This window comes from Ptychodera flava, chromosome 20 (assembly GCF_041260155.1).
Source record: "Ptychodera flava strain L36383 chromosome 20, AS_Pfla_20210202, whole genome shotgun sequence".
NCBI classification, from domain to species: Eukaryota; Metazoa; Hemichordata; class Enteropneusta; family Ptychoderidae; genus Ptychodera; species Ptychodera flava.
In genome coordinates this window covers 34,092,286-34,164,374 of record NC_091947.1, presented here as the reverse complement: position 1 = coordinate 34,164,374, position 72,089 = coordinate 34,092,286, and the positions used below count along the sequence as shown (strand labels likewise).

At 36.8% G+C, this 72,089-nt stretch overlaps 1 protein-coding gene across 1 annotated transcript; it reads right to left on the bottom strand.

The window, feature by feature from the left end:
* Positions 1 to 50,797: 50,797 nt before the first annotated feature.
* LOC139120754 (neuropeptide Y receptor type 2-like) lies at positions 50,798 to 54,695 on the bottom strand. Its single transcript, XM_070685308.1, has one exon. The coding sequence runs from the start codon at positions 54,634 to 54,636 to the stop codon at positions 53,512 to 53,514; it is 1,125 nt and encodes a 374-aa protein (XP_070541409.1). The 5' UTR covers positions 54,637 to 54,695; the 3' UTR covers positions 50,798 to 53,511.
* Between the last annotated feature and the right edge of the window lie 17,394 nt (positions 54,696 to 72,089).

Genomic DNA, 72,089 nt, shown 5'->3' with positions numbered 1-72,089 from the left:
AAAGGCAAGTAAATAATGTTTGTATCTGTATAGGGTATTTTTCAACTGATGTAATTGTTTTGTATCTATTGACATTATGAATTCCAAGTAGACATCTACAGTCACGGATGATAAATTCTACAATTATACTCCAGCTAGCGCTATATGTTGCTTCTAGAAAAATTAAATATAACGTTTAAAACCCATAAATTGTATTCATTGAGGTAATATTGTCATACGCAGACATATTGAAGGCGATGGCACAGGTTAATGCCATGGTAAAGTTTGTCCTCGGAGACTTAAAGCATTGTAAGAGGCGTCCATCTCGGTACTTTGCAAGTACACAAACCACTTACTTGCCTATTTAAAACACTTCAAACCTCAAGTTCTCATTAAGTGTATTGAAATCATTCGAAGTTTATGGTTTATACGCTATTATAGTTTCTCATCCAGTAACCTTGTAGACTTTTAGTTGTGCTAAAACATATTGTTTGAAATTTGTCATGAAAGGTATAAAGCCTTCAGAAAAAATATCTAATTACTCTACAAGGCTGAGTCCCCATGGTCACAAATCTCTATTTTCAATAAGATCAGAAATGTTAGGAGGATTGTTAACCGTGAAACAGTCGACATGAGCGACGCTGGCGGTAAAAACAGGTGCAGTGATCCAAATGCCGTGTCTTCATCATTGTCCATAAAAAGCATTATTGTTGCTTTTGTCGTCACGGATTGTCATAGCCACCAGGGCAGTAAATGGATGCTTTGCAACGATATTGGTAGGTCACAATATATGACCTTCTTTTGAGTCGTTGCCGTTGGTAACAGGCAAATTTGATACAGCCGACTGCTTGCATTAGGCTATCATCGACGTTTCCAAATCAAGCCGATTTTCAAATCGATTTTCGCTGTGTAATAAACATTTTCAAACGTGAAAATGAGCATATAATTTTAAGATAAAAACATTTCTTTTAAATAATTTCTTTCACGAAAATGATGGCTGTGATTTATATTCAGAATACCGAGTTTTACAAAATACATTTGTGTCTCATATTTCAATAAAAAAATAGTGCTGAAGGTATTCCTTTTGTCGCAATGACCACACTAATCCCTCCAAACGACATTAACAGAGAGATGATGTTTGCGACAGCTGTAGTTCGGATGGCTATCTGCAAACATTACACCGTTTACTGTCAGGTTAAAGTCCCCATGTTGGCTAGTCCCCCATATAGTATCAATGATGGTTTCATATGTTTGTGTTGCAACAGTTCAAAAATGGTGCACATACAATAACAACACGTATGCACATTGTGCTTAAAACAATTTGCTTTCGTAATGTTTGCCCTCAATGGGAATTCTTAGTGGTTTATTTCAATGTTGTAAGTCGATAGTTTGTGGTTTTGGCGAGTAATAGGCCTGCACTTTTCAAAAGTCTGGTGGTTATAGTCTCCTTGGTGTGTTGTCAGATTATGGGAAGTCATCCGATTCGCGATTCGTTCCTTTAGGTAACAACAAAGAATGAAAGTGTCTGGTGAAGTGTTTTCAATTTATCACTGCGGGTAAATTGGCTTGTGAGTCGTAAAGATCAGAATCCTCAGGGGTACAACGTATCTATGTGAGAGAAAAGGTTTGGTTCAAAAGCGTGTCGACAATAGCGACATTAACAGCAACCTGTATTGAAGTGAAGGATTGCAATGTCCAATGAATATCATGTTTGAAACAGTTAATGGCTTTTTTGCCGTACTATTAACAGCAATCATAGCGAGCTATTTACAACCCACGTTATCCGCGGGGAGCGATGTCATTTAAAACCCCACAGGGCATTCATCTATATGGTATCCAGTAAAACATAACTGTGATTTATAGAATTGGTCCAGGAGACTCTGGCGCTATGATGCTATGATATGGGATGTGCCGCAGGGGCTACTGGTTCTGCTAACCAATTGAAACATTCAAGTCACATGTCAATTATTCTACAAGGTTGAACACTTGTTATCACCGGAACAAAAATATTAGCCTCCCAAAGACATACTTTCCGAAAAAGGTGTTTTCGGACACTGCATGTTGTATCGCAACCCTCATAAAACCGACGGATGACTAATGTCATTGTCCGAGTTGCTTTCTGAGCGTGCGTTTCTGAGAAGATGTAGTCTATCAAGGTTCTTGTTTTCATATTTTCCACCAGAAGGAACATTTCACGTCTTCATATTTCAGAGCTATCACGCATGAATAGTTTTTTTCACCCATTTCACCGCAAGGTGACTCCTTCTCCATGGTTGTCATGGCGACATTTGCCTCGTAGTCTTCGAAGTGTTCAATTATGTGGAAAACTGTAGACATCCCGAGAGGAACAAATAATTTGATCATGAAATATTCATCGCTGTAACATATACCAGCCACGCTGGTACACCTTTGGCGCAAAATGAGATTCTGCGGTGAAATATTCTAAAAATTATTTCACCTCGTGCATGCAGGACAACACCATATGTTTACGTTTCATAAAAAGTATGCGAATTCGGATATTTCGATCGTAATCACTTATTCAATAGTATATAAATTTGCTGTTTTCTTTTGCCGGATATGACTTCTTTTTAGACTACATATAAAAGTCACATAAAGGTATCTACCAAATCGGATTGAGACTGATGTTTTAACAACATTAAATTTAAGTGAAGGACTGTCATAATTTGCTTTTTTTGCGATTTTGTATGCCAACAGTTGCCGTGTTTCTTTAGCGTTGGTTTTATTCTTTATTACATGAGACCACTGACCAACAAATGCTATACTGTAAAATCAGACCATACATTGCTGCCTGCATTTCTTTTCTGAGGATTATTCACCGTATTTGTAAAGAGTTGTTTAATGCCAGTTTATGACATGCTCGGTATAAACCACACAGTGGTGCAAAAGGACGCATCACGGTCGTACGTTTCGAATTTACACAAACTCCGTGCATATGCTGCCTATCTCAGCTATAGACTGCACCTCAGGGACAGATATTCGTACTCTCAAACGTTTACAATTCTTTGCTGATATACCACTTGTGAGGGTTCATTTTAAAGCTCTTGGTATAAGCAAACTTTTCACCGTCTTAGTATTTCAAAATTCGAAAATAATATTTTTCTCCATATAGTTAACACAAGGATGGCGGCCATTTTGAATTTCAAATATCGGTAAATCTTCAATTATTTGTTTCCCTAGTACCAAAATTTGCACAGTGACCCTCAATTTTCATTCTTGATTCTTAAAGAGAATGGTTGAAAGATTCCCCAAGGAAAGTTTGAGCAAAAGTTTAAGTCTTTCACTTTCGAGGCGCGAACTACCTTAACGGAAAAAAGCTCCTCGAGAAAAGGATGAAAATATAGACGTAAATATTGGAAAGTATTAACGTTCATTACATGTGGTACGATTTGAGCTACACTTTTAGAATGATAGCGCCGTTTGCATTCGCCTGTCTAAGTAACTGACTGACTGATTTTGTCAATTGTCTTCAGATATCTCAAAGCTTGAAGGCACAAACGTAGTATAATGTAGGCATTTCATAGATTTGATCAGATACAAACTTTATAGTATTTTCGGAGGTATGAAACCTGAATAGTAATGCACAGCAAGATGAACATGTATTCTAGAACATGCACCAGTCTGAAACAGATTCCCTCAGTTTGATGAAACGCAACACAGTTGCCTATCATATAAAGATGCGTGTGTATGAGGGTTGGCTAGCCACGAAAATTAATAAGCGACCCTCATATCTGGCAGATGGTTGCAGCTTGGTAATCTCTCAAAATGTATCGGGTCAAAGTCGACTGTCTGAGTTTCAAAATATAGGGAATGAGCATTGAAGTTTTACTCATATGCATAATATTGATTCAATCTGTAGAACAGCTGTTGGTTCCAGTCGTAGTTTGTGTTGATGTTCATGAATGGCATCAGTAAAGATCAACGAGTACGCAATTGTGTAAAATTCTTCCGTAATGAATAAATTATTCTCACAAGAAGGTCACTTTTTGAATTTAATATCTGCGCCTAAAGGCACAAAAGCTTGTCTCAAATTAGCTGAGGCTTCCATTGTCCCGCTTGACAAATAAGAAGTGTTTTCTTTAGGAGAGAAATACCAATCTAACGTCCATGTAATTTACTTTGGATAGTAAATTGAAGTTATGATCTATTAACGGTTGACATCACTGTTGCTTCAGTGGGGACCTGTCAAATTAATGATGCATGATGCGTCAGACAACAATGTCAACAAATGTCATCATGTCATTATGACATCAAATTTTACCTAAATGTATATGTATAGCAGTATTGGTATGGACATAATCCCTTATTATTTACATATTAGCAAAAATTTGCATATTACTGGGGAAGCGTGATATAGCTTGACTGCAGAAAATGTGTTTGTATGTTCAAGAATTATTATAGCAAATCCACGTGCAATATTTAAGGTATTAGTGTTCAGTTAGTGTGTGTCATTCTTGCAGTGAATATTTACTATCAGAAATTAGCACTGCATGTCAGAAACGGACCTTTACCATTTATATTGTGACTGGCGTAAGATATATCGTACCCAACTGTATGAAAAACCAAATTATTGTCATGTCTAACATAAAATTACAACATCAAGGAAATATGCAAAAATAATAATCCAGCTTTGCTATTTGTTATCTCCAGAATGCAATATGGGATATAAAAGGATGTAAATGGACGCGACATATGGCAATCTACAATGCTATTTCTATCTGTACTCGTACACCATATTTTCCTTGTAATTCTTGTTTTATCAGCTTTTCACGGTGAAGCTTATATTCTCGTGGCAATATATTGAAAGTTTAAGTATAGTGACTTTATTGTCCATGGCGAATTCGTAAGTTGTCGGTCAGTGCTGTGGTTAGTGCCAGAACTTCAAACAAGGAAAAATAGTTCTACGTGCTACTATATCCGAATAGCTACGGCTATCGTCATTTTGTCTTACTCTACCCATGATATTGCACAAATACGCATTCATGAATGCACCTCCCATTACCATAGATCTATATGTATAGGTAGTTTTCCTGTGCAGATGTATTCTGCCATGATATTTAATAACAAATTTTCCGAAACAGTAAAAATATTTATATTTATTTGGCGTCATACACATTTACGTTGCACTAATTAAAATGTCAATAACGACATCACTTGAATGCTAATATTTTCCCAAAAGCAGTGCTTTGCAACAGCCTTTGCTTTAGATGTATGAGTATACAACAAATGCACAAGCATGGTTTTAAGACTTGTTCACTAATAAATAAACTGTGTTATGCTCCTTTTATTTAAAGGAGAGTAAGACACACGTATACAAACCTCCGGCACAAAAGTATACAAGGTTGTATACATATCAGAAGAGCTTATAACCAGTACCATACACAGGCTAATTTGTCAAAGCTTATAACCAGTACCATACACAGGCTAATTTGTCAAAGCTTATAACCATTACCATTCACAGGCTAATTTGTCACAGAAAAGAACAAACCAAACCTAGATTTTGACATGAACGACATTTTCGGGTGTTCTATTCATTATCAAAGTCACCAGTTGGTAAACAGAGTGCCAATAGTAAAAGATAAAAGTAAGATCGCAGAAAATACATGAATTATAAATTACAATAAAAGAATGCAAATCATTTTTTTCATTATCGCAACCGTAAGCCGCAAAAATGTTATAAACAACCCAATACCGTAATTGTTGATCAAGTAGATATTCGGTGGAACTAGGGTCAAGTGTGCGACACATGTTATTATTTCGTCTTTTGTCAAAATCTCCGCCACAGAAAACTTATGAACAAACGATACTGACAGAGAACCTTTTCTCTTTGACTTGTGTACTTGAAAAGCCTGTAGGTCATGTAACATTCAACGCAGTACACAACTTTCCTTGAAAATGCCGTTCCCCTGCTTTGTTCTTGACCTGAAGTCCCCGGGCGTCATTGACAAAAAAAGAATCTTTGACTTCCATTAATTCCTGTCCTTGCCATTGACAGATTCCAAAATAATCATTTAGGGGGAGTTTGACAATCCCCCCTTTGTACGCTTTCCGACGGCTTTACTTGGGCTATATTGGAATAGGTTTTTAATCAAATACATTCACCTGGTTGCCGACAGTCGAACTGCATTATTAGTCCCTGCGCAGCAGGGGACTTTTAGATCAGGTCATGTCCGTCCTTCTGTCTGTACGTCCGTCACCAACATTTTTTCGGGAATTTTAAAGCACTTTTTAGTAACATGTCCTAAGCACAGCACCCTATGGCCTTCCACGCAAAATGCTGTCACAAAACAACTAAATTTGGTCACCAAGGATTCGCTTTTTGGGATATTCGGAGCTTCATCCTCTGAATCTGACTCCAAAATTAGCCTTGATGTCTGGTTAGGGGGACTAATGATGCCACACTCTTCACCTCATTAATTATGTACATATATAATTATAGGCTAGCCCATAGAGCAAGAGTTCTAATATTTGGTATATAGGGACAAGCACTGGAGCAAAGCTTTTTGCCAAATGTCATGTGACCAGGATCAGATTTGACCGTTATTTTAAAAAGTGTGCCTCTTTCTCATTTAGCTATGTGCATATCTATTTCTTTTACTGCCCCTGTGCACAGAAATGTCCCAAAACCTGGCTATTGGTGCTTATGCAGCTTTATTTTATTATTATTTTTCTTCCGTGTGCTAAACGCATCTACAATACTGGCAAATGTAAACCATTGATACTCTAGCTGATTACATACAGTGCAATGTGCCACTTTTCAAAGCACACACTTTGATCTTGTGGGGTTCAAGAAAAAAAATTATGTCCATGGCAATGGTTATTTGTACATCCGTAATCAAAGACACCCCTTGGCTCCATGTTCACTGATGGATTAAACCGCCACCATGTTGTAGGCACCTTATCTCATTCTTTACATCAGATCACTATGTCCATCATGTACCATGTGCCATGTACAATGATCGCTGTTCAGGCCACGATACGCCAAATCTGTAAGAATGTGCTGTAACTGCAGTAGCACTAAGCTGGACCACATTGAACAAAACAAATACTGTAGACAGAAACAAGTGACTTTGGCATTTTACATCAATAACACTGAATCAACTAAATATCTATGAACCATCAAAATACAACACACTCCCAGACTGATATCACAACACCACATTTCAACTTCACAAAAACAATACGAACGTTAGCTCTACAATAGTGACAATCTCAATTCAGCAGGGACTGTGTTATCATCGATGACTTGTTGCCTGGAGCCTTTCTCCTTTGAACTGCGAAAAAAGAGTCACTGCGCCCTATGACCCTATGATACTACATCATCTGGTATTGATAATTATAGTAACTAGTATGCAAGTACATATTCAAAAGCATGTGTTACTTAAAAACATATAAATTCGCCTGAAATGTCTGTCTTTTCAACGAAGATTTGGATTTAATTGAATTGCCTATATTATCAGGAAAAACTACCCAATATTCGTTTACGTGTCACCAAAAATCATCCAATAAAAGGACGGCTGATGTGGTTGTATATGAAATATTCATGTGATACATGTAATCGTTAAAGGGGAAGTTCACAAAGGATGATTTTTACATATGTGGTAGCTCTGTGGTCATTTACCCCAGAAAAGCTATTTTCACCATTTATAACTCATCCGTTTTTTACGAAAATGATAAAAATAGTACAGGAAGTTGCCCATGTAATTTGAATCATGGGAAAAAAGCCCCAAGCTTTGAGCTTGCATCATGTGATATGGAATGGACCATCTTCGGACGGGTATGGCCCCCACATTGTCCACTCACAGTAACACAGTAGTAAACAGCAACACAAAATCTGACAGTGGACAGTTTATTATTAGTGATTCATCGTTTATGCAAGGATACTCAGTATAAAAAAAGTTATGTAAATACGCACAGTCTGGTTTAAGCATGGGTGTGTGGACAATGCCATACCCATGGGAAAATGGTGCCTTCCATATCACATTATGCAAGCTCCAAGCTTGGCGCTTTTTCCCATGATTCAAATTACATGGACAACTTCCTGTACTATTTCTATCGGTTTTTGTAAAAAACGGGTGAGTTATAAATGGCGAAAATAGCTTTTCCGGGTAAGTGCCCACAAAGCTAGCACATATGTAAAAATCATCCTTAGTGAACTTCCCCTTTAACATTGCAACACAGTGTTCTTTGACAAAAGATTGTGTGATTACAAGAATTGATTAACTTTAGATCGAATGTTTGAACCACATTTCCAGAGTCAAATTACTGAATTTTTCTGAATTTCGAATGGAATCGTTGAAATAAAGTAGGTGCTTCCACGTTCTTGAAAATTATTCATTTTCGTTCAGTCTCCAAGTTATAATACAGCTCAAGCAAACTAAATACGGAGTAGATCATAAAATATCGCATTGATACAAACATGTATGCACTCGCATTTAGGTAAGGACACCCATCCTCTCTATTCCCCACTGGTACAACTGTAGAACCTCCCAGTGTTCACCATTTCAGTATGTAAAACCGTATGCAAGAAGAAACCAATCGGATGAACATGCGTTTTACGATTTTGATGAATTTCGGTACTTTACTGAATGCATCATTATCTCTTTTTAAACCACCAATTAAAGAAGAATATGATTTTTTCTGCAAAATATAGAATCGATAAGATCAACTACATCGGTTGTGTTGTCGTACGGCTATATTTAAGTAAACAGCAGCGAAATTGAACGGTTTTCTCTTCTAGCTAATTTTGTGGTTCATGACTTTACTGGCACCTCAACCAAATATATAATACGCCCACAAAGTTTTCGTCTACCATTTGAAGCTATCATCTACTTCAGCAAACATTCACTGAGATTAAATGACTTAAAATGCCCCGTTAAGGTTTATCCCCATTCTAAACACCGGACTGTATGGGAGAAAATAATAATTTCTTTCAAACGAAAGATTTTGAATGTACTTTTACATTTACTACCGCATGACAAATAGTAAGAGTCGACGTATTATCTGAATTTATGGTTTATCGGTGCACCAGCTTGTTTTGAGAGATGATAGCGTAGGCCTTCAAAAGGCAAACACATAGCATCATCATCAGCATATTTCTCGAACATTACCAGCAGGAGGCCTGCCTTCATTATGCCTACTCTAATGCAGAGTGCCCACGCATCTCTGCCCTGACTCCGTCATTTAGATACCGTTCATATCGAAAATGAAAGTCACATTTTGTGTCCAACAAACAGCACACAACTGCACTAGAACTGGGGTTGGCGTTCTCATCGTCTCAGTAAGTAAAACTTGACTAGTCTTGAAATGTAGAATGTATTCCCCGTTGAGAATGACAACGTTTTTAAAAAGATTTAGCTTCATTTGAACCTAATTTTATTTTATTAGAAGTGAATAAACGACATCATACTACTCATAAGGTTTGGTATCTGAGGTTCAAACAACACAATGAACTCTTCCTCTGAATGTTATAATCAGTAAAGTGTTTGATATTTAGCGATGCTGTAAAGATGTTAGCTATATCTAAAAACTCAAGAGAACGTTGTTTTGGTGTTAATACAAGCATATGCAACTTAGATTCTTTCTCATAGTAGTAATTAAGTTTGTATAACTTTTCATCTTTCGGAAAGGGTAACTAGCGAAAAGTAAAAAAATAAATATAACAAATTCTAAGGACATTGATAATACATTAGCAGGGTAAAGGGTAGTAATATCTCACGGTGCAGGAGAGTACCGAGCACGGTTTATGCCAAAAATAAGTACAGGCGATGGATTAATTCGAAGAAAGCGAGATCGAGATTGCGTAGCGAGAGGATAAGCTTCTTGAATCATCATGATTTGGCATTTAGATAATTGATAGCTGAACGTAAACACGATAACCTTTTCATCTAAAAAGGTCAAATTAAAGTGATATAAAATCTGCAGATACATTAAAAGATATTAATAGAGATTTGAGATCAATTGAAAATCATAAATCCCATCTAGTCAGCAATCTTCAGCAAAGAAATTTGATATGCTCAGCTTTCATTGGTAATTGATTCTCATATCTACACTGGTCTCGTTTAAAACGATGCTTCTTCGTAATCTGTTACTATTCAAGACCATATGTTGCAGTCAGAAACCATTCTCTTTTTGTTGTGATAAGTTTTGAAGTCTGGTATTTTTTGCTTTCCATAGAAATGTACAAGGGTATCATTGTATTATTCAATATGCATAACTTCGCCAATATGTCAGAACCAATATTAGACTACCCTTTGGCTAAAAGCTACGTAAGTGAAGTATATTTTGTCTGGTTGGGAAATATGTGCAAGTCTTATTTCCACAACTAATAACTTTTACTTCCTGTGAAAATGTTTAAAGATGGTACTCAAACTACCTTTGAAAATTCCCTACTTTAATAGATACATTGTGCACTCTTCCAGCAAAACTTTTATCAGAGACACAATTTGCAAGAAATGCAATCTCCAACAACACATCAGGCACAACAGCACTTCTGTATCTTCAGATATTATTAGAAAAGAACAACAAACGCGGCGTAGTTAATGTACATTAATAGTCTGCTTCGTCATCAATATGCATTTTGTGGATCCTTCTAATGTCTTATAATTTTCTACTTTTCCAGGTTTCTTCTCTCTGCGTTAATCTTTTATGGGTAGCCTTCCGAAACATTGAAATTGCCTCATTTACTCAGCATTGGATATTTTGACAAGAGATGATTAATGAATATTCTCAGTCTCATAAATCATCTGTGTGTGCACTTGTTAGGCTGTTCTTCTCATTAAATTTGATTCCTACCTTCGTGTGGTTGGCCAAATCTAACCTCTATCTGGAAAATGTTGTTTCTCCACTATCTGGAAAATGTTGTTTCTCCACACACCGAAATATATTTCTTCACGAAATCAGACTTACCTATGCGAATATTTGCAGTAATCCATCCATTATCATATTTTTTCCAACACGGAGCCAAACCTGTAGAATCCACAGATGTGTGGTCACAACAGACATGCAGTCTGATGGATGAATGTGACTGAGATAAAGTAATTGTAAATATCCCTATATATTTATTATCATCTAAATCCTTTAGCAAAAGATTTATCTAAGCTATGACTACAAATTAAAAAAACTCAGGAAACCATCATCTGCTATTTATTTGCTGTAAATCAGATGCAAAGGTCATCCTGAGTAGTAAAGTATAAAAATAGCTACGAAAGAGATGAAATAGAGACACGCTGTCTTAAATGGATTAGAATAATAATGGCGATTTAGATTGCACTGTTTACACTTTTAAAAGTAGAAATGTAATCTGTCCATGGTGTTAGCTGTACAATTTCTCGATATACAAAAACACAAAAAACGGAAGCAAAATACGAAAGTTTAGACATATATAGGAATGTTTCATTTTAACTTTAGTCAGAAAAAAATTAGCAATTGAGATTTTAATTTTTGTCGAAGTTACCTAAACATGAATATTTATTATGCAAAAACGAACGTCCAATAATTAACTTGCCCAGTCCATGAAAGTAATTGAACGTTTTCGAAAATTCGCAAAAGCGGCAGCATTTCTAATCTGTTTGTAACATGCGAAATTGGGCATTCGGTTATTGCCCTCTTTATTTGTTCAGAGGAAATGTAAAAATAGACGACAATATTCACAAATATCAGTCACATATTCATACCACCTCTACATGCATAGAATCCATTACGGAAATATCACGTGACCAAACCAAAGTAAATTTCTCCTTGACACGCATTCCTACTGTAAACTTTTGACACAGCCAGATTAATTGAATAACAAATGAATCTTAACTATAAACATGGAGGTATCTCTGCTACCTCCATGCTATAAGTAATGAGGTAAGTCTTTCAAAGATACACTAGTCTCGTTCCCTCTCTCCTTTTTGCTTCAGGGCAATATATTACAGCCTTTTATTTTACTGATCATCACAACTGCACGCCGTCTATAGCATGTTATTGTTGTCAGTTTTGCGGATTCGCGGTAATGCTAATGTATCAGAAATGAACAACAATCACAATGGACGTTGTACATCCTTTGGCACCCTCCGGAGCAAATCATGATGCCATGACGTCATAACTAATTTTGCTGACGAATGTTTGTCTAAGGTGTGAACGTATGTTGGCCGGGATTTTCAATGCGTTTGTTTTGTAAGAGCTACATCAACGGAGTGTTATGTTATCGGCAGCAAGATTGGTATTTCATCCAAAGATTTACTTATGCATGGATAGAGCCACATGCTAAATCTTCACCCACAGGAATGCAAATCATTTAGTGGAGTCTCGTGCCGATTCAAACAGACAAATACAGGTAACATTTGTATATGGAGGCCATTTTCAGTGAGATGTCTTGGAATCTGGTAAATCCTGAACAACATTTTTCTTGATAAGGCGATAACAGAGCGCAATGTATGTATTGGTATGATCTGATTCTAAAAAAAAACTACTGGTCACTCCTTATCCATAGATGCAGCGCTACTTACATAATCTAATTATATGATTAATCCCAGATAATGTGGAACACTTTCATTTTACAGTATGAATGTTTTACCCTGTTGTGTCCACTAATCGCTTTTCAAATATGCAAATATACCGCATTGTGGTAATATTATATGTTCTGACCCCGTTTAATGATTTCAATTAAATGAAACTTCCTGTAACGTTTAATCGCGACTTGTGAACATGTTTTAATTCTAAATGTGGATAATTTCCCATCCAAGGAATATACTGCGAGACTGTTTACTCGAGAGCAACTTTATTCCAATGCTTGGCATTAATTCGAGTTTCGGTCACCATAGAAAAGGGATTAAATGCACGATGATATTCATGTGCGTTTTGCCGGGTAGTTATATGATGACATATGGTGATGTGACAATATGTTTCTGTTGAAGAAACGACTACTTGAAATGTGTGTGTGTGGTTTGGATTCAGTTTACCCATGCTACCAAGTGATCTATTGTACAGAATGTGAATCCCTAAGAATTGAGTACTTGATTATATGTTGGAAGCCACATTAAAATATGTAAAGTGTGCGCATGTGTAGCAAGCAAGCTCTGACATATTATGTCTTTACGCCGTGCACTGATCGCTTTGACTAATATCAGTCCTGTGTTTTCATGAATTTGGAAATGCAACCCTTTTTAACGTTGCCATGGCATTGAAGCAGTTCGTAGGACACAAATTTCAGTCCAAATTCCTTCTACTTGGTGATACCATTACGTCCATATGGTCGGTACGTGCCTATACATATTAGCGTAAATTGTTACTGCTCTACCTAGCTGGTTGCCTATTACATTTTTGAAGTCTAGCTACGTTCAGTGAACTTTTTACCTATGATGTTTCAAAATGCCGACCTCAGGTTAGTAAAGCTCTGTTGCGTGATGATTCCCAGAATGATTTGAATTTGAGGGTCCATTTACATAGTGAATGAGATTGCCTTGTATTTGTAATACACACTGTGAGTTTGGTCTTTGAGCGCAACCATGACACAAGTACAAGGTTTGCCCAGAGATGTGCCATTGCTCAAAGTGCTCTTCTGGCTATGAATAATTTGAATGCATGGATAGATTTATTCACTGCCCGTTATTGAGTACTTGATTGAAATTGGCAGAGATTTGGAGAGATGGTGACGAAATATTGGTAAAGCTAGAATTTTCCCTAGGGGGTAACATGTGATCACAAATCTTACATGCAACAGATTGAGGAGAAAAGTGAAAAGGGCCGCCCTAGAACTTGAACAGCGCCACCCATGAACATTTTATTTTTATATCAGTATAGGTCTAATCGAACAGCAACTTTTAAAATAGGAAAATTTTATCCGTGTTTGAGTCAGACTGTCTGCCAGTCAGTCTCTCGTTCTATATGAATATCTATTAACCATCCATCTAGCTAGTTTATTGTAGGTACTGAAACTATAGCTATATGTTTCTATCTGTTGGTTTGTTCTGTTTGAAGCAACTGAGTCGAATCAGTCGGCACGAGAAATAAACAGGGTTTGAAAACACCTACCGTACGATCACTAGGTGCCTTGAATGTAAGTGATAGCTAAAGTAACGGGCCAATATTGATGACTCTATAATGTTTAGACAGCGTAGCAAATTCAGTATTGCTTCAATGTGTCATATGTATGTGTAACGAGTCTGGCGAGAAATGAGCCGGCGTACAAATATAATTAGGAGTCGTTATAATTATTTCTATGTTGCATGTATTTGAACGAAAATAGATGCGGAGGATGGGTCGCCTCGTGATCTGAAATGATCAAAATGCTCAAAACACTTAGATTCTATATCCTGGTACGAATTCCTCCTCCCCCACCACCAATCAATTACATTGTGAAATATAGCTTGTAAAAGGAAAGTACGGCCATCACTGAAGTGGAAACTTATGAAAGCTCTATAATTAGCAGTCGACAGATCGTGTTTGTGACATTTCTGAAGCCTATTTGCCATTCCAAATTATTGTTATGGATGGGAGATAATGAAGCACTTTTCAGGAAAGGAGAAATGACTATTAGCCGAGTTTTCATAGCCATTTACTTCGCGCTTGGCCTGGCACGTGTTGTTACAGTACAGCGTTTGTAATTATAATCGTGACCAAAAGATGAAATGAAAACCAAAATGTTGAAAAAGCGTTACATTTATATATTACAGTATAAGTGTCACGGAACAACAAGGTCTTGGCCCGTCTTGTCCAAAAAAAGCATGTACATCTGACTTGCATTGTCTGTCAAATGACTTACAATCGTGAAGGCAGTAAGCTATATATATTTTTTCTACAAAAGTTCTAAAAATAACGCAATAATAACGTTCTTATGATAATTTGAAGCTCAAATAAACCATGTATTCTTAGCTTTACAGCTAACTTTCTTCTCATGTGAAATGAAGGCTATTTCGATATTAAACATCAGTTTTATATATGTCCATCTTGGCTCACATGCTCCCTCACGTGAGCTATTATCTTACCGATGTCTGTCTGTATGTATGTCTTGATTAAAGATATATATCTGGATTGACATGCCGAAACTTGTTGTGTGCATCGGACATATTATGGTATAACATTTATAAAAGTCGTGTAGCATTTTGAGATCAAATAGTTAATCAGAATTTAACGAAGTTTTCTAATTAGGGATATATCTGGACTGGCTTGATCAAACATGCCATGTAATGTTGAAGACACCATGATATGGCATTATGGAAAGTCATTTAGCACTTTTTGCTCAACTTATTACTAATTAACATATTTAACGAGTTTCCTAATTAGGGGTATATATCTGGATTGACTTTATAATGTACATTGGAGACACCACGAAAGTTATAACACTAATGAAAGTCGGTGAGCACTTGCAGATGAGCCAATTTATGATTTGCATATTCAATGTGATTTCAAAGTTTGTTACACAGAGCCATGCCAATAAAGGACTTGACCAAAGGCAATTACACTTGCTACGTAAGGTGATGATACAATAACAGCAGTGAAAGAAATTAGTATTTTCATACTCAGTAATTTCATACGTACTGATTTTAGAAGCTAATCTATGGTGAGTGTTGCTCGCAATGTTGATCATAAAAGTTGTAAATAAGTTGCAAACTTGTGGCAATAGTGTCAAGGAAAAGTGGCAATTTATAAATATACACTGGAACACATGAGCATTTTCTGTTCACATCTGGTATATATTTTTGCGTTTAAAACAAGTAATTTAATATCCGTAAAGTATGAAATATATATAACACAAGCCTTCCGTAAACTCTTGCAAGAACACTTTTATTAATAATGGTATTGTCAGACTGTTTGTGGCTCAACTTTCTTCATAAAACAATTGCTTTTGTTTTAAAAAGGGGATAAACAACACTGGAATTCAATAAAATTAGAGTATATAGCTACTTCAGGAATACAGAAGGCTTGGTTTTATTCGAGTAGACTGTATTTAATTGCATTCATTCTTATGCATTAAATTCTAAAAATGTAACATTGCTATGAACCTCAAGGCGTATGACAATAGCAATGGGAAAGAAGGTCATACAGACAAGGTTTTGTCAGTTATTATGAATATTCCTCAATTGAGGTTATAATAGTTGCTTTCCAATGGATACGGTATGGCTAAAATCGGATTATTTGAATTTGAAACATCTTCTCACGAAATGAAAATCTCTTTTAATTTACTTTTCATGGTCAGGACGTCGAGGTTGAGCCTAAAAACAGATTACAAGGTTCTTAATGCTTAAAATAGCAAGTCATGAAATTTGATATCTCTGCGTTAGTAAAAGTGTATTCTTTTGAAGTATTGAATATTATATTAATCTGCCAGTGTCTTTGGCAAGGAACGTCAAATGAAGGTCATGTGCAATCGATGTATAATAGGCTTGGGACAAATTAGGAGCAAGATCTTGAGTCTGCAATGACGGTCACGTTCACATCAAATCAGAGGCTAATACCATAAAGAGATTACCTCTCATTAGTTCAAGGTAACATTTAGTTCTGACGTCATTCTTAAAATCATCAGACACTCAAGGACGACGATGTTACCCTTGGCAAACAAGAAAAATTTAAGATGTTGTCAAAAACATCTATTAACTTAAAGGTAGTATGTGCCTATTTAAACTTTTGCCAAACTTTCCTAAATGAAATTTTCAATAAGTCTCTTACCAAATCATGAATAAAGAGAGGCCAGCGAAATTTGAAATTTGAACTGTGAAGAGAGAAAAATAAAATTAAGAAAAATACAATTTTCGATTAACTGAGACGGTAAAAAAATATTCAAAGAGCATTGAAATAAGCCCCGACATGTGGAAGATCTGAATATTATAAAAATTTTAGAGATCTGTCCGTTCCGGGATACCAGAGGCGTATTCTACATCAAGGTAACATCTACTATAAAGTTAAAAGCTCGAAAACCTTTATCCATGCTTGTCAGGCAGTTAAAACCGTTTTTTTAGACAGGAGAATATAGGGGCACCATGCATTTCCCTTTATAAAGAGTAATAATTTGCATGAAATAATTGAACAATATTTTAAAAGGTTAACTGTCAACATCCTCTGTTGAGGTGAAAGTAAAACAGAAACGCTTGTTTTCATGAAATAATGTCCCATAATAAACATTGTTCTTAATGTTTACAAACTCTTTTGAAAAAAAATCACAGATACAAAAAATGGCAAAGAGTTTTCACTTGATGAGTTGACGGAATTTGCAACTATTGCCGTTCTTTGCCACTTTAAATCTTAATGCGCACCCGTTCAATACAACTTTGTTCGAAAACACGTACGTACTGATAAACAAGTACACAGTCAATTCAGACGTTGACGCGGAACTCAACTGTGCTAAAAAATCCTGCGTACTCGAAATCACAGAATCGTAGGTAAGGATATACACTGTAAATTGTCACATGATTCACAAGCAGAAGTGGTGAGCTAACAATTAGATCTTAGCGTTATCGCACATGATTCTACCATCATGTAATCATACAACTTTTAAAGAGAAGGCAAAATTCCCTCTGAAGATCACATTTTGTCTTGGGAGTATTTCACACGTAAATGTAAACAAGAAGGAAAAATCACGGCTGTGCATACTGAACATCTGATAGCCATGCCCATTACATTTAATGAGTATGTCTGCATTGCTTGAAATGTCACATCCAACGGATATTATAAGCTCTAATGGAATCGTCGGAGTAAACCAAAGGAGGTAGCCGTCATAAGTTACTCTTCTGATTGATAAAGCTACTGGCAATCTCACTGACTGAACTAAAGACAAAGAAATCAGCATTTCGTTATGATATCACGTGTCCATAATATCACGTGTCAATATGCATCTGCAATTCACTTTTGAAATGTCACCGGCGGCATGCTGCGTAGCCATCAGCCGTAATGTTGTCACGTGTCGTAAAGGGACACCTCAAAGCAATCGACGTTAAAATTACTTTCTTTCTGCACGTGCATCGCGAAATATGATATAGCCAGCTTTTTATTCATTTTTGTATATATTCATTCGTGAAGGACCGGCATACATAATAAATATCAAAAAGTCGTTCAAAAACTTTTGTAGATAATTTTAACTCATATTTCATGCAGATGTGCGCTAGCAATTACCGGTTGTAGAGGTTCACCTGGCTATTCTTTCACCTTGGGGCGAGGCTACTGTAATACAACTGAAATTCTGTCACATGAAGGTACAAAAATGGAGTGATATGAAAGAGGTATATAGCCCGGAGGCAGGCGTACACGCCCATACATAAAAGCATATCTAATCATTTTTGAGTGTCCTTCAGAGATGGAGTTAGCTGGAGGAGAAGGTACATTTCAAAACGATGACTCATTATAGTACATGCCCTAGTGTCAAGTCACAGGCCTTCATGTTTTCTTCACCTTTTTGACAAATGGGTAAATTATTTAAATATAACTGAACGTTTTCTCTTCGTCTCTGGATGAATAATATTAAAAGGAAAGCGGTTATTTCGAATAAGGAAAGTAGTGCAGTCGAACTATACAATTGCTGCATTGGTTTACCGACTGCCAGATGTCCAAGTGTTTAAGGTATACAGTATGCGCCTTGAAAGAGAAAGACTTAAACTTTTGCTCAAACTCTCCTCAAGGAATATTTTAACCACGATCTTTTAAAATCAAGAATAAAAATCGGGGAACAAATTACCCACGATTTACCGATATTTGAAATTCAAAATGGCCGCCGCGACTGTGTTAACTCTGTGGAGAAAAATAAAATTTAAGATTTTCGAAAAACTAAACGTTAAAAAGTTTTCATACATCAGGAGCTTTAAAGTGAACTCCACAAGTGGTGGATCAGGAAAGAATTATAAAAGTTTAAAAGTCCGAATATCTGTCCTCGAGGCTCATTCTACCCTAAGTTATATTGTACTTGTATCTATGTAAGGTCGCAGTAGATGCAGATTACTACTACTTTATCTTTTACCTTACTTTTAAATACGGGTGAAACAAACATGAGAGAAAAAGCACCGAATTAGCGACCAACGATATTTGAAGAGATCAACAGCGTTAACAATATAAAAACATTCTGCTGATCCCTGTCTCTACAGAATTTGATAATTTTTTTTTTGATTCAAATTTTGGATTTAAACTCAACAACTAAAGAACACTCGATTGGCAAGGAAGTCAGCGATCAAAACAATCCGGCTAAAATTAATCGTCGCTAAAGAAGATTACACTTACAGTTTGTTACGGGTTTGGGTTTTCCCTTTCTTGGTTAGAGCGTTATCTACACACAAATATAAACTCATAAGCTCATCTAACTCATTTAGCACACAGGCATGCAACCTTTTAGAAAGCACTTTCCTGGAAAATCAAGTTCAACAGTAACGCTTTGCCTCTTGCTTTGATGATTTCGCAATCGATGGCCAGTGTATAAGCTAGGCCAACACCGTCTAGTTTCATATTATGCATAACGATTACACCACAAGGCGTGGCACAGAAGGTTAATTGCGACAGAACAAGCATAACACTATCAGGACCCAACAGATCACTTCTATGCCGGCTCTTCAAATGGATATAAAGTAATATGTGTAACCACGTCACGTGTTCTAAAAGCGTGTGCGGTGAGTCTGGACAATGGGGGAGAGATTTTACATTATTTGTTGTTTCTGCTTTTACGTGCAATATTTAGCCGACATTTTTACACCCACAACAATGCCACTGCCATTTTTAAGGCAAGGTGACAGATAATGCTGTGCATAGTTGTAGAAATTTATGGCTTCTCTTAAAACTTGTTAAAGAACCATATTACACTCGCTTTCATGAATCACGTTATGAAACCCTGGCGCTACCACAGATTAGTTATGCTCAAAGTTAAGGCCCGGAAATACTTCACTCAGTAAAAACTGCTGATCGTTAGGTAGGTTTAAAACGTATTCTTTTTAAACCTCTACTATTCATAAATACTTGCAGCACACTGTCACCTCTTCTTTGTCGATATAATTATGAATTATGACATAATGGCAAGAGTAAGTGACATGTAACAGCCTTTTCACGAATAACAGCGATTTCTACATTTAACGGTATCATAGTACAATTGAAATCCTTTAAAGAAATTTTGTTTGAACAGATAAAATAAAAAAGAGATTCAAATTTATTATTTATTGTGACTTCTGATTCAGTCATTTTTACGACATGGATGAGGTGTAGTAGCAAACTAGGGAGAAAGCATGCGTAATGTTCATAGAATACGGCTCTCAATAAACAGCTTGGGTATATGCACAGATGGTTATTTATCTTCAATGTAAGTCATACAGACATTGTTAAAATTTGAAAATATGATGGAATGTGTAATTTCACAACCAATAATCTATGATAATAATATTTTGAAAATATGATGGAATGTGTAATTTCACAATTACTAAGATAAAATCTATGATAAATAATTTGAAAATATGATTGAATGTGCAATATCAGAATTTGTAAGATAAAAACTATGAAAATCTATTTTATTCCTCGGGGCTTGTTGGTTATTTTTCTGACTAATTCTATTTTACTCAGTGATGTGTATAAGTAGCCTAGTTCTGTTAGAAAATGCCTACTCAATATTTTAAGCCTACCTCAGCAACATTCTTCTCAGGAAAATAACAAATTCTAAAATCAAAAGGTGATAGTGTATTTCCATTTTACACTATGAAGTGCATAAAAGCATTGGAGATTTCGTGAAAAAATTCTGAAAATTTCTTTTCACTCCTGCCGAGCGGGTATAGTATTTCATGACTCGTGTCAATTAAATGTCACAGTTGACAGCTTTGGCGACTGTAGCATTGGGAGCAGTTTTACCGGCAGACATGAAACGCCTGAAGTTCCTTTCTCAGAGTGATTAGATTATTTTCCACGAATATTTTGCACGTACTAAACTTCATAATTTTTATATATCTGAAATAAAGATACTACAATATCATGATCAGACATTTGGTAGCTTTGGTCATGCCTATTACTAGTTCACTAATGCAAAATTATTTCAAAAATGGAAATTTTAGAGCCCTCAGTTCCTAGTCATCTCCCTATCTTTGTCACCGCATCCATCCACCAATCCACCTAAGCCATCTATCAACGTATGCACGCATCCATCCGTCCGTCCGTCAGTCTGCCCATCCGTGCCTCCATCCATCCGTGCCTGTCATCAGCCGGCCTGCCTACCTACCTACCTACCTACCTAATTACCTACCTACGCATACATGCAGAAATGACTGAATATCTGATCGAATGGCGCCGTTGAAAACGAAGTTAACGACCCAAAGAGGCCCTAATACCACCTATGGTCACGCCTCTTAATTTCCATGGATCTTTTCCAAACATTTCAGGCATTGTACAACGTTAATTAAACCATCTGCCATCTGTTCATGGTTTTCCTTATTTTTTCGAACACATGCATTCAACGCATTATTCGGCTTTGACTGTTAAACTCTGCAGGTCTGTCTCCTGGATTATTATGCCATGTAAAGCTTGAACATCTCTCTGGAAAAATGTCTCTGCCTGCGGCCGAGGCATTTTGAAGACTACACAGTGGGGTTTTGCATACTTGAGGAGTCGGGTACAATGTGTTTTATCTAGCTACAATGCCGGCCAAGGAAGCTGTTCGGTTTAATTTATATCATTCAACTGTATTCTTGACATATTTTCGTTTGATAATCAGAGAGATAGACTTTTTAATCGTTGCAACTTAATCATCATATCATCATCATTCAATCATGTAATCATTGTCTGATTCGGAAGCGATGGGACCCTCAAAATACATTTTATGACTTGTGGTTAGTCAAATATATATCATGTAGGTGGCGTTATAGAGATGAATATAATAGTTTTTTTATCATAATTACATTATTAAACATCGTCAAATATTCAGAGGATATCATGTGATAAGTTTTTATCCTTCGACACCTGTGTCGGCATTATCATTCTTGTTCATATCATAATGAGTGGCGTGCTTAAAACGTAAGGAATTGACACTTAGAATCTCCGCTATACACACGTCTTGTTGTCTCAACATTGGATTGCCGCCCGCTCCATGGTCGCTAGGTAGATTAGGGCGACAGTTCCCATTTTATAGAAATAGTACCATACATTACATTAACTGAATACACTCTCGTGTTCCCAAAAATAAACTTGTGTCGTGTGTTGATGTCCGTCCAAGCATTATATTAATACAATATGCCGACAAAATCAATCACACAAACAATCCCTAAAGTAAGTACTACTTTCTTTAGATCAATAATTAAACCCAATCATTAATACCTCAAACGGATGCCGAATTAAACACATGGATCTTGAATTTAATACGAGCATGTCAATTTACTTATTGATTTCCTTTGTATTGCCGCCAGACGCATATCTGAACGATGATTGGCTGTTGTACTGGCAAATGGCAGGTGCATTATATGGAATATATTATTACTAATTTATCATCGGTCTGTATGGCATCAACTATGCACTGTACAAAATGTCCCTTAAATATTACATTATGGAAAAGCAAACGGTACATTATATTGTATGCCAACAAGGGCAAATCAAAGGTCATGGGGCTGTGGTAAGACACACATACATGTATTTTGTCTATACAGCAGTAGTTGCCATTTAAGAAAACAGCGGAGCATGAAGATTCTGACTAGGCGATAGTGTTGGATAAGTTAAGTTGAAACAACAAGGAAACAATAGTAGGTGCATTGCTCAAATAAATCGGGAGTTCCAGGTAAATTGAGAGCTGTAGAGAATATCATCCGTCCAAAACCCCCTCGATTGGTTCACTGGAGTTAAATAAACACAGCTCCGGAATAAAAAAATCAGCAGATGGAAAATGCATTTATTGTGTCAACATCGGCTACCGACTATGACCGCATCAACTTGATTACAATACGGCTGATGATGTCACAAAGTTTGAAAAAGTATGGTCAATAAGCCATGTCATTGGACCCTCCCCTGCACGGTTAAATCGTTAAACGTTCACAAAAAGACATTTAGTCGACGATGATCATATTGCCTAGCCTTTCTTTGTGTTGATCACTCAGACGTATGTACTCAAGCTCATGGAACCAGTAAACTCGCCACGGCACTGGTGATTAAACAAAAGAATATTTATATTAAAAAAACGTATATAGAGAGAGGATCACATAACCGAAGCAAGCTTCCCATCCATCGTTGTCTTCAAATTTATCTTTACGACGAGTAATATATATGTCACACATCCCTACGATCGTATTACACAGATTCGAGTGTATTTATTGACCTTGTACATATCAACTATCATGGCTGCATGTCGTACGCGGTAGAAGTAAAGCTTTGAACTAGGCAGATTTATTGAAATCCATGTAGACCTGTCTGCAGCGTACTGATCTCTCTACTCACTTTGTTACTAATATCTAACAGTGACCACCCCTAGGCTGACTCTTTGAGTTGGCCGACCATGTGTGTGCATTAGTAGGTCAAAGGTACAGACCATGTCTACAATAAGTTTAACTGCACAGGTGCAGGCGCATATCTGATTTTATATTAGGAAATCGTTTCAAGTGAAACATTTAATTTACGTTAACAAAGTAAGATAAATTACCATACACCTGGGTCTAAAACCTATGGAATTCATGGTACAATGAACTTTGCTATAGTGCACCTGCTTCAGGGACTACTGAGTGTCGCCATACAGTTAGTTAGTTTCGGTGGAAGTGAATGCAAAACCAAATAAAGTGACGTGCAGGCCGGCCGATTACCGTGGATGTTATTGGACTGTATTTGACCTTCAACCTCATGAGCGTCTTTATCAACGCCTGGAAAATGTTACACAATCTAAACACTGTTTTTGCGAAAAATAAGCATATGTCATCTCACGACTTTTGGGTCATACAATGGACATATACATTCCAAAACTTTTTAATTTATGTGAAATAATTCTGCAGAACTACGATTTTTTCACTGCGAGGACTGAACTTTCGTTCTAAGCTGACGAAAAGAATATAGTTGGCATTCGACCGTGCGACCAGATTTACTACGATTTACTCTAAATTCACTGCATTTTCGAATTCGAATTCGCTAAAATTCTAATTTTAAAGGGGTATAATGATAGGGTCAATAGGTAACAGGTTTAACCCCAGAGCACATGTTTTTAAATCATGTCTAAATCATGTTCTTAAATTAAATATGGCTGCAGCAGTTTTTCCGAGATACCCATGATTTGCACGTGTCCTGAGCAAAAAAATATAGTGAGTTCCTCGACCATGCCACAAGAAAACACATCACTCCTTATTCCACTAAATGCCAGAGTTCTACCTGCTGTGTCTGCTGGTACACGTTGCAGTACTAAGGTCAAAGGTCATCAGGAAATTTCGGACTTAATTTTTGGGCCATACTGATCAAGATGTAACAAAACGCAAACCTCTGGAACTAAATGTTAGTCAAGAATTCTAAATGTGTATAATAAATGAAGTTGAAAGCTGTTAAAATGGATGCCTAAATTATATAGCTAACGCCTGTTATAGTTGCTAAGATACATTAAAGTGGGTCAAAGGTTGTGCAAGGTCATTTTAAACTTTGACAAAACTTGGTCCCATACTGATCAATATGCAACAAAACAAAAGACCTAGCTTTGTTTATTAGCCTACAATTACATGTTGATATGCATAGATCATGGTTCATCAAAAATCACACAATGTAAACTTAGCTTCTTCTAAATAACACCAGATCCACCCTGAGTTCGAAATATGTTCCACGCGGATGGGGCGTGTTTCGAGATTTCGAAGAGCCTGGGTAATCGATTTCTGCAGCTAAAAGAGGACTGGAGTAAGTATTTAGAACAAAGCGTTAGGCTTTCGTTGTCAGAAGGAGATCATCTTGTCATCGAAGCCAATGTTCAGAATGTTCTGTAACGTTAATTATGTATGTATTTATTTAATAATTCATTCAGCTACGAAGATGAATATATCAACTGTTGGAGCTATTTGAATGGAAATAACTATTTTCTCAGTAGCCTTATTAATGATTATGACTTGACTTTACGATAACACAAACTGAAATAAAAATGAAGAAGACTTGGTGGACAAACAGACCACAGAGGTCACGACGACTCATTAACATGGTACATGTAGGTATTAGGTGCAAATGAACAATGACTGCATCTGTGGAATTGCTCAACACTGTTTGTAGAGTCGCCAGTTGAATTAAAACGTCCTAATTCCGTGTCAAAGTGAATACCTTGATGTATTTGTTCCGTAGAGATGCTAGATGTAGAGTTGAAAGAGTATATAATGAACTCTTACTGCAGGGATATTAAACTATTATGTTCACCAATATGTGGTAAGATGTGACAAGAAAGGATAGGATTAAACATGACATCGAATATCCGAAAGTCCGCCTTTGTTCAGGTATTGTGTGTTGCATTAATAATGAGGAGTTATCATCGCACAGACAGTTAAATTCCAAATATAGGTAATCTTAAATTTAGTTATTCCTCTATCCAATGAAAGCTTTGCGTGATAACCTCTGATTTTTTTACTCTGAATTATTAAACCAGTTTAACGTTTCATAGAACCATGTGCCAGTGACATCCCAACCTTCTAAGTGTACATCATCTAAAAGCTGTGCGTGCTACATTTGTAGTGTTTCAGTGCATGGATACTTCATACGTTTATATGTAACAAACATACAAAGATACGCGTCTGTGAGTAGATGAACTCCCGTTGTCATTAGCCAGCAGACGTACTATTTTATCAAAAATCCTAGGCAGTGGACATATCTTGTTCATTATTCGTATCATATCCACGGGGTATGAGGGGCTTATATTACTTTGCTGCACATCAGACGCACTTCGCGGAAACCAAGGAGAAATTCAAGTGCTATTTAATCATATGTACATTGGTAAAACTTTCGGGCACCCGGTAGGTAACCTTATTGCAGAGGATTAGACTTCAAGAAAGCAAGGTTTTAATCTTTCATGCGGAGTTCAGGTCTGACGCCTTAGGAAACCGTTAAGGTAAATGGATATCGTGTTAACATGCCACTCAAGCTATTTTCATCATTAAATTGCAGCCTGACAAACATCTAAAATCCTTTTAAAAATAACTAATTAGTTGGTGTCATCGAATGATGCTATTTCTGGTACTCAAGACATTAGGCGACACAAACATTTTAAGGGAATGAACATTGACTTTACGTCAATTTTCTCCATGCTGCTAGTGGCGTGTTTCAAACAAATTTACAGCCATCTTCCATTTTCTAAATATCATTGGCTATATCAAGGAGAGACCACTCACGAATTCGAAAGTATTCTGTAAAAATATTCGCCAAAGGAATCTTAATGAATTTCCTCCAACATATCATCCTTATGCTTAGGGAATTGATAAAATTCCTTTCTATGAAACTCTGCATTTATCATTTGACAGCAGTTCTATCAGCACAATGCGGCGTTTTGTTGTTCATGCGAGCATAAATATTAGCCCATTCTGCCGCTGGCTGCGCTATGCTAGCGAATGAGGTAAGGTATATACTTATTTATCAAGGACTTGAGTTGAATGATATGAAAACTCCTGGTTGGTTGACATGCTTTTTCAAGGAAGGAAGTAAGTAAGACATTATTGATCGAATAAACGCATTGTGTTTGTTAAAACTACTTAAGTATGCGCCGCTCATGCTTATTTCTTTATGCTTTGTTTGATCTACTTTCCATCGAGCCAGCTGATTGCAGGGGGTCGCAATGCCGCCATGTCTATCCCTGGTTTTGAAACTAAAAGATGTGGAATTATATTCATGTCATCCTCTTAAGGAATAAAAGTCTCTTTCTGTCAAAAGTTTTACTTACTAACTTGCTGTGGACACCAACTACTCATCCTTTGATACTCCGTTATCCTCACCAGAGATTATGGACATAATGAAATAAATGACACGTTTTGTCTATTACAAGAGATTCATTATCAGAAATCCATAAGAATACTTAAGTTGGTGCCTTGGACGTTTGCACTCATTGTACTAAATTCAATTGATATGCTAATGGGGAAAGAAGAAAATTGATGCTTTATGTAGACTGTAGACACAATCAATTTACTCAACACATAGAGAGATTAGAAATTAACACAGTGTCTTAACAACATTGGGTCAATTCATTTTTACGAAATCAATTTGGTTTTTTTAGGGGTTGTTTTTATTGTTATTAAGTATAGAACCTCCTGAGATTAACTCGATTTGTAAAATTGTTGTTTGTGATGCATGCCCAGTGTTTTTGTCTAGCCCAAATATCTCGGTAATTGAATGTATTTTCGGTTCTGAAATTTAACAGATAATATTTCTTTATTTCCTTCCTCAGAATAATTGAGGATTCTGTAACACGCCGCAGGAACTGCCAAATAGAAAACGAAATATCAACTTAACCGGTCAAATTTTGACAATTGCTACGTGGTCTAGCCGTATTTTTCCAGAACTGTAAGAAATACATCTGCATCTGTTAACTCAAATAGTGTAATGGAAAAAAACTGTTTTGTTGTCGTTAATTATCCAGGCTTACTTTGAGCAATTTATCGATTTAAAATCTGCCATCTGTCACCCTGAATACCATTACCACAGGGTTTTCCTTGCTCCTATTTCTCTTTTAATGGTTTGTTGGAAGCCATACCGTATTTCTGTAATTCACCGATTCAACTGTAAATTTTAGTTGTTTGATCCTTCTAACTGTTCTTTGGGGTGTTTTATATTACGGTAACGAAATGCAACCACTCATACCGCAAGCTGTAATTGTGATGCTTTGCTGTAAAAACAGAGTGAAATTGTACAATGATGAAAATCCTGCTTCACAATAATAGAAGCAGCCTTCACAGACTATGATTAAACTTTCAGTTGCAACGGATATTTATGAGCAGCGTGTACCAGTCCAGGTTACACTCCTTCCAAGACAGTTACAGAAACACTCTTCTATCATGCTGGAACTTGTTTAAACTGTCTGACATCACATTTATAAATTCATCAATTCTCCTGAAACACTTACACTGACCAATTAAAGTTTTCTCGAAAAGTCACTTGTTATACTTCTCAATAACAAGCCAAGCTTCATGAATTACTTTCAGCTTACTTAATAAATAAACGTCAAAGGAAGCCTCGGTCGGTCACAAATTCTTTTAAAGGTTTAAGTTACAATATAATATGAATAATGTACTTTCCTATTTTATAGATATCGTATCACAATTTCATGATATAATTGTTTGCAATCACATTTTACAGCGACTTCTTATCAATACTACACGGCTAAATTGAACGAAAGGTATCAATAATTTATCTGAAGGGGCGTTGTTTTTCGCAAATAGCAGAGTCTACGGCAGTTGGATCCAGCCATTTTGATGTGTGGTTCCCCAGGCTGCTTTTTGACACTGGGATGCGATGCAACACAGGTCATGAAGCTCTAAAATTTTAAATAGTCAATTATGAAAAATGATAGCACCATTGCAGCACGTGAGGGTTTCGCGTGGCTTACCTGTCGCGCTTTTTAGGTCATTTCAAATCACTGTTTGTGCGTATGTGTTAAATAAAATAAAAAATGGAAAGTATAATATGTTTATAAATTGTGGCACGTCAACATCATATATTATGTGTGCTTATAGTTTATTTCATTGTCTCATAGAGGACGACAGAGAGACTGGGCTAGGTGTCAAAGAATCTTTAGTCCCATAACTGAGATGCCATTTTGGGATGAAACATTACTATCTGTTGCACCGTAAATCATCATTTCACCGAAAATATTAACACTACTTGAAAAAACCGGCAGTCGCCAATTTCAAGTGACGATTGTACTTGGCTTCTTTCGTTTACACAGTAACTGGGACTTTTCAAAATCGTGAAAATCGTGAAGAAATTGCCAAAAATGTCACTTATAATGGCGCTATTGATTAGAGACATAGTGGATAACGGAGTATCTTTAATGAAGCAACGTTGACATTTTCGACTTCAATTCTGAATGCGACCTTAAGCATTTTTTTCCTTATTTTTCTTATATTAACGTAGTAATACAATAAACATACGTAAAAACGAATACAGAAGACTAACCGACCAGTAGGGGGCACAATTGACATGCTTGTTGTCAGTGATCGAACGAAAACCGAGACAACATCGTGATTGAAGTTGTCATGGAGACTGGCGGTGTTATTTTCTCTTCAATGTATATGACCATGATGCAGTCTCTACATAACAAACCACTTATCGTGTTTTTCAAAGGGTATGTGCCCTCAAAAATATGCGATTCGGCCTTCATACAAATACCTTGTGTCATAACTATACAGTTCCTGTTACTAAATTCCTTACTGACAACAATATGTTCCTAAACTTTGCGTTTGAAACCATACCTTTGAGTTAAAAACGGTGAATAGGACGGAATTATATGATGCGTTAAATGCATGTTTTACTAGCAAACATCACTTATCTTCCTCGCTGAGTTTACAGATATTGGTCTTGAAGTAAGATATGGCTCTCTCTTCCCTATCGTTCAATATTTCTTTCTCTTCTATCCAATTTAATACAGGACAGACGTTGTGATAGATTACAGATTCTGTGAACTCTGCGCAAAAGCATGTAGTGATACAATATACATCTTATCTAAATGGGATACCTCAATTAACCACATAGAAACAGCTAATGTAATTCAGTGTCGTAAAGTATTTGTTGGGGTTTTGGGGGTTTTTGATTTGCAGATCACCATGCGATGAAGCATACGGGAACAATGTCTAGCTCTTTGTTCCATCTGATTGCGGTGAAAATGAGAGACTTAAGGAGCAAACTATAGAAAATAGTTTATTGAAGACGCCATACAATATTGCTTTGTATTACTTTTATCCAAATGTGCTCTTATTTAGCCCTTGCTTATCGTTATAATGGAAAGAGTTCATTTTGTTCACTGCGACGATTGTTACATGTAATTGCATCGGCAATAGCGACAAGCTGGGAAGGGACGAATTTAAATATGAGCGTTTTGTGAGGGTTTCTTTGTACTATTATTGTATTATTAATAAACGGTGTATATTGCTTACCCTTTTAAAAGCGCCATCCTATGCGATAGAAACTGGAGAAATCTTTCGTCTTTGCAAATGTTCAAATCTTAGAGATACATTATGACATCCAATTTACCATATTTTCTCTCACTCGGTAAATATGTTGAAATGGTTGACATGACCTATAAACTTTACCGCTGAAATAAAGATAAAAGATAAAGATAAAGATGTGTCTTGCGTTATTTATCCGACCAAATGCATTTCTAAACGCTAAAACTTTCAACATCGTAAAGGTTTATTTAACTATTCATGTTAAGTTTTATTATTATTATTATTATTTTCAATCTTCGTCTATTACTCTGGATAACTCCATAGCTTTGTTTTACGATAAACTTCTTTTCATGGAGGTCGAGACACATAAAAACAAAATTTCCATATGGAAAAAGCTACTAAACAAAAGACATACAACGATAAAAAATACTATCAAACGTTTTCAAAAATAGCAAGGACAAGGACAAAGATAAAAACTTTAAAAAGCAACTGGAATTACAAAGATCTGTATTCTAGAAACTGAGTAAATAAATAATGTTGACAGGTTTTTTTAAAAGTTTCTGCACTATCTAGTTCTCTTAAATGAAGAGGTACAATGTTAAAATGTTTAGCACCTGTGACTTGGAATGACTTTCTAAAAAATCAGTTCTCGCTCTGGGAATCTGTAAAAGATACTGACCAGCAGATCGTACGCTTCTCATGGACGATACTCATTGAAAAGTGAATTAATGTAGTCTGGTGCGAGCTTTTTTGTAGCTTTAAAAACAAGGATTAAACTATTTAATATTACTTTAAGGCTTAATGGTAACCATTGTAATCGGGAATAAAGATCCTTGATTGGCACAGTACAATCAGTTCCAAAAATTAAACGAAATGGCACGTTTTTGAATACGCTTTGGAATCTCTATATTGGCAGCAGATGAAGAACCCCAAACATTAGAACAATAACAAAGATACGGTAATATGAAGCTACTAAATCATTTTTCTAGGACGTAGAGTCAAAAAACGCTTCACTCGCGATAGAAGGTACAGCTTGGACTTAACTTTAGATTCAGTATAACATTATGTGATCAGACCAATCCAGATTATGATGCAACATGACACCGAGTAGTTTTTCAATCTTAACTCAATCAAAGTCAATGTTATTCACAGAGACGGCAAGTGACTGCATACTGAGGTGGCACCGCTTTTATGAAGATGTAATTAACATTGATTTGTCTCCATTGATCCTCAATCTGTCTTCGTCACACCGATTACTAAGAATCGTAAGATCTTTGTTCAATGCTGTCGCGATTTCAGGAACATCATTACCAGAAGTATGGAGTGTGGTATCATCAGCAAATACTGTTGTTGATTGAGAACGATTCAAATGAAGTGGTAAACCATTGACATACGTAGTAAATAGCAGCGGACCGAGAATAGACCCCTGCGGGACTCCGGTCTCGAAATTTGTTATATTAGAACAATGGTCTTTATATAAGACAAACTGTTTTCTAGAACTCAGATTGGACTTCAAAATGTCACCGTATGATCTGTACAATCGTACACTTTAAGCTTTCATAAAAGGATATTATGTTAACAAGGTCAAATGCTGTACTCAAATCTAAGAGAACAGCGCCAATAATATTACTCTGATCAATCTCTCGTGTCCAGTCGTTTATAAGAGCAGTAAGAGCTGTTTCACACGAGTGACCTGCTCGGAAACCTGATTGATTACTGAAAAACACATTATTGTACTCCCAATATGCGGTGAAATTATTATGAACATGAGATTCAAAGATTTTGGATAGAACTGGCAGAGTACTTATGGGTCTGTAGTTACTCAGTAGCTCCTTTGACCCCTTCTTATAAACTAGTGTAACTCTGGCTACTTTCCATGCTGAAGGGAAAGAGAAACGCAGAAACTTTGAAGGAATACAATCAGTACCTGTCGATTTTTAGTGCTCAGCGATAATAAGTATGACGTGACGAAATCAGTTGTCAACGGTGGAATATCAAAAAATGAAACGAGGCTTTTGCGTAATTCGACAAATTCATTGTCTATCAAAGTTACCAACGGTATTAGACTTCTATAATTCTTTGTCTGTAACACACAATTTACAATCGATTAAATGAATTAGCAATAACAGTGGGATCCTTTATGTAGTAATCATTAATTAAGAATTGATCTGAGCAGACAGTTCTTTTGGATGGAACAATATCCTCAACTTAAAGGCACTCAAAAATTTATGAATATCCTTCTGATCGTCAGAAAGAAAGTTATTGTAATGATAACGCTTTGTACGAAAAATCAGCATTTGCACTTTAGAACGCCAAAATTTAAAAACCTCATGGTCGTTCTTTCTGTTAATTTTAGTTTTCCACGGCATGGATGACGTACACGTTTTCCTTTCAGTGGAACATGCTTATCCAATACTGCTAGATATAATTTTATCCATAAGTTCACCCTTTTATCAGGGTCATCAAGTGAATTCAATGTGGACCATGGCACAGATTTCTAATCTGACAAGAGTGCCTCTGTGTCAAAGCTTTTCATACTCCGATACCGAATAGAGTCGTGTTTCTTCTTGCGATACCTGCGCATGCTACCCTACTGGTCACACAAACAGGTAAATGGTCGCTTAGATGGTAATGAGGTACAAAAGACTGTGTTGTAGTACTGGGATCGGAAACAAAGATATGGTCAATAAGAGACAGCGTTTTTCTTGATTCTTGTCGGTTGATCGATCAATTGTGTGTAACCGTGATCAATTTCAAAAAAGCGTTTCCACTTTTCACGTTTAACGTCGTTGCCCATTAGATCCACGTTGAAATCACAAAGAATGAGACATTCTGTGTGTTCATGGCTAATTTTACCCAGCGTTAACTCAAAAGAGCCTAGCCAATTAATGATGTCACTATTTTGGGGCTATAGACTGCTACTACTAAAACAGGTTTCACTTTGGTACTAAAACAGCACAGTAAGTGAGGCTACCCACAATTCCCCTGGATTTGTTCACTCAGACATTTTTTTGCTAAAGGCTTTTTAAATTTTATCAGTTTCTTAACAATTTTTAACTTACAATTTAAGTTCAGGATTATTTGTTAAAACTATGTTCCAAAATTATTGATTATGTTTAAAATTCAAGAGTAAATTGAATGAGAAGTCGATGTTTAGAGGTGCTAAAAATTGCACACTTTTCAAGATAAAGTTATCAGCAACTAAGATGGTCTCATCATACCACCTGTCAGACATGCAAATTTCCTTTGTTACGAACATTAAAAAATATCAATACCCTTTCTTTTGCCAACACAGATGCAACTTATTCCCTTAGTTTCCTTGAAAATATTGTGTATGGCTGTCAAAAATCTATGTCGACAAAATTACAAAATTGCTATCTCCTCCGCGGAAAAGGGGTTGATCTTCTCATTATTCACAGTGGGAAATCAGAAAATTATGATTATCAGAACTATGTTGCCAGAATTTTGAAATATGGACCGAGTTGTCCTGTGTACAGAAGAAATTTGCTTCAGTTCAGTGAGTGATCTCCGTGTGTACAGATCATGGAGAATTGTGGGTAGCCTCACTTACTGTGAACGAGTTTCACTTTGGTATGTAAAATTTCTACACCGATCAGTTCAATGTTGCTGAGCTCCAAGTCTTGCCTGTGTTTATAGGTAGTATCATTAGACAAGTAGACGATAACACCACCTCCCCTGTACTTGGTCGATGTACTCTCTGATCTGTCTCTGCGAATGAAATCATAACCTTCAATGAGCAGACAACATCAGTAAAGTTTCAGTCATCGCCGTGATGGAAATTCTGCTACGCAGGTCTTTCTGTAGCGCATTCAACTCGTCCAATTTGTTCGATATTGACTGAATATTCAAATGAACCATTTTCAAGCCTTTGCGATACAGTTGGTCAAATGGCTTAGGCTCATCTCCGTTGACTGACCGATTGGCTAGAATTGTCACACAGGTGGTCTACATAGTTATGTAGAAATTCGATGTCGTAAAAGGATGAAGTCGCGGGTTCACAGCTACAACAAGACCAAATAAATTCATTCTTCCATAACTCAGCTAATATTTGAATATTAACATTAACACAAGTAAGATGTAAAATGCCACTGTAAGCAGTACACTCTATTTCACGTTCAAAGTCCAGGATGGGTTCAAAATACTTGCCACATGGTCTCGGGTTGTATTCGATATCCCCAGATATAAGCAGTAGAGTGAAAATGTAGTACATGGATTTCTTGCAATGATATCTGGTCGATATTTTGGTTACGTTATGTCCAGTAGAAATCAAATTTCACGTAAGGATATAAAGGCCGAGCTTCTCTTTTCGTATGTCGTGTGATCTAACAATTGAATAACTAATAGAGTCGAATCCATGAGTGATGTCATCAATTCAGAAATTGATGTAATATTTCGTTGAACAACAATGAAAGTCAGAGTCAGTAGATAAGCTAGGTGTATGATGAACGTAAAGGATACCATTCTGCTCAAACAAACACAAAGGAAATATTGAAAAAAAAACTACTCGAAGGTCAACAGCCTTTTAGATGTCGGCGAGTAGATCAAAACACGTATAGCACGAAAACGGTGGTCCAAACCAGTGTGTCGGTTGTGAGTTGAAGTCATGACTTAACCACCGTAACCATATATCGGATCGTCTTCTGATATGTTGGTGGTATTGAAACAGGTATTGCAGAGAAAACAATCTTCACAAAACAGACAATGGAAATGGTGTAGTTCTGTGTAATGTCCGTTAAACAAATGTCACACTGAATAATGGTCATAATGTGTCAGTTACGTCAAGTCGACTTGTTGAGCTTGCATGCTGCTGACGAATAGAACAATGGCCGGGTGGTGCCTGGAAGCAATTCTCCAATGAAAAGGAAACCTGCCAAAGCTCCAACAGAAGACTCACCAGTTCAAAAAGTTTCGCCTAGGTGGATAGTATGATACTTTAAATCGCAAAAGTGACTTGATTTTTTAAGAAATCGTCCCTCGGAAGTCGAGAATCCAATTTTTTAGGAGTTGCTAGACAGCGTCGTGTGTCGTGTTTTGCCACGTGTGCCAGAAGAGAAGTTTACAGGAAAAAGATACGAACGATTCCAAAGCTTTAAAATGTTCTATACTTGAGAAGTGCAATGACTGACGTGTGTTAGTTTCTGTATTTGAAATGGGTAAATTAGACAAAAGCTAAATGGCCTCTACAGTAGTTTGTTTTTTAAGCATGTAATAAAGCAAGACGCTAAAAACAGAACTGAATGTGGATTTTGCGCATGCCCAGTAACCCTTGTAATCATTCTTGTAATAAGGGACATTTCTACTTCGGAAACCTACAAGAACACTTTTTCACTATACGCATAAATAAGCGTAAAAATCAACATAAAAATCCAACATAGATGTAAATAAAAACAGAAAATTAGGCATGCGATAATTATACCAGCAGGAGGTGCCTTTGATGTCCTTATTGTCAACGACCGCATTATAAGAGTTTGCAATTACCGTTGGCGGTGGCGCCATACTGTACGATAAAATGGAGAGATAATGTGTCGTCTTCTCCAGTGTCAACGACATTGAATACCGCTCATTTTCCTTGCAGACAAGCTGTCTATACAGACTATCACACAACGTATTTACTCGTGTGAATACTTCGTTTATTACAGCGTAATATTAAAAGAAGTTTTAGTGCACTCGAAATTTGATCAAATTCCGCCGCCACATTGTTCTTCAAATATAATCTTCAGATGTTGCCCTTTGTACAGATTAATTTTCGAATTCATCTCAAATTATAGCAGAGTTTTACTAATGGAAATCACATTTAAGAGACAGTAAGATGAACACTGATTCATCATGGTTAAAAAATCGTCAAGGTCTCAACTTGTAGTAGTAATGGAAAACCTCGCGATATTACAACACATCTTTTGTTTGGTAAAAAACTAATTCAGCATTGCCAGACGCAAGTTGAATTAAAAATTACCACTAAATATGTCGTAGAAGATCAATGCATGCTTTGTCAGGACATAGAAAACATAATTCAGAAGAAAACAGTGCCAATCTTCTCTCTATAATGGAAAAAATAGTATTTACATGTCTCCCTACTTTTCTATTTATTCCAATATATTTATTCCAAGTTGAAGGTATAGTCTTAGGTTACCGGTATGGCTATTCACATATAAAACTAGGTTACCAAAACCTCAAGCCTACATATCGACATAGATGAGTCCACGTCAACCAGTTAGTTTAACTTATCGATTACAATGTCCGCGCAAATGGTAAAAGAATGTATGCCTAACCATATGAAAGTGTGCCAGTCTCCCCTTCAGCTAACTAGAAATTCGTTGCGAATATATGTCTCAGATATGTCTAACACATTGTTGTGGATGTTAAAAAAGGCAACAAAGACGATATATCATCATAAATGAAGTGCACTGATGATATTAATGTTTGTGGTTGAATATCTATTTTAACCAAATTTATATAGATAACATAGTTAAGGCATGTCAAATTCATGGCTGGGAACATGAACTTTGGAATAGGTAATATGTTTGTTGCTCTAACAATCTGCATTATTAACGAGGAAAAGACTATTTATGGGGAGTATGTTGTTCCGAAAATGACAGACATTATGCAAGTCCTGTATAAGTACTAGCTTTCTACAGGTAAGAAATGTTTGCGTCTATTTTGACAGTAGTCATATACAAAAGGCCTTTGGTAGTAGTCAACTTTATGACCTGTTAAAAGCCTTGGATCTTATGAATCACCATGTACCTAATAAGAAATATGCATACAGTTTGTCTAATCTAAATGCGACATTGTTAAATAAAATCCATTTTCCAGATTAAGTTTTATATAATTTACATCCATTTCACATTTTTAATTTCAATTTTTTTTCGATGTTGTTTTCTTTCTCCTCTCCGATTTTTTTCTTTGCTTAATACATATTTAAGCTATTGCACATAACCCAATGTAGAGTGATTGCAAAGATGTAATTAGTAATGGGTTTGTATTTGACATGATTAGTGGGAAAAGGCGAGTTTAATACTGCTATATGGTTTCAAGGCGATCGAAATGACTTGAAGCGTCCTTGCTTGGAGTGCAAAAAAAGACAAGTATTTTCACAGCTTGAGGAGTCACGTCAAAGTGTACTATCCAGGCTCAGTGAAAAGAACAAGAAATTAAGTTGCATAGAAAGACCCATCGGTTGAAACGTGTTGCTTCTAAAGGATTCGTAAATTCTTGGAATGTACTGAGAAAGAAGATGAAGTTAAACGTTTGAAAGGAAGAGTGAAGATTCTTGAAGAAGAAAATTATAATTAAAGAGAGAAATGTAGTGCAGTGGTGGCATTGTGTGATGAACAAACAAGACAGTTCGAACAAGAAGTTGATGTGCGTGTGGTGCGTGTGCACACTTCACTGGACAACCATGTACAAGCCAAGTATGTCGGTGATATTAATAAAGCTAGTATGAAATCAGTAGGAAAGGAACCAATCAGGACTCACTAAATCTCGTCTCGTCTGTAATGCTAAAACGTACGATCATGCTAAACCCCTCTTGCAAAAACTTCACTGGCCACTTATAATTATAGTTCTCGCACTGACTACAAAGTTGCATCTAAATGCCTTAAGGTAGAACGCGACTCGGGGACACACTCTCAAACTTTTACAATTTTTTTATACACCACTTGTTGGGTTCATTTTAAAGCTCTTATTGTAACAAAACGTTTACCGCCTTAGTTTTTCGAAAATGTTATTTTTCTCCATAGAGTTAACACAGGGATGGCAGCCATTTTGAATTTCAAAAACCGGTAAATCTTGGGTAATTTGTTTCTCTAGTACCAAAATTTGCACCGTGACCCCAATCTTTTATTCTTGATTTTAAGAGAGAATGGTTGAAATATTCCAAGTTTGAGCAAAAGTTTAAGTCTTTCACTTTCGAGGAGCATACTACTTTAATTCAGTTATCGGCAGGGTATTGCAAAGTCAGTCACTTCTACATCAATACACTCCAGAAAGACAACTGTGCTCTTCCTCAGATTCTCGTCTTCTCGGTATCCAAAGAGTTTCCACAAAGATGTTTGGTGAAAGATCTTTCTCTAACGTACGTATAGGTCCTATACCATGGAATAACCTGCCTATTGATCTTCGTCATTCCAAGTCTGCTCTTTCCTTCTGCTTTTCTCTGAAGACTTGTCTCTTTAAACAAAAGTCTCAACATTCTTCATTCGCCCAGTCTTAAGTGTCTTTGATTTAATATTCCTCTTACACTGAGTAATTTGTCATTTCTGCCCCTCGAGCTCTGTTGAACAGATTAGGCGCACTACAAGTGTACCCTATAAAGATCATTACGTTTCTTTGATGAATGGAAGTCTTTTTAACGAGTAGTGATCGGGAAAACGCAAGTTGCGCTAGATTTTACAAGCATAAATACGCAACACTTCAAACGGATGAGTACCTACGCTGCCAGAGATGAGGAAGGCAGACATTGTGTTATCGGACTTGGCCCAGCACGCACAGCATATAAAGCATTCGCTGGCAAAGGAGACCATTCATTCCATCCAAGGTGTGTACCCATAACACGATTCCAGGCCCATCATCACATGCACATAATTCCGTTATCTACATTCAGCGGAAACAAGTCCAACGTATTATTGCAAATGCAGGACACATATTTATTATTTCTACGCTCAAAGACGGTACAGTTTCTGCAAGAGTTCGGTACTGAAGGCAAACTACCTGCAGTTCTCTCTGACCCCGAAACGCCATTTTCCATGACAGTTTACAACTCTCTGAGTCATCATCCAGAAATCGAACATGGCGATATCACTGGTACATACACACGTCACAACACTGCACACCTACTTGAAAAACATCACAAGCAATGTGCAAGACTTTACTGAAGGTAAACTGCAGTTATTCGCAGCAGTGCCTGTAGTTCAAAGCACTCTCATAGAAGCACCTGAATATGATGCCCGTCAAAACGGCCCTGCAATGACAAAACTTGTACATAAGGATTTCCACGACTTTCTATTAAGCGGAAAACATGCCTCCGTATCGGATGACTTGATTTAAGTAACCAAAAGTGTGCCAAAATGCAATAGACATGTCAAGCAGAAAGAATGTTCGCATACCTGGATAATAGAACAAAAACCTAAATTTCAACCATTTTTTTCAGAAGCGCACATCATAGCGTTTGCAGTCATTTAAACGTGGAATGGATCCAGACCAAAGATGCTTGTTTCTTTCTTTGATTGATTACTGCTGTATTGTATAGGGTAGTACTTCTAAGACAAATCTGCAACGTTTGTATAGACTTCAGAAAAGAGCTGGCAGGGTCATTCTTGGTGTGGACAAGACATTTTCCTCTTGAACTCTGCTTATCAGTTTGCATTGGTTACCAGTTGATTTTCGCATTGTGTACTTCACGGCTATTATGTCTTTCAAAGCTCTTAATGACCTAGCACCCAGCTATATTAGAGATCTTTTCCGACCTCTTTCTGAAATGAATCGTTTAAATACTAGAAGTGTTAGCGCTGGTGACCTTTACCCACCAAGGTTCAGGACTACCATGGGTCAAAGGTCGTTTGCTTTTCGAGCTACGAAAATTTGGAATTCTATTCCTGTGTCTATTCGTAATTGTGAAAGTTTGTTGTCATTTAAATCTGCTTTGCACAGTTATCTCTTCATGAAATTTTGTAACGAAGGTTCTGATCTGGATTAGATCATTTAAATTTGTATTTATTGTTTATACGAACTGTACTTTTCTCACATCTCCTTGAGCTTTTGTACAGCTCTGGAGGGCTCTGATGTAAATTACAATATTTATCTATTGTAATCAGAATACCCTCTTGAAATAAAGTATAATAATAATAAAAAAAAGATGAAGAAGAACAAACTCAGCTAGTTACCATGGCAACCAAAGAAGCGAAGCACCGGTTGAAGACCTTTCATGAACGTAACCTAACAAAAGATTCTAATCGTAAATTTTGGAGTGCATTGATCAAATGACAATATTAAATCTCTTTTTTTCCAAATTGCCTTCACAGAGACCAAATAAAATACTTTTGGTACATTTTACACCCCACCTGTACAAATTGAACGACTGAATGAGTGTACAAAGACTGTCAATGAATACTTCAGATTTGCTAGCACAATGTCAGCTCATTTCCATGTGACTAGGCAACCATCTGTCCCATTATTTGGATCGCACCTCTCTCATTTTTCCTGAACTTCGTCAACTGCGACTTTTCTTGTCAAATTCCTGTAATTTTTGTGAGTATTTTTCCCTTGTTTTACAGATTCCAGTAGTAACCCTGGCTACAACTTTGCACACTGGCAACTATTGATCAACACGAGAACAGTTCAGAAGCAACGAGTCAACAGCATACTGTAGCAACACTTGACAGATTGGCAGCAATAATAAGGACCGTTGAACTATAGGCAGAAACTCCCTGTGGATGTTTGCAATCTTCCATTTAGACACAATTCCAAAAGTTTTACAGCCAAAATGTGGTGACGTCACTAACACCATACGCAAAACACAGAAACCCACTGCAGTGATTTTGGCACTGAATATAATTTATGTTTATGAAATAAACTAGATTTTCACTTTCTTCAAATTACTTTCACAATTTCAGACTGCATTGTTTATGTGTCAGGTGAAGCACGGTGGGGTCACGAATTGGGTTGAACTGATAAAATTGTCGGAACGGAGCGAGAGTAATTTTGAAATTGATTTCAAGAAAGTGAAAATTTGGGTTATTCCAAGTTTATAAATTTTTCAGTGCCGTAATTTCTTGGTATCTTTGTTTTGCATACGACATTAGTGAAGTCATCACTTTTGGCTATACCATGGTAGAATCGGGTCTAAGTTTTCAGATTTTCAGCACCGTCCACATTACGAGTACTTATAACTTTCCGCATCCAAGTCAATGTCCATCCCAATAGTTTCACAACAATGACAAACCTGCAATTGTCAATAATTGTAGGTCAAATCAGCGACTGTTTATCAGTTGATGCACAAGTGAATGAATTGCATGTGTCCAGCAGTACTTGTTGTCCGTTTTGCTTGAGAATGTATCTGCATTGTTCGAAATAAAAAGAGTTACGTAACCTCTGAACCACCTAAAGCCTTTTCGATAAAGTCAATTTCACGGAAAATGTTAATTTATTTATCTTTATTTATCTCTTTATATATTTATCTATTTCAAGGACGACCAACAGGCTCAATCATGAAATATGAATAAAAGATGTAAATGCATAAAGTTCAATAAGCACAGAAAACTAAGTCCATGAAACCATTAAATATTTATGCATGAAATTCTGAGCATGCGTCTGATACTTGTATAAGATGAGTTGATATCAATGGCGAGGAAGGAAATGCATAATTCATATTAAGTAGGCATACATCTTTGAAGAGCCGAGTACTTAAAGACATGGGGTTTACTAACAGCGAGTCTGAAAACAGCGGGAGTTCTTGTATTTCTCTGAGGAACATTAAAAATTTATACAAAAAAATGATTTTGGGGCAGTCATACATATTATTGAAATTTTTTATAAACATATAGTATCCTCAAATCGTCTCCGATGATAAAGAGGCAAAAGGTTAAAACGCTGGCACAATGCTTTACAATTATTTCGACTGTAAGGATGCTTTGTTTGAAACAAAGGAACTTCACCAATTTCATTCGCGCGCGCTCTATTTTGTCCTGTTGTTGTTTTTACCAAGGACCACATTTATATAAGCTATGTACAGCGAATTGAGGGAGTTGATATTGGAGGAAGTATAACTTTGCTTAATAAAATCGAGCATGAGAATAGCTTTACTAACAATAGACATGCGCAGAAAACTCAAAGCGCTGGAAAAGATTACTCCAAATAAATTTTATCAACATTTCCTAAATGGATATTATTTAATGTGTAAATGTAACAGGGTCTTTGCTTCTAGTAAAAGAGATGACTGAAAATTTAGTGTCATTTGAAGTTATTTTCCATGTTCAAAACCACCCATTTCTTCGTGTAATATTCTCTTGTAACAGCATGCATTCATCCCTTGAATTAATTGCTTTGTAAATTTGTGGCATCATCAGCGTACATAGAACATAAAGAATGCCTACAAACTGAATCCATGTTTGAGAACACTAGATGTTAGGCCAAAGAAAAAAACTGTGCTGTTCCGGTAACCCGACCTGCCCTATTTTTTGGCCTGCCGGACCCTAAACTTTTTAGAGCTACGTAAACGCGAAAGTAAAAAAAGGAGAAAAAACCGTAAAATCACGTGTTCGCTACCTGGCATTTTATTTTTGCTTAAACGAGGATGTTTTTTATGTTTTTATTCCTTTTATATGTATGATATGTTTTTCTGGACATGTTGTGGCCAGTGTTTGATCGCCCTGAGCCCCTGAAAGAGCATATTAAAAAAAAAATAAAAATATTTTGGGGAAAAAATCCCTGCCGACCTGCCTACCCTATTTTGAAAATCTTGTTATCGGAACAACACAATTTATTCATTTTTTTTCCCTTACCGGGCTCCATGATGGCGAACATTCAATCTACGAGAACCAGTCGAAATCTATCGGTCAATTACGACTTAAACCAGTTTAACATTGTGCTACTCACACCATAATGTTTCAATTTATAAATTAAAAGCATGTGACTGACTCTATCAAAGGCATTGCTAAAATCCAAAATCAGTAGCATCAACCTGGCCCCTAGTATATTTAATACCCCTACAATGAAAATCGGAATAGCGAACAAGGTTGGTTTGTATTGATCTGTTTCTTCATGAACCCATGCTTGGCTGATCTGTTTTTCATAGACCAAATTTGTAGAATAAATTCGTTGTAGTGCCCGTTCCAGGAAGTTAACTTAAAAGGAAAAGAGCGGCCACCTCTAGGGTCTCAATCAGGTAAAATCAGACATACTATATAATTCTTTTCGACGACCATAGTTTAGTTCTACCTGATTGACATTAAATACTTGTTTCTGAAAAATCATTTTCATCTTGGTCGAAATAACAACTATCTGTTTCACTATCACCAGGTAAGTGTATTTTATACTGATACTGTTCCAGACATGAAATACCCCAATCATCGCCGTGGCTGTCGTGGTCGCCGCAGTCGTAATATTTATCATCGCCGCCGCCTCCGCCGTCGTCATCACTATTGAAATTAAAAACATGTCCATCTTACAGTGTCTTTGAAATGTTGGACCTTTTCGTGTACACTGTCCAGATATATACCTATATGTTTCTCCTAAAATCGACTTCTTCCTTCTAGACAAAGTCCTTCGCAGTTTTAAGTTGATGCTACTGCGAAATACATGATCAAAGAGAGCTTCTTCCCTTTTCAAATTTTCTTTGTAAGCTAATCACCTATTAATGAAACAGTAAGGCATCTCGACAGTCAGTGAAACCTTAGCCATTGTGTTTTTGTCTTTAATTTTGCTGGTTTCTCATTTTAAAGGACTGTTGTCGACGATATTTCTATGGTGATTGGTCGGTCGTTATCTGTTCATCCAGTTAGTCCTTAATCGTATTTTAAGGTTTCCAGGAAGTTTCTTACAAAGCCTAAGGGACTGTTTAATGATTGTATGCAGATATTCTAAACCAGTTTATTTTATCATTGAATGGCAACATTTCCTCAATGTCTGGCCTCAAAATTCGTTCTAGTTGAGAAACACATCGTAAGCGAAAATAGAAATTGTGTTATTTTAAAAGTGATTTTTCACAGCGAAAGAAAGTAGTCGTATCTTTACATTGACCTATATTATGAATATTCTCGTTGCTTTGAACACAAGCTTTGAATGGATCGTAGCATCCATAAATACGAGACTGAGTTGACAACTCACTCACCAATGTACTGCAGAGGGAAGTAGCACTATTCCACTAATGTAATGATTAGATTACAGAAGGAAGATGTTGATATCTTAATGCACGTATACAGATAAAAAGGCTTGAAATTGATATCGCGATGCAATTATTTGATGATATCAACAATTTCGTCTCTTGCGGTCGATTACAAGTAGATAAGTGGCTCGTCATTCGCTAATGAAATAATGGAGGGTCAAATTCGAAACGAAGATTAAGAGTGAAAAATCTGACCCGTGACCGGAAAGCAAATAAAATACGCACGCATGTCTCAGTTTTTTACTTCCTAATTATTGCAACGGTTTGTTTACGATATTATCGTTATGTTTTATGTAAATTATTGGTATTTGACATCATCACTTTCAGTTTAATTGTTGTTTATTGGTTTCAGTAGCATTTGGTAATCCGTATTTGTATATTCATGGTGCGAGTTGTAAATAGTAGTCTTTATGACTACAACGTCAGTGTCATCACAGCTTGCCCTTATGAGCTGTTGTCCCATCGTTCTTAAGCGTAATCAAGTTATTTCCCTTGCCTATTCAACCTTCATCGACGGAAATGGCCACAGAAAACGAAAGTGACCAAAACGTGTATGATATGGTTTTAACAATTTTGAATACGAGTGCGAGTCAGCGCTATCTTAACACTAAGTTTGCTCTTCTGTGTGGAAATCCTACCGCCAATTGCTTTAAATGCATGCTGCATACACTGACACAGTATAATGCAGACTCGATACTTTCAGGAGATTCGAAACAGTCGTCCCGGTGACCAGCCTAAGCGCCCCACTACTACTAAAATTATTATTTTATGTCTTTCTGTAATATATCATCATTCTGCTCCTATAAGCATTTTCAATCACACGTTTTCAACGTCTCTCTAACCACAATCAAACGTTGTTTATTACCAATATAACTTACGACTGACACAGTTCCGATGCGAAATACGTATAAGACTAGTCATGTCAAAGTGTTATATATATATATATATATATATATATATATATATATATATATATATATATATATATATATATATATATATATGTGTGTGTGTGTGTGTGTGTGTGTGTTGTGTGTGTGTGTGTGTGTAATATATATATATATATATATATAGAGAGAGAGAGAGAGAGAGAGAGAGAGAGAGAGAGAGAGAGAGAGAGAGAGAGAGAGAGGGGGGGGGGGTGTTTTCTAAATAAGTGCATATTACCTGCAGCGGCAGAAGAGTAGCTTCAGGTTATTTAAAGTAAGTACTGATATGATGAAATGACAAGTAGTGTAAAAATCTAAAATCTGCATCAGTCAGTTGTTTGTTTGTCAAAAACACGACCTGTCCGTCGAGTAACCATATGGATCGTATAAATTTGTTAGTCCATCTACAGGAATCGATCAAAGGTTAACCCCCTATGACAGCAGACGAAGACACATATCATTCTTCACTGATGTAGATAATTTAGACTGAAGGTTGCAGGGTTTGACATTACCTGTAAGTCGTTTTACAAAAAACGCAACACATCGTGAATTAACTCTGGTAAATATCACGATTAGCTCACTTTGAACTGAAACTTACCCTGAAATATTTCCGTTTGAAATCTAGTTCCAAAAGTAATGCCTTTTCCATTCGACAAATGCTGAAAATTTTATCTCAACAAACTAAAACACATTATGTGACACCTGCAGGTACATAGAGATAAGTCATTCCTTCCAGACTTTACCTTATTTGTTTTGATATTGTGAATGGTAACTACTGTCGATAAAAAAGGTGGCTGTATCATGCAGGTCGAACCAAGCGATTGTAGAGCTTTAGGATTTCAATGGTTGCAGGAAGTTGATGTAAATTTCTACTGTAACCCTTGAAGATATTCAAGTAGAGTCACCATGTTACACGAAGACTACATTCCCTTCAGTATTGTAATCCACAAATGCTGAAGGCATGGAACAGAATACACGATTGAGAGTTAGAGTCAGTGATATCATGCTCTACCTACCGATACACCTGGGCCAGATACATGATAGGTAAGCTAAAAACTGCCTCGCGGAGATTCAACGATTCCTACGTGATTGGACAGGTGATATTAAGACAAAAGAATTTGATAGGCATTGCCCACGTCCAAGATAAGCGAAAACTTGGCATCAGAGGACTGACTGAACGTCAATGCTTATGCAGCTGGCTTTACAACAACGCCAGCCAACGAAAACGTTTGCCTTTGTGTAGTCGTATTAGCAACGAAATTGCATGTGTGGGCAGCATAACATATTCCTGACTCGCAATAAGCGGTAATGAAAGTTACACTTACAAATTGCAATTATTTTGATGTACTGTTCAGTAAGTTGTATAGTTTACTGGTAGCTATGTGTATCGCTAAACAGGTAAGGTGACCATTTTGCACTGTAAATAAGTACAATCAGTAACTGTAATGACTTGTTCAAAGCATTACGATAACGTAGGAGTCTTTCAAGGCACTGTCATAGATGAGGAATCCATCTTTCTGTTGAAGCAATTGAGCGAAACACTTGCCCAAGTTTACATGGTTAAAGAAGATAATCGTAATAGGTATGATGATCTCAGCAGCGTACGCTACCCTTATTTGTTAGAATAAAAGCAATACTTCAGTTGAATAAAATAGTTGCGCATATGTTGGTGTTTCAAAGTGCGTTTGCAGAATGCCGGGATTCTACAGAAGACAACCTACTTACTTGCATGTGTGCATGCATAAGTACTCACATATATAGCTACGTAGATAGATAGATAGATAGATAGATAGATAGATAGATAGATAGATAGATAGATAGATAGATAGATAGATAGGTAGTAGGTAGGTAGGTAGGTAGGTAGGTAGGTAGGTAGGTAGGTAGGTAGGTAGGTAGGTAGGTGGGTGGGTGGGTGGCGTGTGGGGTGGGTTGGTAGGTAGGCAGGTAGGTAGGTAGGTAGGTAGGTAGGTAGGTAGGTAGGGAGAAAGACACCCAATCTTCTCTTGTTTATGTTTTGCTCATGTAGTCTTTGCTGATTCATTGATCGTTAAGATTTTATTTAAAAAGTAAACTGATGTAAAATAACGTTAAAACAGTATACTACTAACATGTCAGGGACGCACACAACAAAGTAGTATTTTTTTTTTCATTTACGTAATGAAAAGTTACGTGACGACACAGCAAAAACGGAAAGAGGGAAACCTAAAATGGATGAGCGGATGCTATAGAAAGACAGACTGATTGACTGATTGATTGATCGACTGATTGATCCATCGATTGAGTCATTGATTACTCGATTAATAGATAGAGAGATATGCATAAGGATACATACATACATACATACATACATACATACATACATACATACATACATACATACATACATACATACATACATACACGTAACGATGCACGCAACCGAGTACGTTTCTACCTTGTGTGTGTCTTCGTGTCTGTGTACCTATGTGTGTGTATGTGTGCCTGTAAACAGCTTCGAAAAGGCTAGTATGGATCACTGTAAAGGAAGTACAAACCTTGACAGTGTCTGACAGAGGATATAAAGACAACGATGAAGATCGAGGTATAGTTGCTTGACCTTCGTATTTCCTGTTCTTTAATGTCCTACAAGAAAATAAAACTGCCTGGAGTAAAGATTTCTAAATCATCAAGTGCCTGGCGGTCCATTTCTATTACTTAATATTGCATGAACAAGCTGACAAGTCTGTCGTTTTCGAGAGGAATTTTCGCTTTCCGCTTTTGGCAAAGTATACATGTATAATCCGCGGCTAGCACCTCACTGAGCTGATTGAAACGGGATTCAGAGATAAATAAATTATGGTAACCTTTTCACTAACGACGTTGTGAAGTGAATAGTTTCTTGCCGGCATTGTTTATCTCAAGGTTTGCATTGCAAGCGAAATGAATAAGATTGTCTCAAAACATCACTTTATGGAATCGCAAAGGACGGCGCCACGGTCAACGTCCTTGTAATTCTGTTATTGCTGGTGGAATGCTTTGGAATCTCGATGATTTTTACAATACACGATCCAAGGACATGTGGAAATCTGAATGAATATAATGCATTTGCTTACCAAATAAGCTACATACTGAAAGAAAGTTCAGGAGGAAAGGGATATGGTTTAGTCGATTCGCCTGGCTGGCCTTCAAGTACAGCCGATATCTATTGCAAACACACTCGTACGTCTCCGAATACCCTTAAAAGAAAGACAGAAAACTGAAGAGAAAAGCTTTATCGAAAAAGAATACTGCATATTCTAATTCTCTGCAATCTATTTGAAGAAACATTACTCTGAACACTTCTTTCTCCCACTTTCATGATGAAAACATTTTACAGATTTACGGGAAAGATGGTGTTATGTGTAAACAAAAGGCAGCAAAGTTTTAGAGGAGGACAATCTCCTCACATTTTATGCAATTGTTTTATCAGGTCCAATAATACTCGCTATGTGACAGTTTAAGTGGATCATTTGCGTAAGTTGGCTTATTCGTCATTTGACTCTGCCCTCATTTCAATACGGAACCTGATCTCAAATGTTTATTAGGTATGCAAATTACACTGAGAGACTCGGCACGTATTGGTCGCTTCAAAAACTGTTATATCGTTTACTATTCATTATATCGTCAGTGCATTTCACTTAAAGCGGTACAGTTTCAACAGCGCATAAGGGATAGCCTATGTGTCCGTCCCTGGGCCTAGGGTGGGTAGGTGTTTTGTTGTATTGCTAATAAAGGTTTATTCTACCAAACTTTGGTGTTTTGGTCTTGCACTGCCCTTGACAATCTTGCGTAAACGTTTTATCAGCATGCTGCATCTATTATCTGACCAGTTTGATTGCCTAATTCGCCAAAGAAAGCAAGGTGGTAATTTAGTCTATATCTGACGAGTTTGACTGCCTAATTGCCAAAGTAAGCAAGGGTAAATTACTAATCTGTGGACACTGTTACCAGATTATCACGGATTAACTTTGACAAAGTCAACAACGAGCGCACCAGCAAGGTATAACTGAAGATATATTCATAAAAATATGAGAGGAATTTTTGAAATGGTAAAACTCACTTTCCTGAAGCTCAAAACACTCCCGTTTTCGCCAGCACGCTGATTCCGCTCAGCACCACACGAAAAATTACCGAAGGATGCATGGTCGGCACTCTTCGGAAAAGAGAGGCGAGAGCTACCTGAGGCGAGGCGAACAAGGATGGGTTACGTAACCGCTTCACGCCTTGAACAATACCCGTTGCTATTCTGTTTCCCCATTTGTCTATGGTCAACTGCACAATCCCAACTCTGCTTGCAGTTAGATAAAATTAAACTTTCAGCGAAACATTTTACGGTCTTTACCAGAAAATCAAGTTCCATGCACAAGTGTCAACATACATGGTCAAACATAAATTGATTCTTAGAGTTTGGACCTAATGTAAGCTTTTGCAATGAAACATCAATTGGCGGTGCCTTTCATATAAATGAGGATAAAAACTTTATCTTGCATTGTAGAAATGTTTATTTGTCTTACTAAGGCAAGTCGAAATAGGAAAAATCAATTTTGTTTAGAGGTCACAAACGAAATTATTCGTTGGCATTCAGCTAATGAGTAATTTTGATACTGCTGCAAATGAGCTGTCGTCTTTTTGTACACTGAGTGACTTTATGCAGGTATGGTATTTCTTGTTTTCTTGATGTCACAAAAAGGTCAAAAAGAGCGACATTGCCCCTTTGAGAATGAGTATTTAGGCAAGTTAACAGACTGTGTCATCCAAGTCTTTTGAAAAGTTTTGAACTTTATACAGAAAAAGTGGAATGAGCCGTTCTCATTTTTCTTTGATTGTAAGTACACCTCCAAGGGTTTATCATTCTGATTCTATTTGCAGCCTCACATACCCATGTAGTCGTATGTGTCCTTCACTGTTCGTCGTGAAGGAAACATGTATCGTCATAAAACATTTCAACGGTTAGCATTTTGACCACCCATGACAACACCGCATCTAGTCCGCGATTCGGCGCCTTAATACGCTTTCAAATCATCCGAAGGGCTTAATTCAATAAGGCGATGTAATTTTGCTGTTTGGAAAATGGCCCTTTCGTAAACTTGTTGTTATTCAGAGTCACACAGGCATACATGAAATCAGTAGACGTAAATTCAAGTTGAATTGACGCTATTGAATTTGTGATGGCAACCGAGAGGTTTCCATCTACTAGCAGTCATCAAACCCTCAACAGACAATACTGGGTTGGTGGACATTGAACCGTCGACCTGTGGAACCAAATTTGCTGACAAATAGGTCAGTACTCAGAGCCACCATAATGATGAGCTGTGGAAACTAGGATTACTACATATTTCCTTTGTCTCGGTTCTTCTTGGGAGCTACCGATTACGTAAAGGCTTTGGATCTTAAGCTTTTCAGTTATTCTCCATGGAATGCTGATACAAACACATCGGCTTTTCAGGCAAGACTTGATGCTGGTTACACTGACGTTTGATGGAACAAAACACGTGATCACAGCAAACAGATTGCAAAGGTAGTAATACAACTAATACTAAAATCTGGTTGTATAAATGATATATTTACCGAAAGAATACAAACGCCGGGGTTTTGAATTCTCTGAGGTCCTCCGAAACAAATATATATTTTTTTCATTTACTCGAACCCATGACAGACATTCTTCACAAATTTCACTTGACAGATTATCTCATAATAGAGTTTGGTTTGTCGGTTCTGAGCATAAAGAGTGTTAATCTACAACGATTAAATACACGGCTTTGACTACAATTTCTGGATTGATAGGTGGCGATATTGTATGAGTTTACCCATGGTTTGATTAATGGACGAAGTAGATCTAAGTAATCATGGTAGTCTATAAAATCATCATATTTATTACATTCAGAAAAGGTATCAAGGCCACCCACACAACGACACACATATAGTCACCAAGCGAGATAGAAACAAATCAATACGTTTAATGTGCTCGTATTTTCCCTCAAAATGTATTATGAATTCAGTGAATGTTATGAAAGTGCTGTAAAGAACCCTATTGAGTAAAGCGTTGTCAAATGATACAAATCTTTATTATCATACAATGCTCAGAATATCCAACCACTCTCTTAAAACAACCGAAAGTGTTCAGATCCTGACAAAGCAAATTGGCGTTCAGTTACAAGGGGTTGGTTAAACTATTAAATTGATTCATCGTCATCCAATTCTGACTAGGCATACAAAGTGTTATAGTTACTTTGGATGGATGATATTGGCAGATATCAATCTCTGTTATTCTATTTGAAATTCTGATAACGTAGTTCACTGACGCAATTTACCAATCGAGGCATTCAGCAAAAGATAAATGTAATGTCGAAGGAAATGAAGTAACGGTCTGATAGATTCAACTACAACATTGTCAGGAAGCGTTTAACCAATAACGGATTGTTCAGCAAAAGTAACGTTTATAAAAATCTGAAAGCGTCTGTAAATACCGTGACAGGAATAATATCTGATGCTCTGCGTTGCTTCATTAACGATGGCCAATACGTTCTGAGGTAATGTTACGCGAAATCACACGCCTTGATTTTAATGGTTGTAATGAAGGAGATGTGACGTCTGTTGTGAGGTGATGTAGCGTGACGTAATAATGCACTGAAGAATAATAACATTTGAAATAATAACATTTGAAATAATAACCAATCTCTCGAAACTGAAAAATCGGTCAATAATGCTTCAAGTGATAAAATTACTAGTAATAATTTTTTCAACACTATTTATCGGTCAATCATTACACAAAAATGGCACATAAGTGGTTTCAAAAATAACGGACTGCGTACAAATGTCATAAAATCACAGCCAGCGAAAAGGGAGAGAGTTCTTAGGGGTTAATAATAGAACAGAGGCATAAAATACAGGACAAGTAAATCTCAGAACAGGGCAATAAAATAAAGACATGTAAATGTGTTGTAGTACTGTACATCCTGAGAAAGTACTTTGAATCAAATACGTGGAATTGTTGACTAACCATGTTTTATGTGTTCTTTGTTAAGAGTATTAAACTTCAAACATGATACATCCAATATGCAGTGGTTGAAATGTGAAATGGAAAAATTGGGATTACTCGTTTTTTTCCATGCAATCTGTATTTTTTCATTAGTTTTCTCGACTATGGATGGCAAATAGTGTTTTTTTGCCATCTTTACCAATGCTATGCACTGATCATGATAGCTAAGCCTACAGAACCTCAATCTGTAACATATTTCTGATTAGATTTTGGCTTCAAACGTGCCCAGCATAATGTCCTCTAGCCTTTAGGTTAGCACAGCAGGACGCCTGTGGTGTATTTTTATGGGTCTTTGTTATCGTTTCCGGGCGATTCTTTCCCTTTTTTTCTCTGTAGTTTCTATGGCAACTCGAAAGAATCATTGTTCACATCTCATTATACGCAAGAGAGATCACCTGGACGAGGCACAGGTTTTCACGTGTAAGTCCCTCGATACATCTAACCAACGAGGCACAGGTTTTCACGTGTAAGTCCCTCGATACATCCAAACAACCAGTGTACGCTGTTAATGGCTTCACACCAAGGACTGTTAATGATACGGCAGACGACAGGCCGGGGAAAGGTAAAGCTTCTAGAAGTAGCTACGTACACACTGTAAAATATATATTACTCAAGAAGCAAATAAGAGCAGTATTTGAAATCAGGCAAACATAAATACATACAAATATATCTAAACCTAACTTCTAGTGCTCTGATGCAGTTGACAATATTATTATATCGACCAGAAATAGTTCCTGATCGTAAAAGTGTATCGCTTTTCACGACATTGCCATAAAAACCTACTGCAGGTGCAAAAGTAAAGTATACGACCACATATACATCATTGGTATGTACCACAGTAAAGCTATCAAATTTTTCGAAGGTACTTCCCGTTTCAAATAATTTTCATAGTGTTCATCATATAAAGCCAGTGCGTATTATAAAATCAGTGGCTTCTCGAACTAAAGATCTAAATTCAAAAAATATTTCAAATCAAAATGACGGGTCTTTGTCCCCTTTAAAATGACAATGGCTATAACGTTTTTCACGATTTTTTTCACCAATTTGTTTTAATGTCAACTTCAGTTTCCTTGTGTACTTTTAAAGCATATTAATATACAGTATTCAGCTATTCGACTAAGGCTGTAAATGAAGAGACTAAATAGTTATTGTTGACCAATGAATTTTCGACAGGACTAAAATTCAAATGTCAACAATAATAGTGTACTGTACACGCTGTGGTGACAAACTCATAAGTGGTTGTTTTAACATGTTTTTGCAGTGGAATAAGAACTTGCGGTTGATTTAAGATTAAATATTGTGAAAAATACATCAACATTTTCAGCTTCTGTCCCTTTAATGCTATACCAAAGTAGTCTGCGTGTTCTATTTCCTGCTACTTTTGTATTGGAATCTATCGAAAGCAAAGGTAATGCTTATTGGTTTTAATATTCTACTTTTCAGTTTCATAATTTGACAACATGATTAACCGTGATAAATATTGAACACAATCTCGATACGTAACTCTGATTAACAAATGCTATCCCAAAAATTCTTTTAAACGTCAAATTGTGATAAGGTAAACTTAATAATCGGTTTTCATGTTGTTTTGTGTATACAATTCTCACTGCGAGATACAACCTACACCTCAGACTGCGTGCGATTCTCAGATTGTGTAGTTCGGTTGATGGATCCACTGATGTGTTGAGGAGAAGAATGGCGTGCTATTCTTGACCGACGGCACACGGCCAATGAATTGAAAACCCCTGCGTATTCTTCCCTAAAGGCGTCGTTCATGAGCCCGTAAAAGAACGGGTTTACGCACGTCGTTGTCATGGCAATAGCGTGGAAAATATGGTAGAATAAACTCATATTTTCGTTATCAACTAATGCAAACTTAAAATCCGACACAAGAATCCAAATATTAATCGGCAACCAGCCGACGGCGAAGCTTACAATGACAGCAACTAGCATTTTGGTGGTCTTCATCTTCTTTCTTGTGTCTGTTGCTTGTTGGTTTTGAGTACGAACACCCGGTACCACTCGTCTATTCATGTGGAGCAGGATCCGTGCGTACGATATTCCAATTATCAGTAAAGGCAATACACACTGTAGTAAAAACATAACGATGTCATACAATCCCTTCTCATTTGTACTTCTCCATTGCTCCGAACACTTGACAACTTGAAAGAGACGAGGAATCGAAATAATTTCTATCTCAGAAAAGAACCCAATCGGTGATGCCAAACACGCAGAGACAAGCCAGATAGCGATAATCAGAGCCAGACTCGCTCGTAGAGAGAGTCTCGCTTTCAATGGTCGTACCACTACATAGTATCTGTCGACTGCGATGAGTGTCAGAGTCAATGTTGATACACAAACTGAAAGGATTTGGACAGACGGTACGAAGTTACACATGAAACCGCCAAAATTCCAACTATCTTGGAAAGACGCAGCCAGTGTAAAAGGCAGGCAAAGCAAACAAACAGTGACGTCACTAACAGCTAGATTTCCAATAAAGATATAGGTGGTAGATCGCATCTTTTTGCTTCGAAGGATCGCAAAGATGACGAGAAGGTTACCAAGTATACCAAAGATTATGATGAGTGAATTCAGAATAATTATGACATACTTGAAGGCTGGTTGTTTGTGCCGTTCGTTGAATAAAATGTCCTGAAGAGACCCTATGTAGTCATCTGCAGCTGGTCCAAAGACATCGTAGTCAACACTACTTTGCCAGTCCCTGTCTGATTTGTTCATCGCCATGTCTTTAACGTTTATTACTCGATAATACTCTGTAGGGTTTTCAGCAAGACGCTGTAGTAAAAAAAACTGTTAAAGAAAAAATGTCCCATGTAAAGTAATAAAAGTCGACGTATTTGAGAAATAGATAAATGAATTATCTTCATGGCATTCTTACGATGCTATGTATTACATTACATTGATCATCACAGAATTATAATGGAAGTTTTAAGGAACACCCAATAAAGCATCAATTGACTCGGAGCTATATCAACAATCTGTACAACTCTTAATTGGAAGTCAAATGTTCTAGAGGTCAAACTGAAGCTGAATAAATTGAAGTGTACCGGTCTCAATGGTACTCAACAAAATTCTTGTCTTTATCTCAAACGGAACTTTTTATCATAAGATGTCCTATGAGACATTAATAGCATGTATAAACGTTTAAGTGACGTTACCGAAGGAAAAATCTAATCTTATTCGAATTTTGACTATTTCTGATACTTTATTTCGCTTACCTATTTCTAACTTTGAATCCGTCGATGAATAATACCTCGGTAACTGTTTTCTCAGCAAACTTCACGTTGCCGTGTGTTTCTCCATTCTGCTTTACAAAATGGAAATGGAAAAAGTGAGTGTTCCATTCAGTTTGCAGCAGAGACAGACAAATGAAATTATGCTCACGTCACTAGAATGTTGTGGCGAGTTGTTACCGCTTTGCTTCACAAACAAAACTCTTCGCAGTGATCGACAATATAGTGTTTACTGAACTTTCATCAGATTGATAAACTGCACAACATGCAACTTAATATCGATAAAATAATGAAGTTTATGTTTCACAATGAAAATAAACGCAGTACCTTGATCTACACCTTTAGTTATGTTTTTTTTCTAATCTCCAACATCCAGCATTGCATTCGAGCTGCTTCTATTTTTTTTCATTTTTGACATGCCGACGTTATTCGATGCATCTCCATATAATTTGTGGAAGCAACGGACACAAACATTACTGGGATCTTGATATTTGACTGTTCAATGTCAAAGATTAAACTCAAAATGGCAAGCTCTTTTTTCCTGTCAGTGTATTGGGGTTGATTAAAATGTCAGTTAAGAATTAAGATTGCATTTTTGCAAGGTTGTCGAGTTTACGGTTGAGAAGGTACTAGTGCTTTAGTTAATCACTACTCGATGATGAAAGTCTTAAACAAAATCAGTTCAACCTTGTAATCACGTGATAAATCAGTGGAAACCAGAACAACATTCTATGCAAATGTTACACACTGTGACTAAATGGAAAGGTAGATTCCGCTTTGACTTGCAAAATCCACTCATGAAAAATGGTCTTCTTTGTAAATCATGTTTGACGTCACATCGCTTTTCATAACGTACATACAAGAGGAGAACTTGGTCGAGGGCAATTTCAGTAGCAAGGAAAGTCATGAAGAATACTTAATCATTAGCATTCGGTTTTAAAATCTGGGAATTAAAGACGCCGGCCAGGACAATGATATGTACATAGGGTTTTACTAGGAGAATGTGACACACTATCAGTTATGTAAATTCCCAACACTGACGAGCGCCATCGCCATTCAGGAGGAGTATAAAACATTCAAGAACACCATGATAATCAATACTCCTAACAAATATTTTCCTGCCAATTGAAGTCAAGTTTGATTTTTAATCATGAAAGTGATTGACTGTCATAGATATGGATAAACAGAGAATAAGAATGTTAACGTTTGTTCTGTTCGGGATTGTTGAGTGTAGCGTTCGCTTTTAGAAAGTCTAGGTCGGTTGAGATTTTTCATCACTCCGTCTGACCAGAGTGCGTCATTAAGATCTTATGTAAACTATTGACGTTATATTATTGCTGAAGGAAAGTATCGCTTTTATGTAAATCACATGCAACATGCATCTGAGAGTCAGTATTCAGCCTAAATGTTGATATGTGTTTTGGAACGTATATTTTTTAACCTAAATAAAGCGTTGGATGTTACTACTAACTGTTGTTTTTGAGAGAAAAAAATTAAACAATGGCTAAGTCTGTGACAGCGACGCTGAAGTGTTGCAATGACGCAGGGAGAAGATGATTTGATGTAGCTGGGTAGGAAATCGACACCCGTACAACACGGTAAATAGCAATCAGCTACCTGACAAACAATTAGCTACGGAAAAGGGCGGGAAATTTTCAAGTACCATTCAACGTGACAACAAGCTTTCTACTTACAAAAGACATTCACATTCAAGCAATCACAGAGTACAGAGACAGTAAGTCATAACAGTGTAGCAATCATGGGTAAATCAATTTTCTGTGGCGTGGTACGTACGTTTTCCTAACCTATGTAAATTTCTCCACAAAATAATGATTTCATGGAGTTACTCTATTCTGAACGAAATGGTTGCTATGCTTGACGCACTGACAATGAGCCTTGCTGATGAACAACCCTTTCAAATGAATGTATGAGGGGAATATAAAGTGTTCATATTTTTAACTTTCGATAAATATCGACTTACTGTTGCCGACGGAAACAGTGATTACCATTCAACGCAATGCAATAATAAGTCTACCAATGGATATGTCGTAAATCAGTGTAATTTGTTTTGTAAGGGAGATCATCAACAATAGTAAGCAAATAAGTAAGCAAAGTTGGCTCTTAATGCCAGTAAGATAATATTCAACACGTACAGCTACGCTTGCTCCACAACGGAAAGCCAAAATTTATCAATGTGACTGTTACGCACCTGTTTTGTCCATTGAGTGATTCCGACGTTCCATCATATCATTGAAAACGATGAAATGCCTAGCCTGGGTTGATGTCGTGTGACGGCAGACTCAATACTTTGTCCAAAATAAAAAGCCGTCGCACGTATACAGTCGAAACTACTTACTTCGTAGGGGTGGTGGACACAATGTGATGGATGAGCCCACAAACAAATTCAGGAATTTCGCTACGGGGCTTTAATATCGACTGAAATTGAAACCTTACATACGATAAGAATCGTGCAGCGATGCCTTTTCATGATCGATTACGACTCACGTGAAAAACACATAGATTTTTTCGAACACTCCATTACAGAGAAATATGTGAACATAAAGAACGATATATGACTAGGAAAATAATCACCCTGAAATACAGCTCCTAATTAAAGTGTTATGACGCCCACCATTAAAGACCCGAAAAGGTCAGTACAAGCACTTCGTGGTTGTTGTTACAGTACCCATTCAAAAGGCTAATTTGTAGTTCCATTCAGGTGTTTCCTTTATTGTAGCAAGCTTTAAATGCCAAATCATGATCCGGACTTGTATTACCCTCTTGGCAGTGACAAACATCCTTGCACATACACAGAAACTGTGTTTCCAATGTTATGTAAGGGAGTACTATAAACAAGATAGGTAATGGGAAGAATATGCGTAACTGAGATTACAGAAAACAGTGTTTATTCTGTTATTTGGCTTTTGTTTCCTGATTAATGATGAAATTTGATTGGATTAATTAATCTTTTACGCTCATCAGACAAATTAAGATCTGTATTAAAAAACAAAAACAAAAATATATACACAAGAACAATACATCAGCGGGAACTTATTCAAATTCGAGTAAAGGAAAATCAAGTAGAAAGACAGCGGAAACAAATTTGCAACAGAAAAAGCGGACATAACAAGCAAATTCCTGCATTAACAAATGGTTTTCCATAAAGTATGTATATTGTACCAGGTATTATCAATTTGTTTTACACATTAAAAAATGGCTCATTGCCTTTCTCTAGAACAGACTAAACTATTTCACTTTCACCTTTTTAAACCAAAAATGTGCAAAAATTATTCGTCAAGCTTCATGTTACAGGTGGTTATGACCGGAAAGACATTGAATGCTTTAGGGCTACTGGCTTTTGGATCAATCAAGGGACATGTTGTACTGGAGTAAGAGGCAAGATTGACGTCAGAACGTCAGAAACTAATTACTCATACAATTGCAGTAATCGAACCAACTGTGGTCGCTTGACCAGCCTTTTCTTGAATTTTTCCCAGCCTGGGGCCATTGAAGGACATAACCTTCCCGATGAATAAATGGAAGATAATCCTTTATGCTGGAAACCGGCAAATTTGCAGTTAATTGTGGTTGCGCTCCAGAAGGGAATCTCCTTCCCTGCTTGTTATGTTAGATACAAAAGAATAGATAGAAAGATAGAAAGATAAATAGATAGATAGATAGATAGATAGATAGATAGATAGATAGATAGATAGATAGACAGATAGATAGATGAATGTCATATCAAATTACAAAACTTTGACAGATTTTCCCTAATTTGCTTGATTTCCTCAGCGCACGGCAAATGGCTTGAAGTAGGATGGATTAAATTGCAAGAAACACATTTGCATTTAAAAGCGCTTTAATTTTACAGTGCTCGATGCTTTTGTACCTGATCACTTTTCAATCATACATCACTGTAATTTACAAGGTGTATTAACACATTGGTATGTAGCTTGTAGAATCAAAATGATATTTGTTGTGTCCATTGAAAAGACGTTTTATTGTCACAGATTCATTGCTTATTTAATTCTCCTTTGACACATTTCAATATGTCAGTATTCCGAATATATGTCTAACAATTATGTATGAAAAGCCTCATAAGGAATAATTCTTCATTCAATTGTTTTGTTGAACAACCAACGGACTAAGGTTATACATTAAGATAACTTATCCAAAGAGACCAAGGAGAACTTACGGTTTAACATTAACAAACCTGAGTCGAAGTAGCATAAAGAAGGGAAGATCTATGATTAGTTATGGAATTGTGCAGCGGCAAAAAGCTGTACAACATCAAAGCGGAAAATAGTCGGTAAAGTAGACGTATGGACAACTGATTTTTATTATTACGTTACATATATGTAAGCCCACTTTGTCTTAAAATGTAGGGAGATTCATTCAGCTTATATGGTGACCGCTATCAAGGGTCATAACAATCAAGATATACACGCATACAGTGATTTCTACAATAGCTGCTATTTTTAAATTCCGTCTGGGCTAAGCTGCCAGCTAGAAGTAGTAATACTGGTGACCCACGGTCAATTCGTAAATTATCCTCCCTGTTTGCAAGTTCACAGCTTAGTTGATGAGTTCAGCTTCCTTCTTGATGCACGTACGGAGACTGCAACCTGCAGTGACAGACAACAGACTCCATGTTTTGCTCTGGATAAAGTGTCATGGATAATTGTGCTTTCTTCTCCTTCCAAGGTCTATGAACCAACCCATGAAGCTTATACACACCTGGAGACATTACCACCTGACACGAAAATTGGCTTTAACCCAATTTTGTCACTTCCTGTCGACTGAAAATAGAATGTTGATATCACCACCTCTTACAGATTTTTTTCTCTACAATCCCCACAAAATAAAAATGAATATCCCTAAAAGATCCATAATGGAAGAAATTGTTGTCGTTTCGATCCATTCACCGACCTGCATACGATTTATCACGCAGGTGAGAATGAGACTCCATCATCTCCTCATTTTGCTTCGGTTGCTCATAAGTTGATCATTATCAACCCTTGAGTCATTTCTACCTCATCTGGACAGTTTATCAGATCCGCTCCTGGAATAAGGATGTTCTATTTTGGCTTGTCTCGTAGGATAAAATATCAAAGTTCCGACAGCTGCCTGTGTGGGAGAAATTATAGGAGTGGGTATTTTGTGTACTTGTTTAAACTAGCTTGTCTATTGCAACAGCATAATGATTAATGCAAATATATGCATTACGCTCGAAAACTGTAAGTCCCCTCGCAACATAGACATCATTTCAGATAACGTTCATTTCAAATTGCGATTGTTGCCATGGAAACTCGAGGCTGCAAAACAGGTACCTCTTATTGTCAATAGTTTATAGAACCTTTCCCAGTATTTTGCGGCGATCTCGTGTGTCTTTGCGATTAATGAACAATGTTGCCATTTTGTCGCTGAGAGTGTTACCCGAGGAAACGTTTACAGCAACACGATACCATCATGACTCATCTCTACCATCAAATTCATTCCACTCGACATTTTTCATCTTGATCAAACCTTCATTTTCCGTGATGTGTTAGTCATAATTACTCTGTGATTGTCTGATGAAATATGTATCTTTCAACCAATCCGTACGAGGCCAAGGTGATGCAAACTCGTACAGACGTGCCAAGAATAAATTTCGACCAGAGCGACGGTTTATTTTTGATGTAATACCTATTTGGTGAAATCATCACTGATAGGATATCAGTGTTAAAAAAGCATTATCTGTAGTGCGTCCTTGACTTCTCATAAACCCTAACGCCTATCGCATACTTCTTAATTATTAAATAAGCTTAGTAATGTGTGATGTTTTTACCCTAAGTACCTCCAAATGATACTCAACATCAGAAGGACAGTGGAAAAAAAAACGTTTTGCAAGTCCAAAAAGACTGACATTGGTAGCGTTTGAAAGCAATTCTATCGATTACTCGGTAACATTGTGATGGATGTTTCAATTTACCATCTTATTAAGTAATACTTACCCGATGACAACAATACACTGACTTCCCTTTCAATGTAACGAAAATATTGTTTAAATGCTGAGTATTAGGCAGAGACCTATCGTTGCTCTATATATGTAGTTTCATTTCATTGTTATTGTCATCCGATCAGTAAATGCCTTCCAGGGTCCATTTGTAATCCTTCACTTGGTTTTCTTTGCTGACAACAAGTACATTAACGTAATCTGACGCTCGTGGTCTATCAGAGTTCATCGGTCACCCAGTTTGACAGAACAGTAAAAAGATGTATGTATCTCTGATATCCATCTATCTATCTATCTATCTATCTATCTATCTATCTATCTATCTATCTATCTATCTATCTATCTTCTGTATCTCTATGTATCTGTATCTCTATCTATCTATCTATCTACTGTACTCTACCTATTATATATATATATATATATATATATATATATATATATATATATATATATATATACTGTTTTATTCTACATCAAACAGTTGTCATTTACAATGTAAATTTTCATTTATCCGAGGCGAAATATACCGAATAACTCTATATCATGCTCCCAGTGTTCAATACCTTAAACTTTCAGTAATACAGATACATAAAGATAATGCGTAAGGAAACCATTCCATTTTATTTTCAATTAAAAACAGCATTGCATTTAGTATGAATTGACCATCATATAGGCTTCAGATAAGGTTCATATTCTGAACTAGAATACTCCTAGGCTATGAATCAAAACTAAAACTGAAAAGCTGAGCATTTCATTGCGCCTTGAATAAGAAAACTATTATCATCTGCCTAGTGTTTCTCCCTCATTTCGACATTCCAAGAGATTAAGTCGCAGTCTTTGGTCAATTTTGATCTCTTTACACTTGAACAATTCGATAAAGCTACCGACAAAGAGCTTGTCCAACCTGTGATATAGCGATAAAACACGGCCCTTTTGTTGATAGAAACAACATTGCTAGAGATGTGACCAGTGCGTCAGGGGACGGTATCGGTAGAGAGTGTTTGAACGAGCTTGCGCAACTCCTAGGAATCAAAGGCCGATGAACGTGCATGATGCATCCCCACCACACTTTTTTTGATAGAGCGACTTTAACTTTCATGGTATTTCGTCACATTACATTACATTACATTGCATTACATTACATTACATAAAATTACATTACATTACATTACATTACATTACATTACATTACATTACATTACATTGCATTACATTACATTACATTACATATTAAGTTATAAACGGTGGATATAAGACCTCTGGGAAATCAGCATATTTAGCGCAAATAATCACCGTGCAAAGCGAGTTGGTCATTTTCTTTCCCACCGAGAATGTCAATTTCCCCCATACACTCCCCTTACCACCTCTAAGTACTCGTAGTTAAAGCATTCTGCAAATTACCGTGTTAATTATTATACATTGTCAAAACATTACAATTAATGAAAAGATGACAAAATTTACTTAGTGCTGTTTTGCATTCGCCAACGCAATTTAGCTTTTAGACCAAATACGCTTCTTGTCACTCAAATCCTATGAGAAGAAGATCCAAACCTAATCATCATGACTTTATTTCTCGTGAGTGATCAATTCCTGGGGTCACTTATGTTACATTTATGGAATAGCCACTAACCAAAACCACTCCATTCTTTATTCTTGCCATGCGCTCTACTATAAAAGCAATTAAGTTTGTTTCGTTTGACCGAATGTACTTTATTCTCTGACGGGAATATACGAATTCATATCATAATTTCAACATCTACCGCATATATTTCAGGATTATGATAAATGGAATTGTAAGATGATAGCATTGTTAACGTGAATATTGACAAGAAATAATAAAATTGACCATAGATTGGCTCTTGCACGCGATATTCAAGACTTCGTATAATCAAGCCGGCAGTGAACTGTCAGTAAACTAACTAAACTAGTTACCTTATAAAGAGCTAGAAAAATACATTACAAGTGGAATGAAATGTTTGCAATATGACGAACCGCAAACAAAATTCACTTTACAAAACAAAGATAAAAATTTTAATTATCGGACATGCGCATGTTTCTTGCGTCGGCTCTGATCTGTTCAGTACAGTACGCACGTTACAAAAGTGAAAACATGTGAAAATAAAAGACTGAATTAAATATTGTTTAGTTAATGTGGCGTCATTGCTCACAACAATCATCGTTAACGTTACACTTTTCCGAGGTATGACGATTGCCGTACCTTTGTTGTCAGGAAAGTAACAATATTTATTTGAAAAACTGGAATATTTGTCTTTCATTCTGAACTCTAAGAGTGCGTTGAACTAAATAACACCGCTAAATTAAAAGATATTATAATTTTACTTACAGCCAATGTCAATTACATTGAACTTCTTTATATGCGACAATAGTGTGATGCGCTTATAGTCGATATCCCCTCTCTTTTAGAAATGACTGACTCTATACTTTGAACCAATGGTACTTTTTATAATTTTAAGGGGGAGGGGATCCTATATAAATTTGCAATTTAAGGACCCCGTGGCTTGGTTACCGAGGCTGACAACAATGCCTCCCTCAACTTGACTTGACTCAACGGCCCTTAGCTTCCTGAGAGAGAGAGAGAGAGGAGAGAGAGAGAGGAGAGAGAGAGAGAGAGAGAGAGAGAGAGAGAGAGAGAGAGAGAGAGAGAGAGAGAGAGAGAGAGAGAGAGACAGAGAGAGAGAGAGACAGACAGACAGACAGACAGACAGACAGACAGAGACAATGAGACTGACAGACAGAGACAGGGACAGAGATAAATTGATACTTACAGTAAAATCTAACATCAGAAGGAAATAGGATGAGGCGCGTTATAAGCTATAACCCGATGTAAGTACCTACATTATACAAAGTCTCAAAAACGCTATCATCACTATAATATTATACTGCTGAATACATCCCTTCGTAATCTTCTTTCACGCATTATACGCAATGTCACCCTGTCGACATATCACGATTTTCCACTATATTAATGGCAGATTCATGTTTCCAGTTGGCACAGATATCAGAACTGCCACGTGCTGACAATTCAAAGTTATAGGCGATCTCGACTACAAATAATCATCAGTGGTAAATTGCAACAGCGTTCGACGACTAGACTTCCGATATCATGATCTAGTGCACTGGGTGTCATGGTGGTTGCATTAAGAACAGCAATACAGCACAATTCCCACGTTTTAGCCAAACAAACAGAAACTAACTCACTTGTAGGGGAAAATCGGAAACAGTTACTTACTTAACAGAGTTGCTACGTGTTTATGAAAGTATTGCACATAATGATCCAGTCAATCTAATATTCAGACAGTAATTTCGGATACATTTAGCGTAACGTACTCTTTCAAATCACTTTGAAACGGCTCTTACTATACAAATGACAGTAGTCTTTTGGATGAACAGTCCAATGCCTTTATCAGATTGATGGTATTCCTTATGTTATTTGCACGATAACTCTGCCTCGTTTCATTTGCCATCGTCATACCCCATGCTTCATTTATACTCTAAATGAGTATTTTTACCAACTCCTTCTTTTCTGACCTTCCTTTGTAGCCTTCTACTTACAACTACCAATAGAATTATAGTATTTCTCGTTACCATCAGGATTGTACCTACCTACCTACCTACATAAACCAACCTACCTACCTACCTACCTACCTACCTGCCTACCTACCTGCCTACCTACCTACATTCCTAGAAATACAATCAACATTAATGAAGTTAAACCTGAATTACGGTAGTTTCAAACTCAGGAATTTTAATGACATGATACCATGATCGACTGCGTCTGTGAGTTTTGTCTCGTTTTATCACGTTCGTATTCTAAGTTCATATAAGTTGTTACTTAAGTTTCATGCCTCTTGCAATCATTAGGACAGATTTTCTTGAAGATTGCAAGACGCTTAGGTCATTTTGTTTTATATCGCTTCAATAGAGTCACTCTGTGTTTTTCCGTTTTTCCTTTTAAGGTCACATCGGTGTTGAACATTTCAACACCGAAGGAGAAGACGAAAACTGGCTGCTGGCCTACTTCCTCTGTGTATGTCATTTCTATACATGTTTTGTTTATGATATATTCTATATATGAACAAAGTGAATTCAAACAAAAACGTCCATGTCTTCAATGCGCATTCGAATTTAACACTGCACGATCTTCACCACAATGTTCTTTTCTGTTCCAATTTAGGAAGAACTGAACTAAATACCTGTGAAAACAGACCTCTCCTTAAATCAACGATGCTCAAGATCAACTGTGAAAGTGATTTTAAATAAATTAAAATAGATTTCACTGCACATTCTGCCATGTAAAAGAGAATTTGAAAAGAACACGAAAAGGAAAAACAAACAAATAATATTAAACTGCGTTCAGATAACCTGTAAGTCACTACAGCAGTAAGTTACTTCTGAAGATGATCCACATTTCTTGCGGAATCATTTAATTTTCGTGTCCGTATCATATTTTCTTCGTACGGTGCACTTGTCAGCAATGTCCTTTGGCCATCCATGTTTCATTTCAAAGCTTACATTATCGAAAAAGGATACATCACCCATGCATTATGTTGGTTTCTTGTGCATCAGAGTAACCAAAGTTATTTGAGCCGCTTGTCGGAACAAAATGAAACTGTAGAAATATCGATAAATCAGAAAACCGATACATGTTCAGCTGTTTCCCAATCTGATACCTCTGTGGATGATGCCATTGACCTTCAATGTACTAGCTGACACCAAAATAGCAACAAGTTTAACAGGTCTTTTCTTGGGTTGGTTCACATAACACACATAAACTACAGAGCGCCGGGCCTTTCTATTCTGTGGTATGAATCAAACCTCGCCTGAGGGTGCCTATAGGATAGTGTTAAATTGTCTTTAGCTCAGCAAGGGCTCAGTGTTCTTGCCAAATCATGTTTTAATTTACGTGGAAATCAAATGTTCCCGATAGTTCTATACGTCATCGGCAACCAATTAGTAAAATTATGAAATACGATGAATTTAAGGACTTATCTGTTTTGAACCAACTGAAATCACTTGGATACAAATAATTGATTGTTTGTAAAGGTGGAAATCGTTATAAATGTTTATAAGGTTGTACGAGCATTTTAAGTATTATAATAATTCCATAAAAGCGCATAAACAAACAATTTCCTCAGATGAACAAACCGACTGACAGATGTTCATTGGATGACGCTATGAGGACTCATTAAAAACAGTGGGGGTCGCCAAACTTTATTCGAAACATGCAAATTTCTCGTACCATATCCTTACGTATTTGCATGTCCTTTTCAAACGCAAACCATTAAGTATCGGTTGCATTGTTGATAAAACCGAGTACAACTATGAATCACATAATGTGAATTATTGCACAGAACGCCAGTATAATTTTATTTATTTCAGACTCATTAATGACCAATGGCATGAAATTTGAGCAAGCAGATGTTACAAAATTATTTTCAGTTGTTAACGATATTCTTACGTACACATTGGGTTGGTCGTTGATAATGGTATGACGACAAAATTCAAAGCAGTTGGATAATTAACTGTTAACTTACATGAAGAAATTCTCTCTTTGACATACCTTCCATAAACATTGTCATAAAACTTTGATTCTTCTCTTTAGGACGTTCTTCTGTCACTTTTTGTGTACATGTGTTAATTGTTGTTTGAAAAGCAGAAATCAACACCTTACCCAATATGAACGGGGAAAATTGAAGTCATAGGAAAGTAACGTAGTTGAATGTAAAATAATCGCAATCATACCAATCCATAATCCAATAACACTAGGTAAAAATTTGTAAGACAATAGTTGTAAACATAGACACAAAACAGCACAGAACAGACAGTAAATAGACGGTACACAAACAAAGTCAAATTCATGAAAGAAAGATATATGGACCTCTGGCCAAAAGACCAAGAAGTGGTGTCAGGTGTTTACATAACTGAATGATTTGCTCCTATAGATCATGAAATCCAAATTATATGAACATTTCATTGAGGATTTGAATTGGTCATTAAATTTGCTCCATGGCAGCGATCTCCATAATTTAAATGGTGTTTGACTAATTACCAATTTACGGTTATTGAGCTGTAATGTACCCTTCCCGGCCTATAATGGGCGAAAGCAAACTTTGCACGACATAGTGTATGAGGTGAAGCCGAATACATTATGGAATGCAAAGTTTGCTTGTGTCTATCATTGGCTGGGAGGGATGAATTATTGCACAGACAGATAGCAACGAGTATTGTTCAAGGGCGTGAAGCGGTTACGTAACCCAACAATGTTCGCCTCGCCTCAGGTAGCTCTCGCCTTTTCCGAAGAGTGCCGACCATGCACCCTTCGGTACTTTACAGATTTTCGCCAATTTTCAACTGAAAGTATGTTCGGCAAAGTTCGTGTTGTTGTTGTCGTGTGGTGATGAGCGGAATTGGCGAGCTGGCGAAAACAGGAAAGTTTTTAATTTCGGGGAGGTGAGTTTTACCATTTTAAAAAATCCTCTGAATATGTGTTTGAACCAAATTTGAAAGTCTTTAATCGATACTGTCAGATTTTACTCAATGGTTTACGGTCAGTCATATCGTCTTGTAAAGGTTCGTCATAGAAGGAAGTGTTTATGAAACTGCTGGCGTATTATGTTTTGATTGGCGTGAAGCAGTGTTTCTGCCCCGAGGGCACACAAAGTAAGTATGGTTGCTACGCGAGAGGCAGCACGATGCCATCTCGTCCTACTATCCGCAAAATCTCGTGCAATTATCAACCACAAACGAAGTCTCCGAAAAGGCCAACACCTGTATAGCTAATTTTAATATGAAAAGGCCATGGCATATCGAGACGACCATAAACAAACGGCGTGCTGCGTTGCTAGTCTGTCTTTCTATTTGTCTGTGATTATTGCTACAGTTTTATAGCTTGGACGATGCCAGTGAATTTATAGAGGCAGGAAATATCTAAGGACACAATGCTGAATAATTGGATACATCATCAGTAATAATCTGAGGGTATAACGTCACAAAATTCACTGGTATTTACAAAGCTATAGAATCTGTTTAAATCTGTTTGGCTGGTAATGTAGCATAAGTGCTAATAAATTGTTTTCAGATATATCAGCCTACTGATGCCGCTCATCAACCCCTGTGATGTCTTGTAGGTTAATTTAACATATTTTGGTATAACAACAATAGTTAAATATGCAAATAGCGTTTACATTACCGAGGTCTGTTTTGAATGATATTTAGCTTAATATTATTATGAATACTTGCCTTTTTGTTCAATGCATCCAGCTGCTGAGTGTTCAACGAAATAATAATGTCAGAGTAAACTTCACTTTTTAAAAAATTGATTCGGTTTGGTCAAAAAGTGTGTTTTCGTTGTAAATACAGCTACACTGACTAAATAGTACAATGTCTCTGGTACATGCTGTCCATTGATATAAGAAGAATACATGGTCCACGGTTGCAAATATGTATGACTGCCCTGAACATTTGATTAGACAAAATGTTTAATTGTGCAATCGACATCAGCTAAACCTATTAAGTCCGGTATTTGTCAACCAGAAACTGGCTAAAAAAATGTCCAAAAATGTACGGTTAGGCCTAATGTTTTTGAAATTTTGTGCCAATAACCAAATACAGATTCAAGCAGACACTAGCTTTCACGTATTGACATGGGAGCTACATATCCTATGACACCAAAACACGGCCACCCAATAAATGACAGACAGCGCTGCAAGGAACAGGAATTGAGGCAGTAATACTCAAGGACAATGATATGACGCATTTTGCAGCTACTTCGTTTGCTACTTGTTATACTACAGTCTTTGAAAGTCGGTCGCTGTCGCCGACCATGTGTGTTTATTGACGGAATGAAAGAGCTCTTGGCCTTTTAGTGGCAAACATATTGAACCACGGGCATTGCACAGACACAAATTAAACGGAAAGAACCAGTTGAGACTAGCATCGTAATTGTCGTCTGAATAACAAATTACTCCGAGTATCAGTATTTACAATTCTAAACGCTCGTTTAGCTTACTCTTGTCGTTTCCCAATAGAAAGAAAACCAGTTGTGCATTCGCCTTGCCGTAAATTCACGGGTAAATTCTGTAGCTTTCCATTACATTGCGTATGATGCTCTTTTGCGTTCCGTGTGTTTTTACTTTGTCCTGCCTTTACATAGAGGCATAAGTGGTTTTGACGATTGTAAGTGGTACATTTTATGAAGGACACTTAGCGTTAACAATCACAACTCTTTATATAAGACATGCTGTGCGTCACCAATACAGCTATACCGTACGGCGCACATATTGTCAAGGTTGAGGTGCAAACAAACACACCTATGTAAATTAAACAAATGACGTCCAATATCCACAATTATTCAAATTCCGGTCCAAAGACAATCACATATTGATGCTGAGGACTATATATACTCAATTTATTCCCTTTATCTGTGAAGCGGTGAACTGTAATAACAGCCTATATGTATCTTGTCAACCAGCCTCACTGGCATATACATGTGTATTGTTGGACTTTCAACAGACGCCAAGTCAGTGTTCTGTTCTGACACGAGCGTGTAAAACTGAATGTAGCAATTGAAATCATGACTGAGAGAACTCGAACACTGATAATCGAGTCCAATTTGTTTTAACAAATCGGATCCAACAACGGACATGCTGTGTTTAACATTCTAAATGCGGACTTGAACATCACAATGAAAGTCATAACATCGATTCAAACATTTTAATACTTCTTAATCTAAATATCAAAAGAAGATAAAGCATCTGAAATTATGACCAAATCACTAAATGCAAGAATGTGGAGGGATTAGACTATTCGTCAAACGACGTTATAAAACCGATTCTTCATTGGCTGTTATTATTCCAGATTGTTCCAGATTGTTCCTGTATCCTTTTCTTCTTGGATAAAGTATCATGCGAAAGCCATTATCACACCCATCCATAGGAAATTCTTAAACGCTCCACGTACAATTCCACATTTCTTGACACGAACAATGTAGCTACTGTAAAGCCCGTGTGCAGAACACGTGCCCTTCTTACCAACACTCAGTAGTAGAATGGCTCAAAGTTTGCCCTTCTTTATTGCCTTTGTGCACATGAAAAGCATTTAAATTTGTGCAGGAGTAGGTTAACATTGCTACTATCTAATATCAAGGTAAATGTTTCAATTTGCTATGTGAGTTCACTCAACAGTTCGCTTTTCTCTGTGAATATAAAACCGTATGGCGTCTTATCTTCTTGTTTCAAGGCAAATTCTGGGGTTGAGGGGTACCCTTCACGTTTTATCAACGTTGATTTAAATAAGCAGTCTGACGATCAATTTTCCTATAGAAACTCGTTGATGACGATATCATGATTACAACTGACACTTAAATACACTTCAATGAGCGAGCTCGCTATTCGTCGGCCGGCTCTACAGAATATGTTTGTACGTTTAAAGAAACAATGTTTACGTATTTATCGACAGAAATGGAAGAATCAGGAACAAGTGAAATGTAAATATCCTGAAGTCGTATCGGACGATTTTCTGAATTGGTAAGGATTAGATAGATACGCGTATAATAGATGAGGTGGAGTGTTTTAGGGGCTGAACTTTACTCTCTAGTAGACATGTATAGTTGTCAGGTTCAATACTTGTACAAGTTTATTGAGTTCATGTGAAGTCTCCATATATTCTAGATTAATGCTTGGAGAAATATCTGAACAGATCCATGATGCAATTTCTTGATATGCATAATGTGCCTTAAGTAACCATATGTGGAGAAACAGGATTGAGACATTTAATCTGGGACGCACACGGAACATTCTCAGAGATTCGACTTAAGTTGTTCGTATGTCTCACCGTGGAATCGCATATATTTTTTTAGTGTATTTACTTTAGCTAATAAACTAGGTAAACATGATGAAACGTAATTGCAGAGATGCTTATAGATTTTTGACTACAGCACACGTTGCGCATGTTAAAGAACGTTTTCAATGGCTTTTCAGAATTACTGAAGGTATAAACAAGAATGAACAATCACACACGTGTAATTTAAGATAGAGTATCAGCCAATTAATTTTTACTCTACGCATTGCCAAAATAAAGCTACAGGTAACATGCATTCCAGTTTGAAGTCAGAGACACATGAAGATTTAAAACGTACCTTTAGAAGATAGATTTTATGACTCGCTATTGAACAAAAATTCCAAAATAAATAACACTTTCCTCTTGATCGGTCACTTGACATTCTATTAGAGATGTAACCTTTTAGTCAGTAATTCCTATACCAAGAATACAGAAACTTACATGTTACCTATGCGATAAAACAGGGTTGTAGCCAAAGTAGACTGCTAGGAGAGATGGGGCAGAACTTCGTCTTGGTACTTTCGTGCATTGAAAAATTGGCAAAGTGGCAAATTTACATAAATTTGAGTGTAATATATATAATATCTATTTTAGTGTACTGCATTTCAAGTATTTAAATATTATATGTAATGCCGTATCTTTTGAAAGGAGCTGCCGACAAGGTACGTAAAAAAAATTGAATGTTGCTTACTCAAATAATGTCTGAATCCAAGGTGAAATAAATGGACCACTCTCGTCATTGTCATCAAGATGAAGGCTGAGGTTGGATTTTGATGTCGAAGACACAGCACTTTTCACTCAAAGTCATTCTTTCCATAGCACACTGTCGCTTCAAAATGAATTGCGGAATGACGCCAGTGGCAGTGCAATGCAATAGTTATGTGACGATTGAAATCAGCGTTTCCATTGTTTACTTTTCTGTTTGAATATATTATTTGTGTGACTCCAAATTTATCGATTGCAACTCGCACTGTCTATTTGGATTTGTCAGAAAACTAAGTATTCAAATCGTGTTCACTACTCAGTGCTGTTATTGGTCTATTTACACCTGTTACTCACTATAAAAGAACACCCAAATTATTGCCACGTTG

What these genes read in the sequence shown, in the direction of transcription:
- LOC139120754 (XM_070685308.1), bottom strand. Translation starts at nt 54,636, where the DNA reads ATGGCGATGAACAAATCAGACAGGGACTGGCAAAGTAGTGTTGACTAC.